At 45.9% G+C, this 72,089-nt stretch overlaps 1 protein-coding gene and 1 pseudogene across 1 annotated transcript; one reads left to right on the forward strand and one right to left on the reverse strand.

The window, feature by feature from the left end:
* Positions 1 to 2,085: 2,085 nt before the first annotated feature.
* Positions 2,086 to 7,452, forward strand: LOC124511686 (vomeronasal type-1 receptor 2-like; annotated as a pseudogene).
* An 11,931-nt stretch (positions 7,453 to 19,383) lies between these two features.
* PPP2R1A (protein phosphatase 2 scaffold subunit Aalpha) lies at positions 19,384 to 56,690 on the reverse strand. The gene is made up of 15 exons (XM_047077484.1): positions 56,518 to 56,690; positions 42,485 to 42,575; positions 39,544 to 39,644; positions 35,269 to 35,501; positions 34,222 to 34,369; positions 33,964 to 34,119; positions 31,886 to 32,000; positions 31,711 to 31,781; positions 31,139 to 31,273; positions 24,777 to 24,950; positions 24,437 to 24,497; positions 23,683 to 23,837; positions 22,559 to 22,701; positions 19,987 to 20,078; positions 19,384 to 19,833 (listed from the first exon to the last, which is right to left on the reverse strand). The coding sequence occupies exons 1-15, from the start codon at positions 56,593 to 56,595 to the stop codon at positions 19,817 to 19,819; spliced, it is 1,770 nt and encodes a 589-aa protein (XP_046933440.1). The 5' UTR covers positions 56,596 to 56,690; the 3' UTR covers positions 19,384 to 19,816.
* Positions 56,691 to 72,089: the final 15,399 nt, after the last annotated feature.

A 72,089-nucleotide genomic window follows, 5' to 3' on the forward strand; every position in this document is an offset into this window, starting at 1 on the left:
GACTTCCTTTCCTTGCAGACCCTGCTTCTCAGACTGGAATTAAAAATACTCACTGGAATCCTTCCCACTGTCAGGATGGTTGGCTCAGTGTGCGGATCAGGCAGGACAGCCAGTACAGGTGGGAGGGAGGCAGCTAGACTCAGAGGTTTGTCAATATGTGATCTCACCTCCTCTCAGAACTGCAATTATTATTTCTCCCGTAGTGGGAATGACAGTGCAGGCTTGGGGACCTGGGAACATTTCTGAAAACCTTTTTCCCAGTTGCTAATTACTAAAAACAATTACAAGTTTCTTGTGAGTATCTCCAAAGAGACCACTGTAGTGTTTGGGAGAGGCTCTTATTTTTTCATGATCCCTAAAGGCAGAAAGGGTCACATACAGGAAAAAAAAAAGGAAGGAAGGACCAAGTCCAAGTCCACAGACAAAAGAGTGAAGTTGAACCCTTACCTAACACCATAAACAAAAATTAACTCAAAATGGATCAAAGGCCTAAATGTAAGACCTAAAACAATAAAACTCCTTATAGAAAACACAGGTCAAAATCTTCATGACAGTATATTTGACAATGATTTCTTGAGTATGATACCAAAGGCACAGGTGACGAGAGAAAATATAGAAAAACTGGAGTATATGAAAATTTAAAACTTTTGTGCATCAAAAGTCACTATAAACAGGGTGAAAAGGCCACCAACAAAGTGGGAGACAATATTTGCAATTCATGTATCTGTTAAGGGATTATATACAGAATACATAGGGAACTCTTAAGCTCTTAAGACTCAACAGTAAAAAAAAAAAACAAAAAAAAAACAACAACAACAACACAAAAACACACAAAAACAAAAACCAATTCAGTACCTGGCAAAGGACCCGAACAGACATTTTTCCAAAGAAGATACACAGATGGCAAAAAAGCAAATGGAACATCATAATTGGTTAGGGAAATGTAAGTCAAAATGACTATGTGGTAGCACTTCACATCCACTAGGAAGGCTACTATAAAACAAACAAACAATGGGAAATAGCAAGTAAGGACAAGGATGTGGAGAAATTGGGACCCCTGTGCTCTGAGAGTGGGGAATAAAAATAGCAGGCACTGTAGAGAACAGTTTGGCAATTCCTTAAAAAATTAAAAGCAGAGGGGCGCCTTGGTGGCGCAGTCGGTTGAGCGTCCGACTTCAGCCAGGTCACGATCTCGCGGTCCGTGAGTTCGAGCCCCGCGTCGGGCTCTGGGCTGATGGCTCGGAACCTGGAGCCTGTTTCCGATTCTGTGTCTCCCTCTCTCTCTGCCCCTCCCCCGTTCATGCTCTGTCTCTCTCTGTCCCAAAACTAAATAAACGTTGAAAAAAAAATTAAAAAAAAAAAATTAAAAGCAGAATTACCACAGGATCCAGCACCCCCACTTCCAGGTATATGTTGAAAAGCAGCATCGGAAGCAGGGTCTTGAAGAAATAGTCGTGAGCTCGTGTTCACAGCAGCATTATTCACCATAGCTAAAACGTGCAAGCAATCCGGTGTCTAACAACCGATGAATGGATAAGCAAACCGTGATATTTACCTACAGTGGAATGTTATTCAGCTTTAAAAAGGAAGGAGAAGTTGACACCTGCTACAACGTGGATGAACCTTGAGGACATTGTGCTAAGTGAAACGAGCCAGTCACAGAAAGACAAATTCTGTATGATCCCACTTATATGAGGGGCTTATAACGGTCAAGATCATAGAGACAGAGAGTAGGATGGTGGGGGCCGGGGTGTTGGGGGAAGAGAGATGAGGAGTTGGGTGTTAATGGGTACGGTGTTCCAGAATTGAAAGATGAAGGGTTCTGGGGAAGGACAAGTGGTGATAAGGTTGCATAAAAATATGAAAACACTGGACCACTGAAGTGTACAGTTAAGAACAGTTAAGACGGTAAAATGTATGTTACATTTAAGATTTATCACAATCTTCAAAATTAGGAAAAAAAAAAGTCCCATGAGCTCTGCCACATGAGGTGAAGGTGGGGAGTGTGGGTGTGACTGAGAACAGGGCTGACAGAGAAGCCACAGGAAAGGGGGCATAAGGGTAAGAGGGAGGTGGTTCACGAGCATGGGGTTTGGGGGACACAGAGCGCAGAGGAAGAGGGTGCAGAAGGTAAGTGCACACAGAAGTTCAAAGGTGTTGTGTGTGTAAAGGGCACTCAGGCACCCGAGGGCACACAGAGGGTAAGTGTGCAAAGCAGTGGAGGGTGCAACACATACTGGGCGCTGTGTGATAAGGGCTACAGCAGTCCTGGGAACCAAGGGGATATTTGGCAGGGGACAGTGGGCAGAAGTGACGAAGGGCAGGGCTGGGTAAAAGGAACAGGTGAGTTGGTTCATGTCCACAAGGAATAAAGAACACAGGGGAGGAGGAGTCTATGTTTTGGAAGATTCAAGGACTCTCTCGATGGTGGGATGTAACAGAATGACACTACAATAGATGGAAGGCAGACCTGGTCTCCTGTGAATTCCAACCACAGGCCACTAGTATCTTCCCTACTTGGTGCTCATCCTCCTTAACCACTTGCTTCCCATGAAATTCTGCACCTCTTTCCCCAGAACCTAATATGCCTCATACCCTTCACTCCCCTGCACACTTTGTCTCCCTGTACCCGCAAACATGGCAATGCCCCTGTGATATTCAGCACACAGTCTTTATCCCTCTGCCTTCTTTCTTCTCCTGCCCTCTCTTCTCCCCTCACTCGCAAGACCTCTGCACCACCATCCAGTCCCTAAGTCCTTCTTTCCCTGTGTCCTCTCTCTCACCTGCTCTGTCACTCACCCATGCACTGCCACTCTCCTACACACCCCAATGTTCCTACCACATGTCCTGACCTAAGCTGGTATTGTTTATAGCATTTTTAAAAGGCTGCATATTATAAATACTGCCTTTGTAGGCTATTGCAGGATTAGGACTATAAAGGGTGGAAAGAGAACGCCCCATTTTTAGGCATCCAGAGGTATGGAGGTGTAACTATTCTTCTGGGGGGCGCCTAGGTGGCTAAGTCGGCTAGATGTCTGGCTGGATTTCAGCTCACGTCATGATCTCACGGTTTGGGAGATCAAGCCTCATGTCTGACTCCGTGATGAGTGTGGAGCCTGCTTGGCATTCTCTCTCTCTGTCCCTCCCCCACTCACGCATGTGCACTTATGCGCTCTCTCTCTCAAAATGAATAAGCATTTACAAAAATTGAAAAAAAATAAATCTTCTGTATGAGAACATGCTATTGAGATGTACACATGCTGGGTGACTCTGTGTGGTTTTATGAAAAGGAGTAACTGTCAAGGCTGTGTTTGCAAGTTTGTGTGTGGTGTGTTCCAGAATGTTTGAACGTATAGCTAAGGTGATGCCACAGTAAGTGTTCGTGTGTGTGTGTGAATGCATATGAGTGTGTATTTCACTGCGTGAGTGTGCATGCAATTGTGTCTTTGTGGAAGTGTATGAATGAATGTGTGTGTGTGTGTGTGTGTGTGTGTGTGTGTGTGTGTGTGTGTGAGATCTGGACTGCCCACCATTGTAGCTCCAAACCCTGACTTGAAAACTGGGGGTGATTGGATGGTGAATCCGGATCAAATTGTGGGTTTGTGTGTAAGAAAAATCAAAGAGCCAACCTGAACTCCAAATTTATGTTTCTTAATTATCAAAGCATCAAGTGCTCATGCTGCAAATTTAGCCAAAGTGTGGAGAACTGGTAACTTTTTGCTGCTCTGGAATTAGGTAAGTAACACTGGCTAATATGATAGTTTTAGGAATGGTAGAATCTCCCTGTTAAGCCATCTGATCCCACTGCTTTTACTTGTGAGGGGTCCTTTTAGAATCTTCTCTCTTCCTTCTGTGGGTATTGTTCTGTGACCACTTCCTATCATTACAGGGAGGTCGACAATGGTAAAGGTTATTTTCCTTCAAAATTTCCATTAATAATTGGCAATTAATTGTGCAAATGAGTCCAAATTTGGACTCTGATGTTTGAGTTCAATGGTTTCAGTTTGTAAATTGCTGGCATCATGTTCTTTGTCTATTTGCATCTCTTTGAAAGCCCTTCCTAAGTATTTGGTCTCATTCCATTTCTCTGCGAATGACTTAAACGCTCAGTGGAATGAAGCCTGGGAAAGAACTAGACATTGGGGAAAGTGCTTGGGGAAGCAAAGATCCCAGTGAGACACATGTAATGGCTGCCAGTTCCTCACACAGCAGACCCTGGCATTTCCTGCTGTCCCTCCTATGAGACCCCGTCTGCCTCCAGGGATAATGGAAAAGAAAGAGCCTCTCAAAATTACTCCAATACTCTTAGGAGACGCTAACTAGAAACTTGTAATTGTTTTTGGTAATTAGCAAGAGGAAAAAAAGGTTTCAGAAAAGTCTTCTCAACTCCCAAGCCTATGCTCCCATTGCGGCCACAGATGAAATGGTAATTGCAGTTCTGATGGAGATGATCTGACAAAATTGCAAACTCATGTCAGGGTCTGGCTGCCTGTAGTGACCATCACACTGAGCCCACTCTCCTGGCAGCAGGAAAGAGTCGGGTATTTTCTATTTCAGTTTGAGAGGCAGAATCTGTACGGGAAGGAGGCATATCAGGATTCTGCATAGGTGACTATGTCAGAAAAAGGCATTCTCTGGTTTTAAACCTGGGCCAGTGCCAAAGCACACAGGAGGGAGAATTCCTGAGGTATTGGATGAGCTAGTAAAGAGAGTTGGGAGTTCTACATCCTACCTGATGGCTCCAAATGCAATGTAGTAAAATCCTCTCTGGCAGAGTTTGGTGGTATTTAATGTAATAATAAAAACTGAGTTTTAAGGTGCTTAAGGATGTAGTTGTGAAACCAATCTGCCATTCCGGCCTACTTTACAGGAATCACAGACCAAAATTTCAGGATTACCAGAGGTGCATCTATAATACCTCCATGCTTGGAATAAAGAGTACGATGAATTTGTAGGAATTATCTGATCCCACACAGAATGTGTATCCAAATGGTAATGGCTTGAATGGAAAGATTACCTCTAACTCTGGAGACAATTAATGGAGACCATAATGGGTCTCTTGAAAACTCTGCAGTCTATTGATTATGGTGAAGCTATTTTCCCTCTTAAATGTAGGGGAGGAACATTAAAGGAAAGGTTGACATAATAATTATGTGTTTCACATAGCAACTGCCTGGTTCCTACCATCTTGTTACAAAGGTACCATGCTAATGTGGGATTCTGATAGGGAGTATATGGGAAGTCTCTGTACCTTCCGCTCAATTTTGCTGTAAGCCTAAACTGATGTAAAAAATGAAGTCTGTTAAAGTATTTATATTCTCATTATAATCCAAAAATCTACTATATCAATTTATAAAATACACAAGATTTCATGCTTTACGCCTGCCATCTTGTACATGTATCATTTATGAATATGGCATCGGTGCAAATAATTTTAGTTAACTCTGATATTAATAGTAAATATGGGATCTAAAAATAATAATTCAGTTTCTGGCCTACAGTATTTTGTTATATATGGGTGTTTTATGTCCCCAAATGTAAGGAATGCTGTTGATTATTCCACAATTTCTGTGATAGGTGCCATTATACTTGTGTTCTTGATATAAAAGCAAATGAGCCTTTTCGTTGCCATTCTATTATCAGGCCGGTCTTGCATCCATCATACGTAACTTGTCACGGAGCAGGTTCCTGTAGTATTCTGTTGCCAGCAATGCATCTACATTTCCTAAGCTTTCTAAAGCTTTATTCATAATTGATACTGGCCTATAAAGCTTTACAAATAAATGGAAACTTGTTATATCTGACACTGCAATAACAAACATCTAAAGTCAGCTGACAAGGTATAAAATGAAAACTAACAGAAATTTGGATGATTTGATGAACTAGCTTTTAGTAGAGTAGTAGTTTAATGCACTGTATTTGTTACCAGCCATTAAATTACATACAAAATGGATACTGGACTTGAAAATTCCCTGAGCGGACAAAACCATTGAAGCCACATAAAATAAACTAAAATCTAGCTTATTTCATGAACATAAGCAAAATATAGGTTATTTCTTGTGAATGCCTCTGATAATCATAAAAATTTATCTTCCTAAAAATGGCATAAGACAATCACCTTTAACCAACCCCTTGTCATCTGGAAACCCCCATTGTAATAACCAACCACTGTAATCCCTTTACAAGCCATCCTGTAACATTAAGCCCCTGACCTTCTTATCAGTTTTAATTTTGAAAACTCCCTGTTCATGAACATTTCTCACATGCACAATAAACTCTTACTAAATACTATGTGTTGATTTGGGTGTTTTAATTCTATTTCTGGATTTTTGACACAGCCCACCCATTTCAAGTCCCCACTCTGCCCTAAGGAGCAAATTTTGACAAATGCTTAACCTTTCTGTGTGTATGTTCTCTTCATCTGCTAATTACAGCCACGGCAGTGCCAGCCCCACAGATTTGTGAAGCATGAAGGCTTCACTCACATGAGTGCCTTCACAGGACTGGTTTTACATTATGAGGGCTCTTTAAAAGTTATATGTTCAACCTCTGGAAAACTCTTAGTAAAAGAAAAACATTAAGCCAACATTTCTTAGAACTAATGGTAAGTGGAGAATATTGGATTGCTATTGATGTGATACATCTAACCTGTTCTCATTCAGGGTCCTTTAGCTTAGAAGACAAATTCAGTCACTGGGAACTGACAAGATAGCTGCCAGGGATTCGGCAGTGGGAATGATATCATCATAGACCACAGCTGGAATCCTGGGCAATTTCTCTCTTCTTCACCATCATATCATCCTTTACTTTGCAAGTCAAGGTCCATAGATTTGATACTTAAGCACCTCATTATAGCCAACTCATTGGGCATTCTGCCTAAAGGAGTCCCCACACAATGACACCTTTTGGATTGAGACATTTCCTCAATGATTTTGGATGCAAACATTTTTTGTATGTCCAGGAAGTGGGCACGGCATGTCAACGGGTAACACCTGCCTCTTGAGTGTCTTCCAGGCCGTTATGATCAGTCTCAGGAACTCCAGGTGGACAATAAAGTGAAAGCTCCCAAGTACATAAGCACCTCCATATTCCTGTGCTGAATCCTACACATGCTGGTAAACACAATTTTTCTTATGTATATCACCAGTAAACAGAGCAACAAAAACAAAAAACAAATGATTTTGGATACTGTTCTTGGACAGTACCAGAGACTTACTGTATGCAGCGTCATCATTCCGTGATGTGTTATGTTTGGAGCCCATGATCTGGGCCATGATGGTTTTCATTCTGCACAGACACAAGCAGTGGTTCATCACATTAACAGGACCAATGTTTCCTCCAGATCATCCCAAGTCCAGAGCTACCAAAACCATCCTTCTCCTGGTGTGCACCTGTGTCTACTGTAACATCCTTTCCTCCACCTTTCAAGTCATTTTGTCTCTTTTTGATTAACACCAACTGGATGCTCTTGAGTACCACTTCAGTCATTACTGTTTCCCAACCATCAGCCCTTCTGCTCATGAGTCAAGACCCCAGTTTGTCCATGCTCTGCTTTGCCTAAATAATATGAAGTCCCTCATCTAGGAGGAACATGTAAACTAGGTGTTTTCGCACAATGTTCAGTCATTTACTCACTCCTCCCCCTTGGGATTGTACAAAACAGTGACATTACAAGAGTGTTGGTAAACACACACACACGTACACATATTTGTATATTATAAATGTATGCTGTGTGTTTGCACATGCGTATGTGCATACCAATCTGATTATGATTACCCATCAGGCAACAGTATTGGAAAATTGCATGTAACAATGTAAAACTGAGAATTTAAAATACTGATCTTCATCTTGCCCTTCTAGTTGATTATCCTGTCAAAATACATGGAATGTATTTTTCACTTATCTACTTTAGTTCTTATGTCCTAGCTATGTCTCTTGATAAACATATCCAAATTAAGTCAAATAATATTTGACTTTAACAAGATTAATTAGTCTCTTTCTTGAGAAGCGAGTGTGTGCATGTTCACATGTGCATGCAAGCAGAGGAGGAGCAGAGGGAGGGGGGAGAGTGAATCCCAAGAGGTTCCAGGCCCAGCAGAGCCCAACATGGGGTTCGATCTCACAAATATGAGATCATGACCTGAGCTGAAATCAGGAGTCAGACGCTTAAGTGACTGAGCCACCCAGGCACCCCAATTGTCTTTCAAGTTTAATAATGGGCAAATCTGGAAAGCATTTGCCAAGTTATTATGTATGCTTCATGATACCTGTTCTATTTTCTTATTCTTCCAATGTTGACTTCTTCTGTGTTTATTTTAATAATTCTACATTTTACCCCTTTTTATCGGTGCTATAAACTTAACATCTCATAGATTCCAACCCAGAATTGACTTGTAAAAACTATTCTGCAAAGTACTTGTAAAAACTAATCATTATGTAAAGTTATTTAATATAGTTAATACAGATGACAATATAGGGCCATTGCATATTAACCTAATTTACCTTCTTACAACTAATTTGTTTAGTTGCCGATATGTATTATAAAAATATTTATGCACAGCTCATAAGTGCACTAAAATACCAAACTGAACACACCTGTGTATAGATCCTAGATTAAAACAATTTCACCTCTTTGCAATTCGTATGAATGGAATCCTACAGCAGGAACTCTTTTGTATTTGGCTTTTAAAATTCCACATGTTTGTCAGGACGCCTGGGTGGCTTAGTCAGTTGAGTGTCTGACTTCGGCTCAGGTCATGATCTCGTGGTTTGTGAGTTCGAGTCCCGCATTGGGCTCTGTGCTGACAGTTCAGAGCCTGGAGCCTGCTTCGGATTCTGTGTCTCCTCTCTTTGCCCATGCCCCCCTTGTGCTCTGTCTCCCAAATATAAATAAATGTAAAAAAAATTTTTTTTTAAATACAATTCCACGTTTGTTAATTTATCTGTATTTTCTCATGCTGTTGGTGTTAGAATTCCCTTGTCTGAATATCAATCAGTCAAGTTAACCCTTCTGTCCATGCACACAAAAGTGGGTTTCAGTTTGAGGCTATCATGAATTGCACTGGCATGTAAATGCTACAATGTGGTTTGGTGATACATGTATGCATTTCTGTTGGGTACATATGTGATAGAAGAACTTTTGGGCCACAGGTCTGTATCTACTCAGCTTTTGGAGATAACTGCCAATTTTCCCAAAACGTTTGTGTGAATTTCATACCCACCAACAGTGTACAACATGCCTAGTTTATACACGTCTTTATTCATGCTTAGTATTTTCTGTCATTTTCACTTTAGTCTTGTGGTTGGTGTGTGATATTAAACCAGGTAGTGACTTTATATGCAGTTCCTTTATTACTTAGGAAGTTGATCGTGTTTTTCATTGCTGTTGTTATTAGATATTGGGTACTTTTTTCTTGAAGTGTCTGCTTTTATTTTGTTCATTTTTTCCTGTTTTATTTTCTATCATTTTCTTACTGAATTTTATAAAGTTCTTTAGTATACTGGATGGAAATCCTTTCTTGGCTCTATCTCTAATCTTACTGTCTTTTGATGAGTAGCAGCTCTCAATTTGTCCTCCTTTATAGTTAATGTCGTTAAGAAGTCCTTTTATAAAATCTCATAGGTGTTGTTTCCTTTTCAAAACACCATTTATGCCTTTAAAATTTCCATCAGCATCCATTTGGAAACGATTTGTTTTATGTATAGGTAGTGACTTAAGTCTTTTTTTTTTCCCCCTTCAAGATAAAATGTGATATTTGGTTTTCCTTTTTGGTTACTGATCATTGCCTCACCTGGTTTAACATCACCTTGCCTTGGCAGCTTTCTGTCCAGCCTCCTGGTAATTCTCTCTCTGGATCTCTTTCAATACTTACGACCCCAGTGTACCACACTATCAAGGTTAGTCTTGGTGTCAGAAATCTTCAGTGGAACTTTCTGTTCAGAGGATTATTTCCCCTGCTTTACAGGGAAAGCTGCACCAAGATGAGAGATAGTTCTCCATTGGTTTAAGTGTTTTCACTGCTGGTATCAGCTTCTGAATTATCATTTCAAGGATTTTTGTTGGCCTCAGGCAATGCCTACAATATCCCTCTTCAGGGAAAAGGGCAAATTACTTGACCACCATAAAAATAATGCTTCCCCCTGAGGCAAAAATTTGGGCAGTTTTGCTTGTAACAACTTTAAAAGGTTGAGATTCTTAAGTCCTAAGCACTGACATTACTCAGTGGTAATGCAAACCTACTAAGTGCACAGCGTCCACCTGGGTCTCTTTGCATCACCACCATAGGACTTGAGGAGTACCAGGGGAACAAATGCAAACATGAAGCTCTTGCTGTTTACTGTGTCATTATAAATAAATAATAAACAAAATAAATGATAAAATCTTATCTTAGACCCAGGAGTCTCATGCCTTCCATCAGCATTCATGAAATAGACAGGATTTATCTTGCACATGGGGTAAAATCTAAGACAATTCTTCACATTTCTTGACAGTCTTAGTGAGGATGAGATACTGAGAGAGATGAACCTTTGTTCTCAAAGAGGCAATTACAAAGACCTTTCAGAATCCTCAGAATCCTCTTCAACTTCCTAAGTAATAAAGGAACTGCAAATAAAGTCACTCCCTGGTTTAACATCACACACCAACCACAAGACTAAAGTGAAAATGACAGAAAATACTAAATGACAGGGGATATGAAAAGGCTTCCTGGGACAAATTTACCCAAGAGCTGGGCCAGGTGGCATTAGGGGCCTGTACTGTCCTACCTGTTAAAGAGGCTGATGGGTAAGAGGCAGGCCCAAAACAAAACGCTTGACTGTAGTTTATTATTTATGTTTGAGGAGTTAATCAAGACTGACACAGAAATGCATGAATAAAAAGCATTATACTTTCATATCACTGACCTGTAAACAGCCAAAGGCTACTGAAAACAAAAAGGAAATGTGCCTATGAGGGTCATGTCAGCAGAATGGCAGAACAGGATGCCCAGAAAGCTCCTTTCCCCAATAGACTCAGTGACTCAACAACCATAAACAGATGAATTCCTTTTGTAAGAAATCCATAAGCTAGTTAAGAGGTTCCTGCATCCTGGGTGAATGTCAAACCAGTCAGACTGAGACCAGTAGGAAAATTTGAGTCTCCTTGCCATAATACCTACCCCTGGCATAGCTCTTAGCTTTCCCCTTAGGGAAGAAAGAGCTGGATCAAACGTCAAAAGTTCCAGCTTTTCCAAAGGCTGCCCAAGGGACTGGCTTGTTTTGTGTCTCAGACAGCTGATGGGACCTGGCATATTCTAGATGCCTGGAGACCAGTGAGAATAAACACAGGTTTAAACCAACATACAAGCAGGCGCCATAACCCCTCTTTCAGCTCAACACAGTACAGGCAGAAGAAAAATTTCAGATACCATATTCTCCCTGGGCAGAGAAAGAATGGACCACATATCCAAAGTCCCAACTTCTCTGTGGGATGCCTGAAGGACTGGCTTCTGTCTCATCTGTCTCAGACTGACAGGACCCAGCATATTTTAGATGCCTGGGGCTACTACAACAAAGATGGTATTTCGGACTAGTGTGAAGATTTGAGAGACTCCCAGAATCTACAAGACCAGTCCATGGAGACTGGTAGAGGTGGCTGGGTTTTTCTTAATGCACAGATACCAACACAGAGTCAAGGAAAATGATGAAACAGGGAAATATATCTCAAACAAAGGAATGAGATAAATCTCAAGAAACCAACTCTAATGAAATGGAAATAATATGATTTACCTGACAAAGAATTCAAAATAACCATCATAAGGTTACTGAATGAGGTCAGGAGAACAATGCATGAACAAAGTGAGAATTTCAACAAAGACAGAAGAAATATTAAAAAAGAGAAAAAGGTATCTGGGGCACCTGGTAGCTCAGTCAGTTAAGTGTCCGACTTCGGCTCAGGTCATGATCTCACGGTTCATGGGTTCGAGCCCAGCTTCGGGCTCTGTGCTGACAGCTCAGAGTCTGGAATCTGCTTCAGATTCTGTGTCTCCCTCTCTCTCTACCCCTCCCCCTCCCCTGCTCATGCTCTGTCTCTATGTCTCACTCAAAAATAAACATTTAAAAATTAAAAAAAAAAAAAAAAGAAAGAAAAAAGTATCAAACAGAAATCCTGGAGCCAAAGGATAAAACAACTGAACTGAAAGATTTACTTCAGGGTTGAACAACAGTCTAGAGCAGAAGAAAGGATAAACATAGGCTGAAAGTGAAGGGTTGGAAAAAGATATTCCATGCAAATAGAAACCAAAGAGAGCAAGAGTGGCTACACTTCTATCGGATAAGATAGACTTTCAGGCAGTATCAGTCACAAGAGACAAACAAGGTCACTATATAGTGATAAAGGGGTCAATCCATCAGGAGGATGCAACAAATGTAAATATATATAAGCCAGTCCTCGAGTACCTAAATACTTAAAGCAAATGTTGACAGAGATGAAGGGGAAAATACAATAATACGATAATGTAAAAGGACTTCAATACCCCACTTTCGACATTGATGGATCATCCAGACAGAAAATCAGCAAGGAAATAGCAGACTTAAAGAACACTATAGCCCAATGGACCTAACAGACATACATGGAACATTCTATCCAACAGCACCAGAAAACAATCTTTTCGAGTGTACCTGGAGCGTTTTATAAGGCAGATCATACGTTGGGCTACAAAGCAAGTCTTAACAAATTTAAGAAGACTAAAATCCTATCAAATATTTTTTCCAACACATAATGGCATGAAACTAGAGATCAATAAAAAGAAGAAAACTGGAAAATTCACAAAAATGTGAAAACTAACACTCCTGAACCAACAAATAAAAAAAATCAAAAGGGAAATCAGAAAGTATACTGAGACAAATGAAAATGGAAACACAACATACCGAAAGTTATAAGATGCAGCAAAACACTTTTAAGGCGGAAGTTTATGTAATGCACAGACACCAACATTAAGAAAATGCCTACATTAAGAAAAAAAAGATCTCATATAAGCAATGTAACATCATATCTCAGGAAACTAAAAGAAACCTAGCAGAAGGGAGAAAATAATAAAGACCAGAGCAGAAAAAAGTGTAATAGAGACAAGATGGACAAAAGAAAATCAGTGAAACTAAGGATTGGTTCCTTTAAAAAAGAAAACTGACAAATTGTTAACTAGACAAATCAAGAAAGAGACTCAGAAAAATTGTAAATGAAAGAGGAAACATTATAACTGATTCCACATAAATACAAAGGATCATAAGAAACTACTATGCAAAATAATATGCTAATAAACTGGATAATCTAGAAGACAGATAAATTCCTAGATACATACAACCTACCATTCCTGGATACTGAAGAAACAGAAATCTGAACAGACCAATAATAAGGAGACTGAATAAGGAATCAAAAACCCAACAAAGAAAAACTCAGGTCCAGTTCATTTCACAGGTCAATTCTACCAAACATTTAAAGAAGAATTAACAACAGTCCTTCTAAAACTCTTCCAAAAAGTTGAAGAGGAGGGAATACTCCTAAACTCATTTTACAAGGTCCGCAAGACCCTGATACCAAAGTCAGAGAAGGACACTACAAGGAAACAAAACTACAGGTCAATATACCTGATGAATATTGATGCAAAAATCCTCAACAACCAACTAGCAAACCAAATTTAATAGCATATTAAAAGTTCCATACATCACAATCAAATAAGATTTATCCTTGGGATATAAGGATGGTCCAACATATGCAAATCAATAAATGTGACAGACCACATTAATAGAAGAATAAAAATTACAGAATCATCTCAATAGTTGCAGAAAGCACCTAAAACTCAGTATCTTTCCATAATGAAAACTCTCAACAAATTGAGTACAGAAGGAATGTACCTCAACAAAATAAAGGTCATATATAATATGCCCACAACCATATATACTTCTTCATATATAATATGCCCACAACTGTAAAACTCATACTCAAGAGTTACAGCCGAAGCTTTTCCTGAGATTAACAATGGTGCCCACTCTCACCACTTCTATTCAATATATAATGATAAATATAGTAACCAGAATAAATCTGCAAGAAAAAAAAGGCATCTAAATTGGAAAGGACAAAGTGAAATTATCTGTTTGCAGATGATATGATCTTCTATGTAGAAAAGCCTAAAAATTCCAGAATAAAACTGTTAGAATGAATGAATTCAGCAAAGTAGCAAAATAAGAAGTCAACAGCAAAATCAGGTGCATTTCTATATACTAGCAATGAACAATCTGAAAAGATTACAAAAACAATTTCATTTATAAGAGCATAAAAAAAATAAAATAAGGAATTAACCTTATTTAATTAAGGTGAAAGATTTCTACAATGAAAACTACTAAACATTTCTGAAAGAAATTAAAGACCTAAATAAATGGGAATGTATTCCCTGTTCATGGAATGGAAGGCTTACTATTGCTAAAATGTCACTATGACCCAAAGCCATCTACAGATTCAATGCAATCCCTATCAAAACCTCAATGATGTTTTTTGCAGAAAAAGAAAAACCCATCCCAAACTTCATATGGAATCTCAAGGGCCCCTAAAAACCAAAACAAAGAACAAAGCTAGGACTCACTTTCCTGATTTGAAAACAAGGCTACTGTAATCAAAATATCATGGTACTGGCATTTATGGTCAAATGATTTTTGAGTGCCAAGACCATTCAACAAATGGTACCAGGAAAACTGAATACCCACAGGCAAAAAAAAAAAAAAAAAAAAAAAAGTTGGATCCCTACTTAACGCCATATACAAAAATTAACTCAACATGAAACAAAGACCTAAATGTAAGAGCTAAAACTGTAAAACTCTTAGGAGAGAACATAGGTCAAAACCTTCATGACATTAGATTTGGCAATGATTTCTTAGAAATGACACCAAAGGTACAAGTAAAACAATCCTACAATATTCAGCCTCTTACGTCTGGCTGCTTTCACCTGACATGTTTCCAAAATTCACCCATGTTGTAGCATGTATCAATACTTCATTCATTCTATGGCTGAGTCATATCCATTATATGGACACACTACATTTCATTTGTCCATTCATCAGTTGATGGACATTTGGGTGGTTTCCACATTCGGGCTATTGTCCAGAATGTTGTTACCAATAATTGCGTATAAGTTCTTGTAAGGACGTACGTTTTCAATTCTCTTGGGTATATACCTAGGAGTGGAATGAGTGGGCAAAATGGTAACTCTGTGGGACCAACACATTGTTTTCCAAAGTGACTATACCATTTACATTCCCATCAGCAGTATATGAAGAGTCCGGTATCTCATCCTTACCAACATTTATCTGCCAATGTACAGATATACAAATTATTCTTGTGTATCTATCTTGCATACTGCAATCTTACTGAACTTGTTTATTAGACTTTTTTTTTTTAGTGGATTTCTTAGGATTTCCTATAGAAGGTCATATCATCTGCAAATACAGTTCTACTTCTTCTTTTCCAATCTGCATGCCTTTTCATTTTTCTTGCCTAATTACTCTGAGCTGTTATCACAAGGTTGAAAAGAAGTGGCAAGAGTGGATATTTTTGTCTTGTTCATGATCTTATGTGATAAGCAACCAGTCTTTCACCATTACATTAGTTTCAGTTTTTGTAGATACCTTTTATCAGGTTAAGGAAGTTCCCTTCTATTTCATTTGTTGAGTGTTTTTATTATGACAGCATGTTGGATTTTGCCAAATGTTTTTTCAGCATCGATGATCACATGGTTTTTATCTTTCATTGATTTTTCTGATGTTAAATTAACATTGCATGACTGGGATAAATTTCATTTGATCATGGTGCCTAATTCTGTGTACTGATGGATTTGGGTTGCTAGTATTTAGTAGAGGTTTTTCGTATCTATGTTTATGAAGGATATTGGCCTATAGTTTTCTTCTGGTGTTGTTGTCTGGTTTTAGTATCAAGGTAACGTTGGCTTCAAAATGAGTTGGGAAGTACTACTACTTTTGCGAAGAGTTTGTGAAAAATTGGTATTAATGCTTTAAATGTTTTGGTAGAATTTACTCAAGCCATCTGGGCCTGGACTTTTGTGGATACTCTTGATTACCCATCAAATGCATTCCATATATTCCTGATATAGAGATTTCTGCTGTGATGTATATTCTACGTAAGAGGAATAAAAGCTCTAAAGTTAGGCTTTGTTTAGACTATAGTAGATCTCAGGAGAGATCAGGTTTTGCCCCCAATAACTCATTAAAAAGCTGACCATAGATTTCTAGATTTTGCATTATGGTTAAGAGACCAGGACCCTATTTCCTATAGGGCCAGCCATGCTCTGCTTCTTCTCGCCTAGCTTATAGGGCCAGCTTTCCTCCTTGGTTAGGACCTAAAAGGATCTTGGGCTACTAGAAGAAATTAAGGCACTTTTTCTTCTGGGAGAGATTTGTGGAGTTCTGATCTGGTATGTCCGTAAGAGCCCACATCAGAAACCCAAAACACTCTGGGTCTGTTTCGTCATCTGAAAAACACAGCTGCACAGAGAAGGACTAAAGGGAGTGGTTGGAGCAGGGATTTCCTTAGACAGGAGCGCCGGTGGCAAGGCACATGCTGAGGCTTTAAATTTTGATTAGATCTGAGAACAGGATGCGGACAGGGCCTTCCTTCCAGCTTCATCTTGTGTAACTTCCCTGTGCGTTTGAAAAGCAGAAGTGGCCTCAAGTCTACCTCCCCAATCTGCTCTCCTCAGCCACAGCCCCCGCTGAGGCCCTGCCCTTGCCCCCTAGGACCATCATCCCAGCCTCCTCTCTGGCCCCCTGGCCTCATTTGACCCCAGAAGGATCTCCCCTAAATCTTGCTGGATCTTCCCTCAGGGTCACAATCAATCCCTTCACTGTATTTGAGGGCTCTTCAAAATCTGCCCCCACATACTTCTCCTCAGTGCCACTCCCCACTTGTTTTCCCACTCTCCACACTGAATTACTTCTGTTTCCTGAGGAGTGAGGAGGGAAAGCTTTCCAGGTAGAGGTTCGTGTTACGCGCAAAGGGTTGGCGATGTTGAAGCGCGTGTAGCTTTGCAGGAACCGAGACGGTTTCTCAGAGAAGAGCAGGTGGTCTCAGAAGGCTTGAACCCTGGTTGCCAAGATGACTGCATCCTTCCCTTTACTCCCAGATCCAAGTGTTACCCAGTCTCAATCTGTCCCCTTGAGAAGCTTCGCTTCCCTTTTTACCCACAACCTCCCCAACTGCACAGTACCTGCTCCAGCTCAAAACTCCTCTCTTGCTTAGACCATATCCTCCAGGTCCTCCCACCCCCTCTAATTCTGATGCTGTCACTCCTTTACCAAAATCCCTGTGGCTGCTTTCAGCTTCCAGGATAAAGTATACATCTTCGGCTTTCTCCAAATGCTCTATACTCTCTGCCATCAGCCTCACCTTATGCTGTTGATGCCTCCACCCGCCTCTAACAGAGCTAAGATGGAACTCGAAGTTTCTCTCTGGACCATGTGTTGGAGATTATTACTGGCAGCCCCCCAGTGAACCATACCCTCCAGGTTTTCACATCTTGCGAGGTCCCTCCCCACACAGACTCTGAGCTTCACCATGTGACTTGTTTTGGTTTGTGATGCGAGCAGAGGTTTGAAAGTGAGTAAACTGGGACTCGTTCTCTTGGAAGCTGCTTTGGAACCATAAGCCATCAGATAAAGAGGTCCAGCCACCCTGGAGAGGTCACGGTGCTGTAACAGGTCTCGGATGAGGTGGTACTCCCAGACACAGGAGTGACAAACTCATCCTGAACATTCCAACTCCAGCAGATACCATATGGAGGAAGCTTCCAACTGACCTGAGCCCAGACTGCAGAATGATGAGGAATACATTTTCATTGTTTTCAATCACCAAGTTTTGCAGGTGTGTTGTTACACAGTAAAATACAGATGAAACACCACGCAGCATCCATCTGAATGTTCTTTCAACAATTAGTGGTAGACTGCCTACTGAACTTGAACGTTCATCATGCTGAAAGTGACCACACTGCCCCACCCCCAACTTCATCAATTCTTCACTCAGTCAGTCCTTCAAATATTTATACCCCAGGAAAGGTACATTTGTGTTGGGTGGAGGGTGGGGCCTCAATGTAAGCCACAGACCCTTCCCTTATGAAACCAACGTAAGTCAAAAACGGGAGGAACGGTTTCCTTCACCCTCATCCCCCAGGGCGCAGTCGGGCCTAACAGTAGGGACTCAGTAACACGAGGGCTGAGCTGGTGAAATCGCTTTGCCACCCAGTGCCAAGTTCCCGTCCACCCGGCTGAGCAAAATTTCACTCAGTATCGTGTCCTCTGTGAAACCTTACACGTACCACCATCCACTAAGTCTCCTGTTCCTCTCTCCGGGGCTCTTTGGCCCCTGCATCAGTTAGAATTTGGTGACCTGCAAGTGATGAAACCCCAAATGAACAGTGAGTCAAACAGTTTAACTCCCCCAAGTAACCCACACTGGTGTGGGCTGTCACAGCATCAGGGACCCAGGCTCCTCTTATCTTGTTCTGCTACCTTGCTGGGCTTACTGGCCCAAGATGGCTGCTCCCACTCCAGTCATCTGATCTATAGTCTAAAATGCAGGAAGGAGGAAAAGCAGTGGGTGCATAGCTCCTCCTGGGGAACACTTCCTAGAAGCTGCACACACCGCTTCTGTTCACATGTTATTGGGCAGAATTTAGTCACAATGCCACTTCGAATGTCAAGAGACCTGGAAAATGCCTTGAATCCAGGCAGACGTGCCCAGCTACAAAGCAGAGTGTCTCTATTAGTGAAGAAATGGGAAGAACTGGTATTGAGGGACAACGGGCTCCATCCTGCCGGAACCCTTCCCATTCATTCCCTGTGACGGCCCTGGGGCTTCCTCAGCAGCAGGGCCTGACCCACAGGGGGCTCTCCAGCAAGGCATAGCTTCTCACGTGCTACGCGCGGTTACCCACTTGACATATATGAACTTATTTAGTCTTCACACTGCAATCTCGACTCTACCGTTTTCCCCATTTTACAAAGTACAAAACTGAGCTTGGGGAAACTGGGTAACCAACTCAATCGAGGTCACACAGCCATTTCTAAAAGAACTGGGATCTGGACCCAGGCAGTCTGGCTCCAAAGCACCTGCTATGAACCACCACATACTTGGCTGATGTCTATGAGTCTAAGCTGCAGCCAGGCCTCTGCTGGCCACAGACACCTCATGGACCCTCTCTACCCTGCAGGCCAGCTACACTCCTGGTGGTTCCCCAGAGAAATCCCAAGCCCAATAATTAGGTCTTCCCCAAAGAGAGTGGGAGAAAGCATGGCCTTGGAGTGGCACCCCTCCTCCATGCTAGTGACTAAAACCAGAGGACCAGCTATTTCTAGACCTTTATTTCTCTGTGAAAAGGGAAAAAACAAAATAAAAACGGCACAGTCGACACACAAAAAAACCACTGAGGGGGGTGGGGAGAGGAAGGGAGAAAGGAGGTGGAGAAGATGGGGTAGGGGGTCCCCATTACAGCAGCCGGAGCCAGTGACCCTGGACACTCACATCTCTGCGGATGGAAGTGGCCCCTTCCTCCCAGGGTCACTGCCCTGTCCCACCTTGTGCTCCCCAAGGCCCTCGGGAGGTGGACAGCAAGAAGTCGGATTCCCAGGCTGGGGAGAGGAAGAACCGTGCTGAGGGAAGGGGCCTGGGGTCAGACCATGCACAGGGAGTGACAGCCAAAGGCCCCCCACCGTCTCCCTGAGGGACGGACTTGGGGGGGAGGGTGAACACCAGAGGCCAGCGTCGGCTCCTCTTCCAGCATCAGGCGAGAGACAGAACTGGGGGAACAGGAACAGGAGGGAGTCAGAACCACAGCTAGCCCTCTGCCCCCAACTGCTCTGCATCTCTCCCTCCCAGGAGCTGCTGTTCTCAGGCCTAGGCTCATCCTTGTACACCACCCTCCCGCCGGGGTGTCTGAGTTCACGCCTTACCAGTTAGAGCCTCCTGGGCGAAGTACTTGACATCCACATCCTGGTCCTGGGTCAGCTTCTCTAGGATGGGCTTGACTTCACTCTGCAGTGTGCTGGAAGGAGAAAGGAAAGGTGAGGGAAAGGGTGAGGCAATCTAGGCTGGGGGCGTGAGGGAGGCAGAGGGTTTCTGGGCCAGGAGGGGTTCAGGTACAGACACGCACATGTGCCCAGAGATGAAATGCTTTGCGGGCTGGAAGTCTAACAAACTAGGACAGAGGTCTTGGGGGTCCAGAACAGACAAAGGAGGTCAGTCAGTCTGGGAAAGTGGGGCAGAGAATCACAAGACCCACAAGTCTCAGAGGCTCAGCAAATGGATGTCTTTATTTAACATATTTACTGAGGCCTACTATGCATTAGGTGTGAGCAGAGTGGTAAATCCAACACCTGAGCCTTGCCCGTGGCAAGGGCTTGGGCGAGGAGGAAGACACAGACCAAACTGACGATAATTAACAGAGACGTATCAAGTGCTGAAGGAGAAATACCTGGCCCAATAGGAGCCAAGGGGGAGGTATCTACTCTCCAGTAAGGGCCCCTGGGAAATGCACCCACACGGCAAGTCAAGTGTTTGGGGAAATGAAGGCATGTCCCCTTCCAGTTAACAGAACCGTTCCTTTGCCCCACACAGCTACCATTCTCTCTTCTATCATCTAGATCTGTTTTGCCTATTTTGGAACTTGACAGAAGTGGAATCACACAGGCTGTTTCCCTGGGTCCGTCCGGCTTCTCACTCAACATGACGCTGGTGAGAATCACCTGTGTTAAGTAGAGCAGGCGTCTTCATTGCTCAATACAGTCTCGCACGGTATGAACAAACCAGGATTTTATCCTCTGCACTGCTGGTGGGCACTTGGGAGTGTTTCCATTCTGTGGCTAATATGAATAAAGCTACCACGAACGTCCTTTTGCTACAAATAAGCACTCGTTTCTCCAGGAATGGACGTGCTGTGCTGGCTCACAGTGTACTTACACTTAGCTCCACTAGATTCTACCAGTTTTCAGAGTGACTGCACCTATATGCCACTCACGGCCTCACCTGCTGTGTATGAGAGTTCCAGCCATTCTACAAACGCCGAATGACCCCGAATTTTTTTCAGGTTAAGCCATTCTGGGGTGTATTTTCATTTGCGATTTCCTGATGGCTGATGATGTTGAGCACCCTGTCACATATTAATGGCTACAAGGAGATCTTCTTTCAGAAGTGCGTCTTCAAGTCGGTTTTGCCCGTATCTTTCTTGGGGGTTTGTCTTATTGATTAGTAGGAAAGTAGTCTGGATGAGTCCCTCCTTAGTCAGAAATAGGTATTACCCCCAATCCTCCCAATCAGTGGCTTGCCATTTTACTCTCATAATGTGTTTCTTTTTTTGAGAGAGAGGGGGCATGGGCAGTGGGGGAGGGGGAGAGGGAGAGGGAGAGACTCTTAGGCAGGTTCCACACCCAGCGCGGAGCCCGACCTGGGACTGGATCTCACGACCCTGAGATCATGACCTGAGCCAAAGTCAACAGTTGGACGCTTAACCAACTGAGCCACCCAGGGGCCCCTCATAATGTTCTCTTTCAATGAAGTTCTTTTCAATCAAGGAGAACTCACCAACCTTTTCCCCTGGTGAGCTATTTAACAAATCTGAGCAATTTAATAAATCTTTGTTAAGTCTTAAAGATCTTGTCCCAAATTTTCTTCTAAAATCTTTTTTATTTTTCTGATTATGGTCGATTATCTCTAATTCGCTCACACACTGAAGTGGGAACCCGCTCCCCGCCCCCCCATGCATATCCAACTGACTGGGCTGTCTATGAAAATACCTACATTTCACTCCTCAACTGCAGTAGCACCTACTGTTACATACACACAGGTCTGTTTCTGTGCCCTTGATTCTGGGTCATTGGGCTACATTATTGTGCCAACACCTCACTTTTTAATTACCATGGTATCATAAGTCTTGGTATCTGGTATTAAAAGTCTTCCAACTTTTTTCTTTTTTGGGACCACTTTTGCTACTCCAGATCTTTTCGTTTCTGTTAATTCCAGAATCAACTTGTCAATTTTTCAATAAAGAACCTGCTAAGATTGACTGAGATTATACTGAATCTATACATAAATTTGGGGAACAATTCCATCTGAGAATATTAAGTGAATCTTTAATTTCTCAAAGCAATGTTCTATAGTTTTCACTAAAAATGTTCTACATCTTTTATTAAATTTATTCCTTGATATCTGACGGGTTTGATGCAATAAGAATACACATACACACACATTCAAAAATAATTAAAACTTGCTAATTTCATTTTCTTCCCTGTTGCTACCAGTATATACACAACTGCCATCCTACTGCCTCCCTCCCACTATGAGGTGGGCCATGGGAATTCTCATTCCACATCTGAGGAAACTAAGACCTTGGGAAGATGAAGAGACCGGCCAGGCTTACACAGCAAGAGCCACGCTGGGTCTCCAACCCTAGGCTCCAACTTCAAAGGTCAAAGATTAAGATGCCTAGAATCAGCCCCGCCGGTGTGTGAAGGAGGGTCCAGACCTCACCTGTTGTCCAGGATAGGCCCTATCTTCTGTAGGGACTTGGCCACATTGAAGCGGACATTGGCGACAGGATCCCCAGCCATACGCAGAACTGTAGGCAGCATGTGCTTGGTGGTAATGTCCTGCCCACAGACCTCAGACAGCACCTGGGGGCGGTGAGTGACAGAGAGGTGATTATACAAAGCTCATGGCTAACTCCCATTTCCTCCTTCCTCTGACCAGGCCACCTCAGTGATCATCACGCCTGAGGGTGTCGCTGAGCAACATGGGGGCCTCTGAGCCCAGGTTCACTCACTCTGGAACAGTTTATTCTCCCGAGGCTGCCATCTCTACTAACGCCCTCCTAGCACCTTAATACCACTGTCTCCCTATCCTGGAAGCCCTCAGCTCAGACTGTCCTGGTCCCATCTCCCCATCCTCAGACTTCCCTTTATCTTCTGGGGATGGGCTGGATTCCTAACCCCAGGATGCTTTCCTTAGTGTGATGGTTTCCAAAGTGAGATGTGGGAAGAAATCATTAGAACACTCAGTTATATTTGTATGTTGTTAAATTCTATCTTTTAATTTCTAGCTATGTGGATGGTTTATTTAAGTGACTAGAAAGGAGCCCTCGCTCCACATAACACAACTGTTCTAAGCCCTGTGCGTGTATGGCCAGATTAATCTTTACAACCTCCTGAGTAAGGTATTGTGATTAACAGGATGAGTACTTTATTGGTAAGAAAACTGAAACACTGAGCAGTTGGGAAATGTCCCAAGGTCTATGACGAATCTATGGCAGAACTAGAATTAATGAGTAGGTCTGACTCTAGAGCTTGCACACATAAACAATGTATCATATGTAAATATACACATATACTTTATAGACAACAAGAGGGATGCTCCGAAAGGTTTGGCAGTCACTGCTCAGCAGGCCAAACCTCCCCAGTCCTGGGTTCTCCCCATGCAGGTCCCTACCCTGGCCTGTAGTTCCCCAGGGACCCATCCCTGCCCTCCTCCCCGCCCCCAACTCTACCACGTCCCCACTCCCGAACCAGATGTCTTCCTAAGGACCCCGGCCATCCCTCCTCTCCCAGGTACTCTCAGTTCGCTGGGGGACAGGCCAGCGGGCAGGTGGGGGCACTCACATTGATGCAGAAGAGTGTAGTCATGCGGTGCAGGTAGTTGGGGTCCCCAGACATGGCTAAGACCTTGGGGATGATAGTGGCATGGGCCCACTCCTTCCCAAACTTCTCCACCAGCTTCTTCAGGTTGCTGGTGGCCGCCTCACGGATGGCATAGACTGCAGAAGGGTGGGGATTCAGAAGGTGAAGGGCTGAGCGGGCAGGGAGCAGTCCCTCGCTACTGCTGACCGGGCAGCCCTGGGTGCCGGGCTGCAGGTGAAGCAAAGCCGGTGCTACTTGCTCAAGTGCGGTTTCTTTTCGTGCAGTATCTTCCCAACAGCTCCAAGACACAGCTTCCACTACTGACCTTTTTACAGATGGGTAAACTGATATGCCTAAGCAAATTATTTAGTAACTAATACTTGGAATGGCAGTGAAACAAACAAACACTTTTACCTCAGTGAAAACAATGAGCAGTTCTCACCCGTTTCACAGAGGAGTGTGCTCGAGTTTCCACAGCCAGGGGCAGGATTCCAGCCCGAGTCGCCTGCCCAGCCGCCCTGGCACTCTCTACACTGTACCGGGCCAGGCCGCCCCTGGGTGATCTGCTGTTTCCCTTCCCACCCTGCCCTTATCCAGGATTCTAAAAAGGGAGCTGGTCCACATAAGCGGCAGATGGCCTGGGGCAGTGACTCCACACCCCTGCAAGCCCCAGTCAATGCTGAGTCCATCCTTCCTGGAGCACCAACATCCTCCCCCACCTGCCGGAGGGACTCACCATGATCCACAAGCCATGCCATGCACAAGGAGTTGAGCTTCTCATCAAAAAACTCTACCCCCTGCAGGAGAAAAAAAGAGAAGGAATCAAAGGAGACTGGGGAGTTTCCAGCGATACACAGGGAAACACACCCACCCAAACACATCAGATACTCCTCAGCTTCCCCTGGGGGACTCCCTTCCCTTCTCTGTTCTAACGGAAGTCTCTTCACCTTTACAGCCCCATTTCCCATGCCCCTTCCTCCTACTCCCCAGACAGCCCTCGGGGGGCCTTGGTGACACTGTGAGAGCCCTGGACACGCTGAACACAACAAGGCCTGACTCCAGGCCGCCTCACTCACCAGCTGTCCGGCTAGCAGGGGCATATACTCGATGATGGCCAGCCGCACCCGCCACTTGGCGTCTTCGGCCAGCTCCACGATGGCGGGCAGCAGGGACTGGGACAGCTGTCGGATGCCAATGACCTCGTTCACGCAGTCCAGGTTGGAGATAATGTTCAGCCTCACCTCCGGGCACTGAGAGGAGGATGGGGGTCTAAGAGGACGCACCTGGCCCAGAAGACAGCTCACAGAGCCGCACAGCATCAACTCCCTAGAAGCCACACCACCTCCCGAGGGCCTGCTACTGCCCTGTCCAGCTCCTCTTCAGCAAGCACATTACGTGAGCAGCTTTTTGAATCTCACCACAGAGCATAAGAGATGCTTAGCTGTTCTGAAGAACTGGCAGCAATTGCTGCAAAAATATGGTGCTCTGGAAAGAACAGACATGATAACATTCCCATTCTGCTGTGTGGCAGCTGTGAGCCCGGCAGCAAAGGACAGGGCCTCCCTGGATACTAATCTGTGACAGGGAAACATACATCTTGCCTCGAGGGTGGTTGAGACCATTAAAGTGCCTGCTGATGTCTGATCCACAAGAGGCGTGATGTGCGGGAGCTCATTAGTATCACTTCTATGACTTCTATTCTTCCCGCTAGTCTTTGAGCTCTGTAAGGAGTAAGTCTCATTCATCCTTATGTCTCCAGGACCCGGCAGAGTCTCTGGCCCTTAGCAGGCACTCAATACACTTCTGCTGAAGGAATGCACTTTCAGCTGCCTGTTGACTACCGGTATTATGAGCGCTGACTTACTATATAAGTACATGCACATATATATTATAAGATACACAGACACAAACACATGTACCCCACCTACTTCCCTAAAGGAGGAGAACAACTTAAAAGAAAAGGCACATAAACACAGTTACTGTTAATCAAAACAGAAGCAAAAATGAACTACTTAGACTTCATCGAGACAAAAGTCTGCACAGCAAAGTTAACAGTCAACAAAACTAAAAGGCAGCCTGTAGAATGAGAGAAGATATTTGCAAATGATATATCAGATAAAGGGTTAGGATCCAAAATCTATTAAGAAACTTATCAAGCCCAAAACCCAAAGAACAAATAATCCAGTGAAGAAATGGGCAGAAGATATGAAGAGACACTTTTCTAAAGAAGATATCCAGGTGGCCAATAGACACACAAAAAGATGCTCAACACCACTCTTCATCAGGGAAATACAAATCAAAACCACGATGAGATACCACCTCACACCTGTCAGAATGGCTCACATTAACAAAATAAGAAACAGATGTCGGCGAGGATGGGGGGGGGAGGGAACCTTCTCACACTGTTGGTGGAAATGCAAGCTGGTGCAGCCACTGTGGAGAACAGTATGGAGGTTCCTCAAAAAGTTACAAATAGAACTACCCCATGACCCAGCAATTGCACTACTAGGTATTTATCCAAAGTGTACAAAAATACAGATTCGAAGGGGTGTATGCACCCCGATGTTCACAGCAACATTGTCAACAATAGCCAAAGTATGGAAAGAGCTCAAATGTCCATTAACTGATGGAAGGATAAAGAAGATGTGGCATATAAATATAGATGGAATATTACTTGGCCATGAAAAAGAATGAAATCTGGCCATTTGCAACAATGTGGATGGAGCTAGAGTGTATTATGCTAAGTGAAAGAAGTTAGTCAAGAGAAAGACAAATACCGTACCATTTCACTTATATGTGGAATTTAAGAAACAAAACAGATGGGGGTGCCGGGATGACCCAGTTGGTTAAATGTCCAACTTTGGCTCAGGTCATTATCTCATGGTTTGTGAGTTCGAGCTCCATGTCAGGCTCTGGGCTGACAGCTCAGAGCCTGGAGCCGGCTACAGATTGTGTCTCCTTCTCTCTCTGTCCCTCCCCAACTCATGCTGTCTCTCTCTCTCTCTCAAAAATAAACAAACGTTACAAAAAATTAAAAAAACAAAAACAAAGATGAACATATGGGAGGGGAGAAAGAGAGAGGGAAACAAACCATGAGAGACTCAAACTGAGGGTTGATGGAAAGAGGTCGGTGGGGGGATGGGCACCTGTGATGAGCACCAGGTGCCGTATGCAAGTGACGAATCACTGCATTCTATTCCTGAAACTAATATTGCATTATATGTTAACTAACTAAAATTTATATAGAAATTTGAAAAGAAAAAAAATTTGCAAATTTAAAAAACAAAAACAAAAAACAGAAGCCCTACTAGAACCTTGTTCCAAATCGTATGTTCCCAGATGGCAAACGTCACTAGTTCTTTGTAACCTGAACCAAGTAAGAAACGAATCAATGAACCAAGTAAACAAGTACACAGTGCCATAATGGGTTTAACTCCGCAGATCCAGGTCGATCCGGATCCAATTAGGCATGTTCCAAACAAGGGCTGGGCCCCTGACCAGCTCCTGGGAGAATATCCTGTCTGATGAGAGCGTCTCTGTGGTCACCTGGGAAGCTTGGGCCATGCCGGACAGACAACTCTAACAACATGACTTACAGGGAGGGCTGTGGGCCATGAGGTACCACTTGACCTCTGGAGGGGCTGGATACAGAGTAACTGAGGTCAGCCATGCAGGCAGCTCCATTCCTTGGCTATCTGACCAACCCCTCTCTAAAATCCCTGGAAACCAAGGCTCAGTGAGCTTCCTTGGTTGGCAACACGCGGTCACACATCACTTGTGGGAGATTTAAGCGCCGTCCATAGGACTGCAAGGAGAGGACATCTGGGGGCTCGTGCAGGGTCTCCTGTGCACCTGCTCCCTCACTGACTTTATCCATTCACTTTGATCAACAGCAACCACAAGTGTGACAGCTCTTCTGGGCAGAGGGCTGTTCTAGCCTATCGCTGACCCTGAGCATGGAGGTGGGGACGTAGATGCAGCAGCCGTGACAGGTACGGCCACTACTGTGAGGACAACATGGCTTGGCTGGTACCTCCAGAGTAGAATCCCCGGAGGCCCTGCCTACGAGCACATCTTTTCTTTATCAAACACTGTAAGGTCTCATTTAGGAACAGAAGACAGCCAGTTTCCGGCTGGCCAGTCCAACGGCTAAAGAACTGTCAGAACCAACACCATTTCCCTCCCTACAAGGTATTAATTCAGTTCTTTCTAGAGCCAAGGATGCTGAGGAAGGGAGGAACTATTCCAGTGCTGTCCACCCTGCTGGTGTCCTTTTCCTGTGACAGTTGTTTAAAAGCCTGAACTTACATGAGAGACTATACCTGTTCTTCTTTCTTTTCCTAAGAAAGATTCCTGGAGCGGGAGCTGCCCTGTCTGCCATCCTAACCCCAGGTTAGAAAAAGCGCGTTAGTATAGACGTACATGAGTCACAATCTACTCCAGGGGAAAGTAATGAGGATGATTCAAGTCAACTGAGCGGACCAAGATGCGGTCAGAGTCAGGGCTGGGAAGGGAGAGGAGAGAGCCTTGTGCATTTCCCCACTTGGAATGAAGGCATCTGTAATACCCAAAAGAGAGGGAAATTTCTTCTTTGAATAAGTTGAAAACTAACTGGATTGATGGCTCATTTGAATAAAAGACATTTGAAATGCATATAAAACCACTGTGATGGCCTTCCTGCACTGAGCGGAGACCCATGTGAGGAGTCCGGCCTCAGTTTTCAAACACGATGAAAAATTAGGGGAGTTAGCACTTATCCAGGGATGTGAACGGAAATGTCCCGACAGTGAGTGGGCCGATTTCCTGTCTCGGAAGGTTAGTCATACACAATTCTAAGGATGGAAAAATATGGTGTGTGCCTACTTGGGAGTCTCACCTCTGGAGACAAGGAAGAAATGGGCCCCCAACAAAGCACACCGTCTAACTGGATTTGGGCTCTGCAGCAGCACAGGAGCCGAGCTAAGCCTCCTCTGTCAACAGGCTTCCTCCCCCCGGCTGCCACGTCATTCCCTGATGTGGAGCACCTGCCGTCTCAGAAAGCCCAGAAGAAGAACTCGGGGCCACAGCTCAAGAGCAACCCTCGCTGGGGCATCTGAAAAGGTCAAGTACAATTCTGAGACTCCGTGTCAGCCAGAGACCAGAGACAAGAGAGGCCTTTCTCAGATGAAGGCTTTCCCACAGACACCACTTGCCCTCGGGGATGGCAAAAAACTATTTCCTTGTTAAAACACAAGCAAAAAAAGAACAAGGCGTAGAAATGAACCAATAAACCAAGTGAGTGTGTGCAGTGAAGGGTTAACTCAGCAGGCCTGGACTGTACAGGGCTAGCGCCTGCCCAGCTCCTGGGAGGTCATCTCTGAGCCCCTGCTGCACAAGCCAGTGTCCTGAACACAAGAGAAGATACAAATACGATGGCTTAAACCATTTAAAAACCTCTGTTTAGGCATACCCAGAAAAAGGCTCTTTTTATTTGGGTAAGTTTATAAATCTTATCAAGTATGAAATGTAAAGTTTACAGGTCTAGAATTGAAATTCCAGATACAAGCCAGATGAGTATCGCACACCAAGAAAGCCACGATGGGTCAGGGCACTTGGGTGGTTCAGTTGGTTTTAAGAGTCTGACTCAGTCTCAGCTCAGGCCATGATCTCACAGTTCGTGGGTTTGAGCCCCATGTCGGTCTGTTAGTGCAGAGTCTGCTTGGGATTCTCACTCATGCTCGCTCTCTCCCTCTCAAAATTAAATAAATATTTTAAAAAAATACAAAGGAAAAAGACAAAGAAAACCATGATGGGTCTTGTCTTCTTTGCAAGAGAAGCTGCCCTGGGGCGCACTACGGCTGCGGGAACAGGACCATCACGTAGCACTTGCTGAAGGCGAAGCCGGTGCAGAAACCGGCCCTAGCTGTGGCACTGCTGTAGCACATGTGGGCTCACCTTCACACGCAAGCTGAATGTGGAGCTCCCTTTGATGCCAGGAAGCAAAATGCTCCTTGAGACCCTGGTGAGGTGTTAAAAGGACACAGAAGCCAACGCTCACCAGCCAAGCTGTCTCCACTTAAGCATCAGAAGCAAATACAAACTATATTTGTAACAAGCTATAGCTACAAAAAGCATGCTTATAAAAGAAAACGTGTGTGTGAAGCACTTCACTTAGGTCATAAAATTTGAGTCATTATAAAAATGAATTCTGGTTTGAACTGTAACAAGTGACACAAATAAATGATCAACAGTAAGATTATTAAGCTTTTCTTTAGCAGGTGCACAGTCTTCAACACAAGATTTGTTGAATTTGTAATTTGTACAAATTTGATTTGTAATTCTGGGGCTGAGAGATTATCCCATCATAGCGGAATTTAATAATGTGATATTTTGGGGGAGTGGCAGGGGACTGAAATCTGATGCGATTTCCTAGCACTGTGTGTGCTGGGGGAAGGGCGGGGAGGGCAGGGAGAGAGGGAGACGGAGGCCTTTGGCAACGAGGAAGTCACAAAGCACTGAAGAGTCTCACCGTCTGCCTGGTCACCACCATGACAGGAACCAGGGAGCCTGCAAACCACCCCCCCCCACATAGACCTTCCCCATCTCTGTAGCCACACCTCCTCTCCCACCAGTCTGGTCTCCCTGCACCTCTTCTGGCCTCCATGCTGCAATCTTTCTTTGACAGTAGCCTCAGGGTTCCTTTCTGGCACCCACATCTGTGACGCCCATAGTTCAAGTCCAAACTCCTTCCCTGGCTGTCACCCCACAACCTGTCTAGCCCCCGCCTGGCACTCTCATCTTCTGTACTCCAGCCCAAATGAATGGCAAGGTGTGGTCAAATGACTGGCTCTGGCCAGTGGGGCGTGTGGGGCGTGGAACAGACTGGTGGGTGCCCTCTTACAAGGACCACACATTTCCTGTTGTCTAATACCTTCTGCCTTCATCCTGGCTGGGGATGGTGAAGATTGGAGCAGCTGCCTCAGACCCAGAGAGTGTGGAGGTCAGCAGAGGTAACCCCTCATATAGGACCCACCTAGCTCTGAACTGTTGTAAGAAAATTATCTTACATAAGCCACTGTATTTGGGGGTCTTTATTACGGCATCTTAGCCTAAATCCTAGCAGACATGAACTTATCACAGCACCTATGCGATCATGGGATTGCCCATCTCTCTCTCTCCACTGTCAGTCTCTGAAGGTCTCTGAGGAGTGAAACTGTCTTAGTCTCTTTTGGTGTCCCTGATCCCCAGAGAAAGAATCAGCACAGAGCAAGGGAGTGCAAAACATTGCCTAATAAGTGAACGAGTGAACACACACTCCGTTGTGCCCACCAATATCCAACTCATTCGGGACCTGGGTGTCTGTTGAGATTCTAGGAGATTCCAGACCAATCTAGGAAAGCAGCTGACCCACCTGTCACCTCTGCCAATACAGAGCTCAGAGCCTTCCCGGCACCATTACCTCATCCTTCAGCTGAGCCAGGAAGAGGGGCAAGAGGTGCTCAATGGTATTGTCTTTGCCCAGGATGGGGGAGAGGCCCATGATGACGGAGGCCAAGGCTGACTTCACGTGTTGGTTGGCGTCTGACACCAGCTCCTGGGGGGGACAGGGAAAGGGGAGCCACAGGATCAGGACAACCCCCGCAGCAGCAAATGGCCAAGCAGACTCCCACTTCCTAAGAGGCCTGAGCCATGGCCTGCTTTTGCCCATCTCCCGCATGGAGCAGGGACGGTTTAGGGCACACAGGTACACGGCAGTTTCTTACCTGTCCCACCTGCTTAGAGTTCCATGTTCCCAGTAGCCTCCACCCAATCCCAAGGCTCTTGGGACTTTTGAGAGGAAGCACTCCCACCTCCAAGCTCGGCCCCAAGCTTCAGATTCTGCCTGCACTCAGGAAACCCAACTGCTTCCAACCCAAGTCTGCCTGGCCCCAGAAGGCTGGGGACTATCTGCGTCTGGATGTCCATAAAGCCCCATCTCCATCCCTTTAGCAGACTCAGATCTCCCCTAATCCTCCCACCAAACTCCATTACCTTGATGCAGGGTAGTATCTGTGTCATGATCACATTCTCCCGACAGTCGGCTGAGAGATTTTCACAGAATTCTGTGGAAGAAGGGAGGCAGAAGAAGGTGAAACCTGACATCTGGTTCTACCTCAAACCCCTCAGACACCGATCCATTTGCTGTGTTCTGGTTGCCAGCACCAACCTTTGACCTTGTGGGAGGCTGCGGCCCTCACCTCGGCCTCACAGTCTTTCATCAGGTTCTGGAAGGCGGGGACCAGGTCTGTCTTGGTGATCTCAGGCCCCACTGCTTTCTGGAGCTGCAGACAGAAAGCAGGGGCTGTGAGACAGCTGGGCAGGTACTCTGGGCAATTGAGACCAGAATCAAAGTTCAAGGCACCAGAAGTGAGGGTAAGAGTGCGCCCTTAGAATCACTGCTGAGATCTAATCCCAGCACCACAGGGTGAGCCGGGCCAAGTCTTCAAGCCTCTCTGAGCCCGTTTCCTTAAAAGCAAAATGAGGGCCATGAGACTACCTATCGCATAGCGCTGTTGTCTGCATTAAGAATGGTAACACATCTCTACCACTCAAGCTATTTGGGGTGGGGTTTTCTCCCCCCACCAAAAAACATTCCAGTCATGTGATGGCTCTTGCTTTTTAATTTATATTCATCTGTATTTTTCAAATTACAAGATGAATTATTTTTCTAATGAAAATAAATGTATACACATTAAGGGGGAAGAAGGCCTCCTAGGCCCTGCCTATCCCCTGACTCTTGAAGCCCTAGGAGGAAGCAGGACAGTTCATGACCGAGAGGGACAGACAAAAACTCTGAAGGGCCTAATGCTACCTGGAACAAATGTTGCCTCTTCTCCACGTAACAGGTATTTACTGAGGATCTCTTGCAGGCCAAGTGCGGCTCAAACAGTGTGAAGATCCCTGCCTTTGCTGAGCTTTTATCTAAAACCCAGTGTGATCCAGTTCATGCTGTCCAGAAGCCAAGGACAGAATTGTCTTTAACCATGGTGCTGAGCCTCCAGGGTGCGGCCACGTGCTAACATTTTCACAGGGAACATGGGTGGTCCCAGGAAATATTATCCGGAGGCTCCCAGTCCTTCCACAAACACACTTACAGGAACGGGGAGCCATGGGGTGGAGTGCACCCAAGGTCAGACCCTGAGCCTCTCTCTGGCTTTCCCTCACATGGGGCCCCCAAGAGTGAGCCCCAAATGCTGCCCCTCGCACCGGCTCTGGCCTCCCAGGGCCCTGTGCGCATGCTGTCCTTTCGCTGGGACACAGTCCCTATCCCAGCTCCCACCCACCCATCTTCTAGAACCAGCTGCAGCACCACCTCCTATTCTCAGTGCCTCATGCGTGTCTGTCGGCCTGGGCACCGTTTCCCTCTACCTCAGTAGACCTTCCCCTTCAGACTGCCTGCCCCATGGAGGCCAGGAATGCGAATTCACTGGATCCCCAGCACCCAGAAAAGAGCTGGTGGTCAACAAACATGATGGTGGGAAAAGCAAACTTGGGTCTCCATGGAAAGAGCACTGTCCTCAGAGTCAGAGACACTGGATCTTGTCCCTGTTCTATCTGCCCAGTGGAGTCATTCTGACCCAAGTTTTGAGCTGTGCTATGGGCTGAACTGTCCTAACCCCTCACTATCTCACAAAGTTGACTGCATTTGAACACAGGATTTTTAAAGAGGTTATTAAGGTGGCCCTAATCCAAAATTACCAGAATCCTTGTAAGAGGAGGTTAGGACACAGGCATGCACAACGGGGAGACCATGCAAAGACACAGGAAAAGACCATCTACAAGCCGAGGAAAGAAGCCTCAGATTAACCACCCCAGAGGACACCTTGATTTCAAACCTCCGGCACCCAGGAACAGTGAGGGAATAAAGTACCGCCCTGTCTGTGGTACTTTGTTATGGCAGCCCCCAAAACTAATACAGGCTATGCCTTCCCTTTTTAAAAGGACAAAGTTCAAATAGGTCAAGAGTACACAGGTACTACCGTTTCTCTGCTCTTATGGCTCTCTGCAGAACCTGAACTCGGCTTCAGAATCCTTCCCAACACAGCACTTCAAGTTGCCAGTATTACTCAACCGGGTTGGCCATGTGAAAGGAGACCCAGCCAGATGATCAGAGATCTTCATGCTCAAATACCTGATGACTCCATTGGATTTAACTAAAACCCCAGCTCCTGTATGTGGCCCCGCTCCTTCCCCTCTGAGGGCCTCAGTTTCCCCATCTGTGAGACGTCAACAGTCCCCACTCACCTCTGTGAACTTGTCGGCCACCATGTACCGGACACGCCAGGACTTGTCCTCGGCAGCCTGGCGCAGGGTGGGCATCACCAGGGCCTCCAGATCCTCCTGGGGCAGGAGCTGGGCGATGTTCACACACGCCTCTACCGCCAGCAGCCGCACCGAGTCCTGGGGAGAGGATTGGAGCAGGGAGAGGGAGGCAGAGGCCCGTTAGCTCTGGGATTCCTTGTAGACACGGTTTGGAGGGGGAGGAGGCTGGGGAGCACCCACCTGCTCGTCAGAGGCCAGGTTGGAAAACATGGGGATGATCTCACTCTTGACGTTGTCCAGCTCCAGCACCTTGGCAAACTCCCCCAGCTTGGAGGCTGCGGCCCGCCGCACCATGGGGGTGTCATCTGAGCACAGGTTCCGGAAGTACCTGGGGGTTGGAAATGGGGCTCAGGAGGAGGAATCCCTAGATCTCACAGCAGTATACAGTGAAAACAGCAGCTGGCTTTGCCTGCATGACCCCGGGCAAGTCAGGACCCCTCTCCCGAGTGTTCCCAGGCCTACAAAATGGAGCTGACGGCGATACTTCCTACCACACAGGGTGATAAGAAGTTTAAATGATAATGTGGGTGAAAGCAGAGCAGTCAGTCTGCACATGGTTAAGTTCCAGTGCATGGAAGGTGATTATATCATTATGACCATATAAAGCTGTTGAGCTAAGAGGCTGGTCAGGGGCTCCTCAAAGGTTTTACTTTTCAGGAGCGACTGCTCCAATTAGAGATGCATGGGGGAAGCGTACACACGTGTACACACACACACACACACACACACACGAAGCACATGTGGCTAGCTGTAAATCAGTATGCTGTCATGTAAGAGCTCAGGGCCTGAGCTTGCTCAAGGACAGGAACACATAGTAATGGGAGATTTTAATCCAATTAGAAGCATTTTTGTGAACTGTTCCAGGAGAGTCTTACATACAAGAAATTCTCTGGGGTATCAAGATTAAGGGAAGAGGGTAGAGGAGGCAGCCAAACTGAGCCAGTGTATGTGTGAGGGCTCTGGACCTAGGGCAGGCGAAGACAGCATCACACAGCACGGGTGGAGTGCTTTTATGAGTCAGATTCCATTGTAAGTACTTCGTATGTGGTAATTCTTGTAAATCCTTACACACCCAACGGGAGGAAGGAGCTTTCATTTCTTCATTTCCTAAGTGAGCATGAGGCTGTGTCTGGACCAGGCCTGGGGACACCAGCTCTCAGGGGCGGGTGGGGGAGGGGGGCTGAGCTGACAGAAGGGGTCCACGCTAAGGGCGAGGCTGGGACTCACTGTCGAAGTTCTGCCTTGACGGCGCTGGACACACGGGGGTAGCAGACAGAGAAGAGGCCACACGCTGAGGTGCGGGAGGTGAACCAGTCACCACCCGCCAGCCGCTTCACCAGCGGCACGAAGTGGGCCTCGAGGTCAGAGGGCGAGTGTTCATGTGAGATGGCCCGCAAAGACTCCACCGCTTTGTCCCGCACCACTGTCTCCTCCACCGTGGCCAGCGACTCCAGGGGCGGCTGTGGCAGAGAGTACAAGGTCACTGCAGGGTCCCTCCCCACCGCCCCAGCCTCAAGCCCCGCCTCATGCCGCTCACGCATCTCCTCCAAGGCCCTTGAAGGTGCTTCGGTGAAAGCCACGGACCTCACATTTATACCCATCACTTTCTGAGCAGGTGGCCATAGTTGTCATTAGCTCTCAAAGTGCAGGGATAGTCACAGATGTTGACTGAACGTCTATTTGCTGGGTGTCCTAAACAGGGCCATTGCTTCGCACAACTCAGGATGGGGGGAGGGGACAATGCTGGCTCTAACTCACTGAAGCCTATGAAGTAGGTCCCGTGACTGTCTTCATTTTACAGAAGAGGAAACTGAGGCACTGACAAGCTAAATCACTTACCCATGCTAGTGCTAGCTACAAGCCAGGACCCAAACCGGGCCACCAGGCTCCTGAGCTTACACAGACAGAAAGTAGAAAGCACGGCTGTGGTTTCTGTTAGAAGACTGCCCCCAGCAGCTCACATCACTGGGAACCTGGGCCCGGGGACCGTAAAGCCTGGAGGGGGCAAGCTCCTTTAGGGATGTCTGACTGGCTCATCCCTATGTCCCCAGAGCCCAGCAGAGCTCCTCGGATAGGGTGGGAACTTGGCAATTACTGACCAGATGAAGGGAGACTTAAGTGACTCTAGTCTGTGCAAATAAAGGTGTGGAGGCCTGCAGTTTAAAGTCCAGTGTACTTGGACACATGTCAAATTCAGGAAGACATCATAAATGGAAATGCCTCCAGGGCCCAGGAAGGCAACAGAATGAAATAAGGAGCAAAGATGATGGGCGGGAGGAGGGAAAGCGGCAGAGCTGGGGAGGGCGGCTTCATCAACTAGCTTGGCAGGAAAACACAGCTGGTAAAAGCATATCTATTGTTCTCCAAAAGCAGCCGAAAGGGCCAGGTGTTTATACGTCAAACATCTCATTCAACACATGGCACCCCACGGATGAATCTTGAAGACCTTCTGCCTAGCAAAACAGGACAGTCAGAAAAGGCCATGTGTTGTAGGATTCCTTTATATGCAGACCCTAGAGTCACCAGAATCATAGAGACAGAAAGTACAAAGGAGGGTCCCAGGGGCAGGGGAAGAGGGGACATGGGGAGATGCTGGTTAATGGGGACAGTTTCGGTTCTGGAAGAGGACAGATGGTGGTGATGGCTGCACCACAATGTGAATATATTCCATGCCACAAAACTGTACAGTTAAAAACGGCTAAATTTGTAAATTTCATATATATTCTACCACAATAAAAACAAAAATTTAAAAATCTCATTTACGAAGACTGGCAATGATTCAAAAGGAAAATGTAATGCTGTTCCAGCCTGGGGGGCACCAGTCTGTGGCCTCTGTCATAAAGCCAGGCTATCGCAGGGTTTCTGGTTCTGGACCAGCTCAGAGCGTGGCTGAAGGTGGTATCACTGGGCTGCTGCAGGGGCTGGGTTCCTCTTATCCTGGTTTTCTTGCTCCCCCCCGGCTGGCACATGGGAGGTCCTCAATCAGTATTTGCCAGGTTCAGTATTTACCTCAATCAGTATTTACCTGTTCCACTCAGAGAAAAACCTATCACTAGAACAGAGGCCTGGGGACCAAGGCCAGGCGGCTCGTAGGTCATGCAAGGGTCTCTGCCCAGTGGGTTGCGGAAGGCAGTGGTTGTCATAGCGAGGTCTGGACCACCCACAACAGGATCACTCAGGAGGCCTAGCCCAGCACAGGCCTTAAGAATATCAGACCATAAGAATATCCTGGGGCCCAGGAAGGTGTGTGGTTAGGAAACTCAGACAATGTTTTCCCATGATGAGCTGTACCGCGGGGCCTCTCTACAAAGTAGAGAGGGTGGAGCTCTCAAATCCAGAGAACATGCAGGGGAGGGGAGAGGTGTGAATCTCCTAAAATCACTGTACTTTTATGAGAGGGTCTAGAGTTTTCATCGGATTTTCAAAGGGACCCATAAATCCAAAAGGGTTAAGAGTTGATGATACAGAATCAATCCTCGTGCTGTAACTACACGGGTCCCTGTGAAATTAATTCCATTTCACCTCTGCAGAGAACAAGGGCTCGGACACACCTCTGGGTTCCCAGGACCCATAGCTGGTACTCATGTTTGTGGAATGAACAAACTGCACAACAGCCATTTTCCATCGCTCTTTAATTGTCAAAATCCAGACTCACTGCCACCTCCTCCAGGAGGACTTCCTGGACAGCTCCCCCGCCCCATCTGAAACAGGTTAGGTGCCTCCTCTGGGCTCTAAGCTCCCCCAGCTTCCCTCTTGTGCAGCTCCAATCAGCCTGTGGAGCAACCGAGAGCCCTTGGAGGGTAGCAGAGAGGAGTGGCAATGGTTAAGAGACAGGGGCCTAGGTTCAAATCCTGACTCTGTCTCTTCTCAGCTCAGGCAATCCACCTAACCAGACCTGGAGCCTCAGTTTCCTCATCTGTGAACTGGGGCTAGCACCAGCGTGCATCTCCTAGGGTCGCTAGGGGAGGTGACAGGTGACTGTGCAGAAGGCACCTGCAGGCACCAAGGAGCACCAGCATTTGGACCTGACTGGCCTTTGCTGGTGCTTGGGGGTTCTGAGTGCTCCGCGGCCCAGGGCCCTGAGGACGTGCCGGCCAGCTCATGTGAACACCAGAACAGCAGCCCCAGAGGACATGTGACTCTCCCCCAGAAGAAGTATGGGATGACCCTGACATGGCAGGGAAAGAACCTCAGGGTTCCAGCCCTGCTCCCCAGTGGGGAGGCCCACGCCAGATGAGGGCCCTGGGCCCCTTGTTGAAGCTATGGGGTGCGTGTTTTCTGCTCCTAAGTCCTCAGAGACGCTGCTGAAAGCTATACATTCTCTCCTCAGAAAAACTGCCAGGGGTTGCAGAAAGTTCCGTGGAATTCAAGGGACTCCTTTTAGGCTGGTCCCCAGACCCCCTCATGTTCCTGTTAAACGACCCTAATCTATGCAAAATGTATGAAATGACCTCATTTGCATACAATTTTCTGTGTGTACATACACGTAAATTATACACGTACACACAGACGAAAGCTGACAGACCAAAATTTAATGACAATTATCAAATTTCTTCAGACGTACCTCTCCTTGGAAGAAAAATTACTGCATCTGCTCAAATCCCAAACTCCCCAGTTTTAAGAAGTGTCATTATTGCATACACTACTAAAAGGAAGAAAGGCTAATAAAAAATTTAAGACATCATTAAGGGCAGATGCCCAAGTATACAACTGTGTCTTTACGAACCATGACAGACAGAATTCCTGGGGGTGGGGTGGAGGTGGGGGCAGCAGTGGCCCAGGGCTCTGAGGGGTGGTGGGAACCAAAGGACTGGGAACCCCCCAAGGCTCCTCCCTCCCGGGTCGCAGGACCAGAGTCCTCCCTTCTCTTCTCACAAACAGCAGTTACTATTAGTATCTAAACCCCTTCCGTGTCCCCAGATGCCACCAAGCACGGGGGTGTTCACGCAGGTTCCTGGAATCCCAGCTCAGCCACTTAACACCCGTGAGGCCTTGGCCAAGATGCTCAACCTCTTGGCGTGTCCAGTGGCTCATCTACAAAAAGGGAACTGTCCCTACCCCAAAGAGTGGACATCACCTCAGGACACCATAATGACACCGACAGTGAACACCTGATAGTACTTACCACATGCCAAGGGCTTAAATCAATTATAAAGACAGGTTTTAAGGACTCCCATTTGATAAAGTATAACGCAGGGAGGTTAAGTAACTCTTACAAGTCACACAGCAAATAAGCGGCAGAACTCAGAGGGTCTCCAAGGGTGGGGCCTGCCACTGCTCAGGCAAGTGTCCAGCTAACAGTAAGGCAAACAAGTGCGTTTTGGGTACTGCTGACTTAAATGCCATTACTGACTTACTGCATTAAAGAGAATGTCCAAAGCCTGCCTGTTCCTAGAAGGTGGCCCCCGGCCTCTGCTGTATTCTTCCCACCCTGCTCCTGCCAGGGCCACGGGTCTGATCCCAAGGGGAGGGCAAGGGGACCACCCTGCCTCCCAGACTCACCAGCAGGCAGTGCACGTACTCGGGGCCTCCCACCAGAGTGGTGAAGGTGCCCAGCTGTTCCGCCAGGGCCAAGAGGACCTCATCCTCATCGTAGATGGTGTCTGTGGAACCAAGACAGACTCCGTTACAGTCCCGCCCCAAGTCTGACCCCAGCGCCTCAGTGACCCAAGCTGGGAACAAACAGGCTCCGTTCTGCATCCTCAAACCGTCAGCACTCAGTTTCCCCACTTTCCACCTGGGCTGGTGCGGACACTGGGGCACAGGCTTGGGTCAGAGGACAGAGCACCAAAGTCCCGCTTCTGTCATTTACGAGGTGAGGGACCCTGGGGAAGTGAGACCACTCTGCGAGCCCATTACTACCCCTGTAAGATGGTGCTAGCCCACATCTCACCACGAGTCAATGAGGAACAAACAAGACCACGCAACCAGAGCGCAGAACCCGAGACATGGGGGCTTCTCGCTTCGGTCCAGATTCTACCCTCAGCACTGCCCTCTCTGCCAAGAGCTCATCTTTCTCTTGAGCCTGAGACATTCTTCTCTGTCCTTCAAGACTCAGTTCAGCTACTACTTCTTGGAAGCTTTCTTGACCAGACCAGGGCACGTCCCTTCTCCACACTCCCCCCAACTTCAAGCCACCTTGATCAGAGTCCTTATGTTAAGGGTCTAGGACTGGCTCCTCTCCGTACCCCAGTTTCTGCCAGAGACGAGCACCGCAGGAGCTCAGCCCAGGTTTGCTGAGGACAGATGACCGTGTGAAGACAGAGCTGCTGTGTCCTCACGTTCAACCCAAAGACCTTTGTCCTCAACTGCTGACCTCTGTGGCAGAAGACGTTTTCGGCAGGAACTGCTCACCTCTGTGACAGAAGAAGCTAATACCCCTGGCACCTATGCTAGCATTTCGACTTCCTGAGGTTCAGCCAAGCATACAGCAACCCAGCCAGACATCTTGAGGTTCCCGCGCGGCTGGCACGCCAAGTGACCATGCTCGGGCCAACGGGGTGTGAGACGAGTGGTCAGTTCTACTCCGGGTCGCTTCCTCATCTCCTCCCTCTCTGCTCACGGCGCTCTGCCATCACATGCTCATCTTGTGCTGGGTTCTCTGCTCTACTGCTGGCTGGGGGGCGAGGGGGTGGTGGTGGTTAAGTCACCTCACCTCTGAGCCTGTCTTCTCACCCCCAGACCCCAGCAGAGCTGTTGTGAGACCCAAGTGAAGAGGCGCTTTCTTCGAGGAGCTCAGCACAGGGCCTGGCCCGAGTCAGGACTTCCGTAAATGCAGGCCAGCGTGGCTCCGGGCCCACCAGGCGCTCGGGTCCTTCCCAACCTCAGTTTCCCAAGCCCTACCTGTACACAGTTAACCTCACCCTCCCCATTTCCTCTATCTCCTTGTGCATTTCCACGGCCTTAACTCACGTTCAACTCAGTCTGCAGTCCAGACTCCTCGCCTTCCTGAAAGTCAAATCTGCAGAACTGCCAGCACCTCACATTTTCACCGTCCCCAGCTCCACAGAACTGCTTTCCCAGCCTCCCTGCTCTCCTGGCCTCAAAGGCAAAGGGCCGCCTCCTCCCGCCTGACACAGACCTGCCCACCCTCCACCTCAGGGTCACTCTGACCTCACCCTCCTTGCTGGGTGACTGCAACTGCTTCCTAACTGGTTTTTCTGCTCCTGCCCTGGCCCCCAAACTGCTCAGGCTCCTCCCAGAATCCTGAGTGATCCTTCAAATCACCACACTCTCCTGCCTCAATCTTCCAATGGTTTCTGAGACGTGAATTAAAATCTAGACTCCATATATCATATATCCGGCACAGCTGGATTCAAACCCAGGTCCCGCCAACTCCTTTACCCACTTTATTACAGTGCCGTGCCACACGCCATACTCCCCATGCCCCAACCTGGCCCTGTCTCAGCGTCCAAGAGCTTTCAAGTCTCGCCCACCGTTCACCCATGGAAGCCACCTGGGTCGGGTCATCTGCTCAGCGTCACGTGTTAAATCCTCATGTGGCGTTCCCAGGCAGACGGATCAGTAGGAAGCATGAAGCGGTAATAAGAACAATGGAAACAGAGGACTTACTATTAACTGGGGGCTCAGCCTGCGTCCGCCACTGTGCTCAGTGCTGTGCACACATTTTCAGAGAGGAGTGTGTGGGGCGGTCTGAGCACTGACACTTAGCAGCTCTTACCCTGCGCTGAGCACTGTATGAGCACTTTACACGCGCTCTTATTTCATCTTTGTGTCAGGCCACACTATCAGGCCCGTTTCACACATGAAGAATCAGAGGCAGGCAGACGTGAAGTACCTTGCCCAAGGTCACTTAGTCAGAAAGCGGCAGAGCTTGGGTCTGAATCCAGGTGGTCAGGACTCTCAGGCACTGCATCCAGATTTGCATCCAGCACGATCAGATAAATAACCTCCTAACTGTAGGATCTCCGGCCAATATATTACTTCACCTCTTCCTGCCTCAGTTTCCTCACCTACACAGCTGCTGTGAGATGAACCCGGAGAACGATGGGGACGTGCACTTACTGAGCACGGGCCCCCAGTCTGAGGACGTGAACTAACCCAATCTTCCCGAGAGGGGGTCGCGAGCACTGCCGGGCACGTGGTAGGCAGGGAAGCGGCAGCATTTATTATTACTGTTACTTAACGTTCACGTCAACGCTACGGCACGCACACGTTCATCCCTGCTCTGCACAGAAAAACTATAAGGAACAGTTAGGTTAAGTGACTCACCTAACGTCACCAGCTGCTGACTGTTAGCAGTGCCAACCTGGCTCCATCCGCCTCCAGACCCCTTTTCCCAATCCAGCCCCCACCCCACGAGTGCCCGGCACAGGGCAGACGCTCACAAAACAATGTGTTAAATCCCCAATGAGGCCTCTCTAGCAGGAACCCCCCCTGGCAGCCCCCACTCCGCCCGGGCCCCGGGGCCCCACCTCCTTACCTGTCAGGAAGGGCAAAAGCTCACTGCGGGTCCTTTCCACCCCAAGGGCCAGGGCGATGGTGGACAGTTTCTTGATGCTGTTGAGGCGAAGCTAATGAGAGAAAAGAACAGCAGGGTCAGAGAATCTTCGCAAGCCCCAACTTAGGGGTGTGGGACAGCTCTGGATCCAGACAGCCTCTGGAAGCCTCACTAATGTGTGGAAGGAGGTGGAACGGGGACTTGGCACACACCGACCAGGTGCATGAGTCAGTAACTACGATGGTAGCCGCGGCCTCAGAAAAAGCATGTAATGAGTCTTACGGAGCCAACACTCATTCTGTGGTGCTTCCCACACTCTAAACCACGCTTAGACCGCGCTCTAAAACCGTTCACTGCTTCCCCACACTCCCGATCCTCCTCCTCTGCTTTCGCCCCTCCTGCACCCAGCACCTGACAGGCTCCAAAAGGGGCGGCCACGTTCCAGCACGTTTACTCTGTGGTCCTAGGCCAGGCACTCACACGACAACCCTGAGGGCAGAGTTGTGGTAAGCCCCGTTCTATATAGGGGGAAACAGGCTCAGGGAGCAAAAGTCCCTTCTACAAGTCACACAGCTCACATGGCGTGGGGCAGGGACCGAAACCCAGGACCACCAGCTAGCAGTGATGACGACAGGACAAACAATATTACAACAACACTGCTACATAAACAGTAAACTGTAAACTACAGTAAACTGTAACAATACCACTAGTGTAACAGGTTGAATAGCGGCCCCCAAAAGCTATGCTCCCGTCCTAACCCCAGTAATCATGAACGTGAAAACAGGGACTCTGCAGATGTAATGAAGTCAGCATCTCAAGATGAGATCATCTAATTCAAGGGGGAGCCCTGTGAAACAGAAAATACGTTTACTGGTCCCTGCCCCTGTTCCTGCACAGAGCTCCTAAAACCCTTGCAACTTCCTAAGTGGTAAAAGCACTAAGAGCATCTTCCATTTTAATATTTGGTTTATGACCCTGATTCCTGACACAGAGCTCCTAAATCCCTTGGAATTTCCTAAGTGACAGGAATGTCTTTTGTTCTAATGAAGCAAATCTGGGTGGGCTCCTGGATGCGTGCTGGTCACCAGGAAGACCAAGCCACGGTCACAGCCGGGAACCCCCCATTACTGGGAAAGGGGCTGGAAATGGGAGCCGATGATCAATCATGCCTGCATGATGAAGCTTCCATAAAAACCCACAAAGTATAGGGTTTGGGGAGCTTCCAGGTTAGTGAACACATCCACGTACCAGGAGGGTGGTGCATCCCAAATGCAGGGGAACAGAAGCTCCTGTACTCAGGACCCTTCCAGACCTTACCCTGTAGGTAGCTCTTCACGTGGCTGTTCATCTGAATCCTTTAAACCTTTTATTAAATAAGCTGACAAATCTAAGTGTTTCCCTGAGTTCTGTGAGCTGTCCTGGCAAATAATCAAATGCAAGGACAGGGTCGTGGGAACCTCCAACTTGTAGCCAAGTCTGACAGAAGCTGTGGGTGACGTGGGGACCTATTACTCGCAACAGGCATCTGAGGTCGGGGGTCTCGGGGTACCGCGCCCTTAACCTGCGGGATCTGTGCTGACTCCAGTTAGTGTCAGAACTGAAAGGCACTGTGGGACACCCAGCTGGAGTCACAGAGAACTGCCTGGCGTGAGGAAAACCTCACACGTGGTGTCAGAAGCGCTGAGTGTGGTAGTGCTTTGCTCTGCACGGCCAATGACCGTGTCCCAGTGAGACAGAGAAGGAGACATGGAGACACCATGGGGGAAGACCACGTGAAGATGGAGGGTGAGACCGAGGCGATGGGTCCACAAGCTAAGGAGCGTCAAGAACTGCCAGCTGCTGCCCAAAGCCAGGAGGGAGGCATGAACTGAATCTTCAGCCTCCGGGAGGAGCCAACGCCGCTGAGGCCTTGCTTCAACCTCTGGCCTCCAGAACGGTGAGAATCATTTCTGTTGCATTAAGCCACCAAGCGAGCGGTCACTTGTGGCACCAGGACTCTAACGCATCTGGCTAACACAGGAGCCGTCTCACACGGAGTACCTCCCAGGGAGGTCAGCATCCGACACCCCCTTCCCTCCCGCGGACACCGGCTCAGAGAGGCGGACACCGGCTCAGAGAGGCGGACACATGCAGACGCGAGCGCTGGCAGAGCAGGGACCTGGCACGCAGGCCCGGAACGGAAAGCCCTCTCGGTCCTCCAGTTCCACAGGGGCTGTGGCAGAATGAAGGGAGGTCACGCGCGTGGGAGTAGAAGGAAACACCCTTGTGAATGAGTAAGCCACTGCCGGGCACCCAGAGGGCATCCTCTTCCTGGAAGGAGAGGCCGAACAAGAAGGCACGGGGCTCCCTGGGCGGGTTCTTTTCCCAAAGAGGTCTGCCTGCCAGTGACTGCGATCCCACGTGGGTCCCCCGGTCCAGGGGTTCAAAAGTCTCTCTGAGATTACAGACACTGGTGGGACTCTGAGCAAATGCTTTGGCAGCCTCAGCTCTCAGAAAAATGCACTCACAACTTCTCATACAATGTCACTGGGTTTTGGGGTTTAATCTGGTCCAAACGCTCACCTCTCTGGCAGCAATGAACCTCAAGATTAAGCGTCACGAGGCCTCCGTGTTATTTTTAGCCAAAAATTAAAACACATATACAGGCCAATAAAAACATAAAAGCAAAATATGGTAAACACTAACAGTTAATGAATATGGGTGGTAAATATAAACCTCTTCTGTAAATTGCCGGCAAGTGAATATTTTGAGCATTTTGGGCCACACAGTGTCCGTCCCAACTACTCACCTGTGCACTGGCACAAAAGCAGTCACGGAACCAGACGATATGCCAACAAATGGGCCAGGCTGTGTTCCCATAAAACTGCACTTGCAAAGCAGGCCGTGGGCTTAATGTCTGCTGGCCCTGGTACTAGCCTTTAAATGTTCTGTATGTTTGAAGTCTTCCATAATAAAATATCAGGGGGAGCACTGACTCAGTTGCCAGTTTCTTTCCACCTTGTTGCCTCCAAGTTGGATCTCTGGGTTTTTCTCTTGGCTGGGCTATGGGGAAATGTACAGGGGGGCCAGGGCCACACCACGTGAACGGCAGTCCTGAGCACAAGGAGATGGTGGCAAGGAATGATCATATGCATAATGCCAGCAACAACAGCTGCTAATGTTTACTGATCACTTACTATGGGCTTGGTAGCCTTCAAGTGCTTGATGTGGAGAATTACCATATTTGATCCCTAGAAATGGGTTCTGAGGCAGGTATTGTTATTGGAATCCTCCTTTTAAGGGTAAGGATGCTGATGCACAGAGAAGCTGTCATTTGCCAGAAAGTAGCAGAGCCCAGGCTGGAAGCCAGGAACCCTGACTCTTAATCTCAACATCACTATAGTTAAGGAAAGACGCCCAAGGGGTGGACGCATGAGAACCGGGGCATCTCTGCCATGGGAGAGAGCTCCCTTCCCTCCTGCTGTCCCTGGAGATTCTGGTTTTGGTGTCGTTGAGAACGTCAGATTACTTTCTTCAGCACAGACAGCACCGTGAACACTCAAGAAAGGCAGCACGGGGTGGTGCTCTGGAGCCACACGGCCTGGGTTCAAGGCTAAGCAGCTTTGCGTTATTAGCTATGGGATGTTGAGCCACTCTTTGCACCTTTCTGAGCCTCAATTTCCTCACCTGTGAACTGGGGATTACAACATCACCTATCCTCAGGTTACTGTGAGTGCCGAGTGACATATCCTGGGAACACCCTAGGACCAGCTAAGACAATAATGGCAGCTGTGTCCACTTCACCTGCTGTAGCACCTGATTTTGTTCAGGTATCAAGAAGGGCTATGTGGCAGCTGGGTAGGTATCCACTGACGTCTCTCTTCCCTTCTCTTCGAGGGAGATATTTCCGTGGTACATACTGTGTGCCAGGCACCGTTCTAGGTGCTTTCGTGTCTTAACTCACTGGATCCTCACAACCACCCCAGGAGGTAAACACAGGATCACCCACCACGTGACAGAGAAAACAAAGGCACAGGGAGGTTCAGTAACCTCACGCAGCTCAAAGGTGGCAGAGCCAGGATGGGAACCCAGCTACCTGGCTCTTCACCAGAACCATCAATTTGTATTTCTGTGTGTTTCCTTTGGGGGTGGGGGTACCCTGAGCAGGTCTAATAACAACCACAATTCCAAAAGAGAGGAAAGCATAGACGACCCTAGAAATATCTGCAACAGCTGAAATGAGATACGAACAGTCATGACTTCCACAGGCTTTGCTGACGCTATTTGCGCTCTGCTATCATAACACTACAGTTTGTAATAGAAGGAAAGGTAAACCGGAGTTCTAGGGTAGTGACAAAAAAGGCATTACTTTTCCCACCTGAATTCAGATGGGAATTCTCTGCTGGAATTCTAGACAGGCCCTGGGTTAAGAGCTCCTGCAATGGGCTACATTGCCTCTCGTAACCCCTGGGTTGCAGCTGTGCACACGATCCCCTCAAGACATTTCTGAACCGTGCCTGCATCCAACATGACTAGGAAATTAACGCCCAGCCAGTGAAATCCAAGCGGGAATGGTGTGTGTAACTTCTAGAAGTGTCCTTGAGAGGATCTGGGGTCACACTCTTCTTCCGAACAATGTGTAAGAGCCTGAGACCCTGACACCACGGAGTGCCACACCAGCTTGAACTGCCATCAGACAGGAGTCAGAAATAAACTTCAAGCTCATTTAAACTTCCTTTTGAATTTTCCTATGATTTACAGCCAAACTGAATCCCAATGAACTCAGCACATGACCTAGTTCTGGACAAGGAGCAAGTTGGCCAAGGAGCTTCCAAAAAAGATTTTCTTCCTTGGGAAATAAGGGAGAAGGACAGAACAAAACAAAACAAAACAAAACAAAACAAAACAAAAACAAACACAAACAACCCTCTCTGTCCTGGGTCGGCCCCTGCTTTCAGTGTGGTCCTGGGAGGACTTAATGACAGCAGACACTGCAGCAATCTTGTGACCACACTAGGCAGGTCAAAAAACCAGCATACTCTGACCCAATTCTGTGATATCCTTGAGCTGCTGAACTCATTACAGAAGGGAAAAACGAACCCTTACTTGTAGGGACAACTGTTGGGCTCTCTGTGACATTCCTGATGGAGTAGCTACCGACATCAATGAGAAATAAGAAAAGAAGAAGAAGAAGAAGAAAAAAAAAAAGAAATCCTTCCTGTTCCTTGATCATGTCACAGTGCTGGAAGAGTACCCTGTGCACTGTCCCCCAAACTGGCCCCTGGGCTGGGTCTGCCTGTATCCCCAGCAGTCTTCAGCACACAGCCCAGTACCCAACGACATGATGGATAAAATCTCCCGTCCTGCCACCACATCCACCTATAAAAAGCACTACTTGGCTTTTTAAGGCCCATGTTCCCATTCGATCCACAAAGCCTCCCTGACGTGAACATGCACAGTGTGACCCCAGGGAGCTTTCCTGACCCAAGTGTGTATGGGGTGAGCCACACGCAGTCCATCTTCCCTTCACAATCAAGAGCGGAACCCAAAGGCCTTACTGTGGCCTCCGAGGCCCAAACACAATCTCGCCCCCGTCTCCCCACCCACTCTCACCGCCCACCACCCCCTTGCCCCCAGAAATCCTGTCACAACGGTTTCCTTGACAATAACCAACAAACCAATGCCACCCCAACTCTCCCCCAGCTCTTTGCACTTGCTGATGTGCTGTTTCCTCGGCCAGAGACACTGTCCCTCCAGACACCCCCGGTCTCTGCTGGATCCTCACACACGACCCTCCCAGGGAAAACAGCAGGCCATCGCTCTCCACATGCATGAACTCTCATCGCTCTTGACACAGACTTCTCTGTTCAGTTTGTCCTTCTCCACCCTGTGCGCCAAGCACCTAGGACAACACTTGGCATGGAGCTAGAACAAGAAATATTTGCCGGATTAATGTTTTCTCTCTCTTTTTTTTCAATAAAGGAAACACAGATGTTAGTACAAGCAGCAATAACAAGTTTCTTAGAGGAACGCGCTCCAAACTGGAACTGTTTGCAGCAGCTGGTGGCTGGCAATGGGGCAGTGGGGTCTGTGACGTAATGTGTGTGCTTTACCAAGGAGCTGCGGCCTGGGGAAGTGCCCAGTGAGTGACAGAAGTCTCTCCACCTCCTCTAACGCCCTATATATCTTGCCTCCTTATTCCACAAAGGATCACGTTTCTAAATGAACACAATGTGTGTGGGTGTGAAAAATGAAGCATCCACCTGGCAATCGTTCAGCACTGCTGAAGAGTGGAAATGGGCATCACAACCTCTATTTCTAGATCACGTGAATTTTTTAGTAACAAAGGAGCGTGTACTCTGGCTTTCCCCATTAGCTAAGGGCTCCCAGGCCAGTCTGGCCACTCGGAGCTTTGGTTTCCTCACGAGAAGAGTGGGAATCACAACAGTGCCTATGGACTCACAGGATTGCTGGGATGATCTAACGAGGGAAACCTAGAGACAGAGCCTGGCAGGTACCAAGCACGTAAGTATTACTGTTATTCTTATCATGTCTCTTGTGTATTTCGCTTTTCGTGGGGGAGGTGGCGGAGGTGGGGGAGGAACAACAGTAATCTCTCCCCCCCTCAGAAACTGCAGCACTAGAGTGAGTACCTCCCACCGCAGCCGGCCTGGCATGATGATTATTTATGGACGCGCCTGTCTCCCTGGTTTGGAAAGTGACTGGTCTCTGGGACGAGGGTCAGGACTGTTACCAGTGGTGATTCCTGAACCTTTGACAGGGCTGAGCACACTAAAAGGCATAAATAGAAACGATTTAATTTACAGAGTACTTACTACATGCCAGGCACACAGCCAGGTACTCTACACATGTTCTCTCTTGCTATTCTGGTAACCCCACAAGAGGTAGACGCCAGCCCTGTGTTCATTCCACAGACGGGCAAGTGGGGTACAGAGAGGGGAACACAGGCCGCCCCGCGAACCGTGGCAGAACCTGGAACTCGCACCCAGTTCTGCACTACCATCCTACACAACTTCTCTTTCTCTAGTTTAAACTCTCAGACAGCAACCTCATTTCTAAGGTCTGCTTCACCAATCCCCCATGCATTCCACAAAAAGAAGTCAAGGCTTGTAACGCCACGTTCCTAAGACATGGCCATGGGGCGTGCTGCTGCAAGGTCTCAGACGGTGGCTAGTGACTGCCCTGTCTACGAGGTACAGCTTGCTAACCCAGCCTGTTTGTCTTCCATCCTCTTTTCTTTTAAACAATCAAGGCCAGAAGCGCTGAGTAGTAACTCACAAATTTCGAATCCAGGATTTCGAATCCTGGTCTGCTTCCACCCATGACATGGTCTCCCTGTGTCACTTCCAGGCTTTGTGTCCTCAGGGGGCTCAGCTGAGTGGTGAGGAGTGCTGCCCTGAAACCCAGTGTCCCTGGCTAACTGCTAGTGTCACTACTTACCAGGTTGCGGGACACCAACTGAGTATCCTCATGTATTAAATGTGAAGATTCACAGCCAAATTTGCAAACTGATTTAAACAAGGCGATTGTAAAAGACACTTCTGAAGCAATTGAGGAGATCTGATTATGCACTGAGGTTTAGGGGATACTGAACAATCACTGATGCAGATGATGGCACTGTGATTAGAGGTGCTATGTGGGAGAAAGCATGTGGGAGAAAATGTCTGAAGCCTGGGACTGGTTTTAAAATACTTATAAACGGGGGTTCCTGGGTGGCTCAGTCAGTTAAGCGTCCGATTTTGGCTCAGGTCATGATCTCAAAGTTCATGGGTCCGAGACCCGCATCGGGGTCTGTGCTGACAGCTCAGAGCCTGGAGCCTGCTTCAGATTTTGTGTCTCCCTCTCTCTCTGCCCCTCCCCCACCTGCACTCTGTCTCTCAAAAATAAACATTAATAAAAAATGTTTAAAATACTTAAAACAAACAAACGACCCCCCACCCCTGCCAAAACCTGAGGGAGGGAAAGGAACACAGGAAAAAAAGTTGATATTTGATATTTAACCATTGAAAAAACTTTTTTTTTTTTTAAATTTTTTTTTTCAATGTTTATTTATTTTTGGGACAGAGAGAGACAGAGCATGAACGGGGGAGGGGCAGAGAGAGAGGGAGACACAGAATCGGAAACAGGCTCCAGGCTCTGAGCCATCAGCCCAGAGCCCGACGCGGGGCTCGAACTCACGGACCGCGAGATCGTGACCTGAGCTGAAGTCGGACGCTTAACCGACTGTGCCACCCAGGCGCCCCTAAAAAAACTTTTAATTTTTTTTAATGTTTATTTTTGAGAGAAAGGGTAGACAGAGCGGGAGTGAGAGAGAGGCAGAGAGAGAGAGGGAAACACAGAAATCCAAGCAGGCTCCAGGCTCCGAGCCGCCAGCACAGAGCCCGATGCAGGGCTCGAACCCACGAATTGGGGAGATCATGACCTGAGCCGAAGTCGGACACTCAACCGACTGGGTCACCCGGGCACCCCTTCTGAAAAAAACTTTTAAAGGAAAGTAGGAAAGATGTTTTTGTGAAGATTCAAGTAACACACACTGAGTACTCAGCAGCATGCCGCCGGGCACATGGCAGGAGTTCTAGACCTCAGCACTACGGGACCGTCTCCGCGGTGGGGGTCGTCCTGTGCTGCATAGGACGCTGAGCAGCATCCCCGCACCGGATGCCAGACGCACTCTCCCACCAGTCGCGACAGCCCAAAATATCTCCACATTTGTCTCCTGGGGAAACGAAGTCACCCCAAGTCAAGAACCACGGCTCTAGAGTGATCACGAATAGTTTTTAAAAATGCCCGAAGCCCCTCACCTTGACAGACAAAGCCCCCATTATCTCAGCACCACTAAGACTACTCCCGGCCAACACTTACCGAACACTTAGAATTCGTCAAGCACTGTTCTAAGCATTTTCCACAGGCTATACTACTGAATCCTCACAACACCCTTAGGAACTCCCAAATGACAAAACCACTCCATTTTATAGACGAGAAGACTGAGAGAGAGACAGCCTAACAGAGACCCACCCTCTCAGCCAGGGGACCATGCTGTCAGTATCACCGTGTCCCAAGCACCCGTGGATACTGCAACCTGGCCTCTGCCACTCACGGACTGGGCAGGCCTTACTTAAGGGACACCATCTTTCTGCACATCACCTTCCCGAGTATAAACAATGAGCTACCACGACCACTGACCAAGGTCGTCACTACCGCATGCCTACTTCTAAGCAGCCACTTAACGTGTCGGGTCTACCGCATCTTCACAACCTCCATGGCAGATGCTGCTTCTTCATCATTATCCCCACTCTCAGGACGAGGAATCCGGGCCCAGTGAGGACAAGGAACTGGTCCAAGGATACACAGGGAGCAAAGTGGCGGAGCTGGGATTCAAAGCTCAGTCATCCTTGACTCCCCCTTCACCACCCACCACATTATATCCTATCCACCGGCAAACCCCAACAGCCCTTCTCTCAACAGACCTGGAATCTAACCTCTTCTCCCTACATACGTGCCGACACCAGTCCTGGGTGCTCTGCGACGGCACCCCAGCAGGTCTATCTGCTCCTGCCCAGCCCCCACTAAACAGCCACAAGGATCCTTTAGAATTAAGTCAGAACACGTCATTCCTCCAGCCAAAGCCTTGCAGCATCACCAGAGCCTTTGCTCTGGTCCACAGGCCTTCACTCCATCTCGTTTCAGACTGGTCCTCACCTCTCACCACTTTGCCATTCATTCTGCTTTAGCCACGCCTCCGGCCTGCTGGCCGTTCTCTAAACACAAGGGGCACGCTCCCACCTCAGGGCCTTTGTACCAACGTACCAACAGCTGGGAGAGTCCTCCCTGCCCCCAATTCATTCAAGTCCTTACTCCCGATCCCTTCCTCACAGAACCTTCCCTACACACCCTGTCTAAAAAGCAGCCCGGGGCTTGCTGTATTCCCGGGTCACTGCCTTATTTTTCTAATAAACAATTACTGCCACTGACATCACATTCTTGATCCGTCTGCCTCCTCTACTAGAACGCAAGTCCCACAAAGGCAGCAGCTTTGCTCTTTTACTCCCCAGTGTATCCTACCCTTTAAAGTTTATTTATTTATTATTTAGAGAGACAGGATGGGCATGCATGCACATGCGCACACAAGTGGGGGAGGGGCAGAGAGGAGAGAGAAAGAATCTCAAGCAGGCTCCACACCGTCAGTGCAGAGCCAGATGTGGGACTCCAACTCACGAACTATGAGATCATGACCTGAGCCAAAACCAAGAGCCAGATGCTTAACTGAATGAACCACTCAGGCACCCCTCTCCTAGCATTTAAAACAGTTTGGTGCGTAGGAGGTGCTGAACAAGTATCAGCTGAGAAATGAATCAAGACTAGAGGATTGCAAATCCCATGTTTTTTCTAGTATCTTAGGCTGTCTCATTAAAGGCCAGTTAAAGTATCTGGCATGTGGAAATAGCAAGTTTCTGTCCCTCCCCAAATACTGTCCTCTCCTCAGGTCTTACCCTTCCTTTGGGAACCTTTCCCGGGTCCTTCACTTTTCAGCTGCATAAATCTGGCCAAGTTACTTACTGTGCTGTGCTTGTTTCCCCATCCGGAAAATATAGGTACACACAGGACCCACTTCAGAGAATGGCTATGAGAATTCAGTAAGCCCACAAATGTACTGCCTTTTGTAGCCATTAGCTTAGAGCGATCACCCAACAGACATCAGCTATCATTACTATTTATCCAACCCTTTGTGAGCTCCTGTATCACTGGATATCATAGGCACCACCACAGGCCTTCCTGGTGATGACTGTGACTTTGGGTTCTGTTCTGAGGCCTGTACTGAGCCTCTGAATCCTGAGAGATGAATCAGAGCCAAGCCCTGTCCTCAGAAAGACCATACACATGGACACAGATGCAATCTCTGAGATTCTGCCTCTGATTCTTAGGAAAATGTTCAAATTCCTTTCACACCCAGATCTGTATATATCTGTGTGAAAAGATTTGGAAAAAACACAAGGGAAAAGTGCAAGTTGCAGAAAAAAATATTTAATGTTTAAAAAAATAAAAAGCCACTTGCTTTCTTTTTCTATGTTTGACTGGAGCACACTCAAATACAGTGCAGACTCCAAAAGAAATCTAATGCAGATAATAAATGCAAGCCATAGATCTAAGTTTATATCTTCTGGTAACATTAAAAAAATAAGAAGCATGCAAAATTAATCTTAATAGATTTTATTCAGCCTGCTATAACAAAATTTTTATCATTTCAACAGGTAATCAAGATAAAAAGCTTCACTCCATTCTCCATTGTGTGTCTTTGAAATCTGGTATGCATTTAACTTCCAAGTACATCTCAACTCAAACTAGCCATATTTCACGTGTTCAATAGCCATATATGGAGAGTGGCTACCACACTGAACTGCACACGCCTATGAAGATTTGTAAGGACCTGACAACATGGGTTACTCTGGGGGCGGGGAGGAGAGGATGGGATTTGCTACAGGGATGGTTTAAGTCAAAGGTTGGCACTCTCTTTTCTGTAAAGAACCAGGCAGTACATACATTAGGCGTAAAGGGGCCAGACTGTCTCTGTTCTCAATTCTACCCCACTGTTGTGTCACAAAAGCAGCCATGGACAGTACGTAAACGAATGGGTCTGTGTTTTCAATAAAACTTTATTAAAAATAAATAGACAAAGGGCCACCCGTGGCCATTTGCCAACCCCTGTGATGATGAAAGATAGAAGCAGAAAACGTCCACCTTTAGCCCAGAAGGCTGACCTATAGCTTGCCTACTTTCAATAAGGACCAAATATGTACTAGTTACTACATTCTTAAAGAGGCTCATGACTGCCTGTACATCTCACCCATAGTTAATATCAAGCTAAATGATAATCACTAGAAAAACCTTCTGAAAGTAGTTTTAGGAGTAGAAATTCTAAGAAAACATTTATGATCTAATACTCCCTGCAAAATCCCTCACCCTTGAGCACTAAGCATATAATAACCACTGGCTACATACAGCCAAAGTGCAGCTCTTTCTGCCCACAGGTCCTGTCCCTGTGCTACTTAAATAAATTTACTAAGCTGCACCATAAAATATCTCAAGAATTCTTTTCTGACCGTCGATCCAGGAACACCTGGTTTAAGTGATTGCTCAGGACAGCCTTGTGAGTCATGACCCCTTTCACCTTCATCTCCCAACACCAACAGCTCATTCTCTTGGCTCCAGCTACATTGGGCTTCCTGCAGTTCCCAGAACACGTGCTGCACCATTCCTGCCTCAGGACCTTTGCACTTGATTCTTTTAGCTGAATGCTATTCCCCAGACATCCATGGGGCCTGCTTTTCACTTCACATCTCTGTTCAAATGTCCCCTTCTCAATAAGGCCTTCCCTAGCCATTCTATCTGAACCTGTAACACTCTCCTGTCCTCCCCATCCCTGCTTCATTTTTGTCCAAAGCACTTTTACCATCCTGACAGCATACGTTTTACTTAACTGTCTTATTATCTGCTTCCCCACATGGCAACATAAAGCTCCAGGAGGCGGGTAGTTTTTGTTCATCTTGTTCCCTGCCGTGTACCTGTGCCTAGAACAATGCCCTACCCAGAGGAGAGGCCCAATAAATACTTACCGATTCACTATCACAATACGCTGTTGTTTCCTCCCATGACACACGTGTTAATAATGTATTCAGCTGTTTCACATCTGCCTCTTGTATAACAAATGGTGTCACCATTATATCCTCAGCACCATAAGTGATACGTGGCAGGTGTTTACTGAACAAATGAATTTACACAACAGCCCCATGAACCAGATAATGACCTCCATTTGAGAGAAGAGGAAATCAAGGCTTAAGGAGATTAACCAACTTGCCCATGTCTATTAGCAAGAAGTGGAAGAGCCAGGAGTACAACAGCAACCGGTCTGACTCCAGAGCCAGAAAGCTCTACCTCGAGATCACTCAGAGGCTGGGCCCAGCGCAATCCGCTCAATTTTATAAACAGACAAATTCTGGCCCCTATAAAGGGAGGACGGGACCTCTTCAATTACTTCTCACTCCAATAATTGTAGCCAACGTTTATTAGGCCCTCATAACAACTAAGCACCGTTCTATTTTACTTGCGGTATTAACTCCTTCAGTCCATCACAAGCACTCAGTGAGGCCTGAACTATCATTAGCCCACGTTTCGGGGAAAGCGGGCCCAGAGCCGTGAAGTAATGTGCACAAGGTCACACGACGGGTGGGAGGTGGAGCTGGGATGGGCAAACCGTGGAGTCCTTAGTCTTCTCAACCCTTGGCCAGCCCGGCTCAGCCGGGCTGCCATCCCACTCACCAGAAAAGTGTTAGCCTGTTTAGTAAACTGCCCACCCGCAGTTCGCAGGATCCCAAAAGCGGGGGGAAAGAATTTCTACCTCGAAATCCGCTCTTAAATTTAGCTAGTTGCCCCCTTGGGAGTGGGGTTTTCGCCGCCCCTCCCCTCCGGGAATCTACACCAAAACTGAAGAGGGAGGGAGAGCAGGAACTGGAGAGACAGCCGTCATCTCTCAGTCCCCATTTAGAGACTTTACCCCCATAGCGCTAAGGCCTAGCCGCCGGATCTCCCAGGAAGGGGAAAACCTACCCGGGTCCCGACCCACCAGGCGCCCCTCCCCCACTCGGAGCAAGTCGCACACCCTCCCCATCCCAAAGGGCCACTCAGGGGCTGCGGCCAATCACCGAGGCTTTCCCTCCGCCCACCCAGTGGCCCGACCCCCTCCCCGGCCAAAGCTTCCCAGGACCCCGGCAGCCGCATGCACTCGACAGGGCAGGCCTGGGACCCTCCAGGGTGGCCTGCCTCCCGCCCTCCGGTGGGCCGAGACCCAATCCCCGGCGCCGTCTCATCCAGTCCTGGCACCCGAAGACGTGAGAGCTGGACGCTGATTGGCCGCGGCCCCCTTCCGCCGCTCCCAGCGAACACTGAGCTTTCTCCGCGAGGGCCGTCCGTGCCCCCATTACCCCTTCCCGGCTTCCCCAAGTTCCCCGTGGCCTCCGGACCTGGACATCCTCGTTGCGGAGTTCGTCTATCAGCACCGCGATGGGGTAAAGCGAGTCGTCGCCGTCCGCCGCCGCCATCTTGGCTCCGTCCCGTTCCTGTCAGACCGCGGCCAGCGCCGTGCTGAACCCGGTGCAGGGAGGGGCAGGGATGGAAAGAGGACGAAAGACGAGCGTGGGGGCGCCCGAGCCACTTTACAGGGGCTGCCCCACGGTCATTGGCCGCGCTACGCCAGGCCAAGCCTGCATTTCGTTGGTCCGGACAAGTGAAGCCCCGCCCACTGCCCATTTGCCATTGGTCGAGGGGACGAGCTGAAGCTGCCTAAGTATAGCAGAGAGGGGAAGGAAACGGAAGTGCGTGGTATCTTAGCGACCAAGATTATGCCCGCCTACGTTGCCGCTAACAACGGCCCAGAGGAGCGGCTGTTTTAGCCAATGAAGGGCGGAATCGAAGGAGGCAAAACCTGCCTTCTGGCGAGCCTGCACAAAGCTTCTGCGCCGGCGTCGCTAGGGTTGCATGACGTCATGTGGGGAGCGAGACAGTCTGCAGGTTTTGGCTTGTGAGCTGGTGGCTCTAGTGGCTGATGGATCTGTCCCCAGCAACTTTGTGAAGGAGGAGTAGGGGTTGAGGCTTTGGTTTTACGCTTTATTTTGCGGAGGCCCACACAAGGGCGGAGACTTGCCTTACTTTCTGCCTGAAGCTCAAGCCCCGTGTGGTTCTGGTTCCAAAGCAGTGTTTAGGCACATCCATTCCCCGTTTTGCACTTCAGCAGTCCTGGAAAATTAGAGCCCTCTCCGTACATCGTGCTTTTTCACGTGAAACAGCATTTGTCCAAACCATCTCTTCTACTTGGAGAGCAGTTCCTATTTAATGCTCAGATCTCTGCATAAATGTCTCCCCTTCCCTGCCTCTCTTCAGGCTTGGTCCTCCAGTCCCCGGAACCACACACCACCACCACCACCCCACCCTGAACCCACGTATCTCTCAGTCTCTCATCTGTCTGTCCCAGAATTTCTATCCCTGGGCTGGCACTGTGACTATGCGCTGGAGTCTTACCTCTCACAGAGTGGGAGCAGTGTTGGGTCTTACTAATTAATCTCTATTCCAAGCTTTACTCAACACAGCCCCCCACCACATTTTAAGAGCACCTTAACACAGGGAGTTGGGGAATGGGGAAGAGAAGACCTGGGATGCTTTTCCCCCCTTCACTGCCCCCTTGAAAGCCAGAGCTGAGCTAGGACTCCTGGACACGTCTGAATAGCCCAAGCTTCTTTTCCAAACATGCCTACCCACTCCAGTTAGACAACTGTTCCTCATACACGGAGATGGTGGTAGCATTACATATTTCAATCCTTGCCCTGCATGTGCCCAGGATCTCCCCACCACTACAACAGCTCACTGAGACTATGGGTCTTCATAGGTAAGAGTGCACTTTAAATACCATAAAATTTTCTTTCTCAAATATACCTCACTAAGGCTGGGGTGGGGAGGTCACAGGCGTGCCATGTACAGACAACTCTCTGAGTCAGAAACAGTCTCAAACAGCAACTTGATTCTGGGCAGACTCTGTAAAGAACAGGCCTCACCATGGGCATCTGAATGAGTGACCCAGACAAGTATTTGCGCGATGCAATTGGTTTCCACAGTTCACAGCCCAAGAAAGGCAGGGTGGTCCTTAATCTGGCATCCATAGTTTTCCAAGTCGCACACTCGACAGCTAGACCCTTGGCAGCAGCCCAGGAATCTGACATGTGACCAATGAAGGAAACCACTGCCTCTGATTTCAGATTTGCAGAGCCGGCACTGAGACTAACCCATTCCAGTGGCCCAGGGGACACCATTAGGGTTCAGACTACCTAAACCATCAGCGAACAAGGACATGCTTTTAGGGGACCCTCAGAGGATTGAGGGTTCCTAGTGCCAGTGGCTTTCACCAAAGCATGGAGCTAAAAATGTCTTCTCAAGGGGCAGGTACCACTTTTTCTGGTCAAGCTGACATGTTGCTAGAAAGAGTTTGCCTTCATTCTTGAATATGCACTTTCCATGGGACATGGGAATTTTGGGGCCCTTTCTATCCTGTTACAAGTGAGTCCATGTTGACTCAGTCCAAAATTGGAATATCAAGGCACACAGTCGAAATGCATCTAAGGATCAGTTTTGAGGAGAGCTCACTAATAAGCTAATCAGTCTTTTAAAAACTCTTTATTTAATTTAGTTTTTAAGCACTGCTATTTTTTTTAATTTTTTAAAAAAATTTTTTTCAACGTTTATTTATTTTTGGGACAGAGAGAGACAGAGCATGAACGGGGGAGGGGCAGAGAGAGAGGGAGACACAGAATCGGAAACAGGCTCCAGGCTCTGAGCCATCAGCCCAGAGCATGACGCGGGGCTCAAACTCACGGACCGCGAGATCGTGACCTGGCTGAAGTCGGATGCTTAACCGACTGCACCACCCAGGCGCCCCTAAGCACTGCTATTTTAAAAGAGCACACCTGTGAGTTGTGTCACAGAAGCCTCAAATTCACACCCCCTAGGGAGCTTCTAGGTAGAGGCTGACTCCCTTTGCCAAAGGCTACAAATGACAGGCTCTCCCTCGCAGAGACGTGTGCCATCTCCCATACACCATTAAGGTCCAGTAAGGGCTGGACCTCCTTTTAGGTGATGGGAAGGCAAAGAAACAAGGGTTTTTCCCTCACTGCTGGAGGGATTGAGCACTGTAAACGTGCCCATAGAGTTCTAACGTATTTTCATTGGAATACAGGACTCTGAACTTGAGCAGGTGGTATCAGCCACCCCTACTGGCAGATAGGTGACAGCACGTGAGACAGGGTGATTGAGACTGAGGCCTCTAACTTGCAAACAGACAGTACATCATGTGTATCATGAAAACCTGGTACATCAGAGGTTGACCTAAATCCTTAGCCCTTATACACACACACTGGAAGCAAATGAAAGGCTGTGTGTCCCAGTAACACTTCTCTACCTGCACCTCACCCTGACTGGGATAATCCCCTCAGGAATTTCTGGGATGGGGAAGCACAAGCCTATAACACAATTCCTGTCACATTCTAACAGCAGAAGCAACAACTGGTTGTTGAACTTGTTCCAAAGGGTCCTGCTATGGTCTGTTTGCGTCTCCTCAAAATTCATATATTGAAACCTAACCCCAAAGGTGATGGCATTTGGAGGTGGAGCCTTTGAGACATGATTGGGAGTCTCTGCCCTCATGAATGGGATGGGTGCCCTTTACAAGGAGACCTGAGAGCTCCCTCATCCCTTCCACCCTGTGAATATAAGATACAAGAAGACTGCAACCCAGAGGAAGGCCCGTGCCAACCACACTGGCAGCCTGATTTCAGATTTTCAGCCTCCAAAACTGTGAGATATGAACTCATTTATAAGATTCCCAGCCTGTGGAATTTTCTTACGGCAGTCCACACAGATTGAGACAGGCCCAAACTACCTCATCAACATAGCTTTCCTCTGCTACTATGACAACACACTAAGGCTGGTGGTTGTATGGCTCAATAGCTACCCTATCCTCATTGCTAAGACTGGCCAGAAATGTAAAGGGTGTAAGATTTTACCCCATTTACAAACCAGTAAGTTAGCCTGCCAGCTGCATGGATGCTGGTAGAAGACACGAGATGCCAGGGACTGAGACAAAGGCAGTATTATGCATGCACAACAGGCAGCAAGAGCTTTGTGTTCACATCTCTTCCCTTTGCTTCCACAGGTCTCACGGGGGCCATGCAAAGATGCTGCACACACAGTAGATTCATGTCACAGCTGGAGAAAATTAAGTTCAGAAAACCCAATTTTTTCAGTTGAATTAGAAATGCATCTGCCCAACATTTGCCTCTGAGGAAGGCATTATCTCTAGTACATTGGCCAGGTAGTTAATCTGCCCTTTCCCCAAGAAAGACAGTATTGCCATCCTCAGAGGCTGTTACACAAAAATGTTTGCAAGCCATTCCAGGACAGAAGCTGAAACAAGATATGAAAAAAAAAAATGAGAGGATCATGCAGAATTGTTTCCCCGTAGGGTGCACCTTTCCCTTAAAAAATTGGTTATGATTGGCTCTGGGCTGATGGCTCAGAGCCTGGAGCCTGTTTCCGATTCTGTGTCTCCCTCTCTCTCTGCCCCTCCCCCGTTCATGCTCTGTCTCTCTCTGTCCCAAAAATAAATAAACGTTGAAAAAAAAGAAAAAAAAATTAAAAAAAAAAAAAAAAGGGGCGCCTGGGTGGCGCAGTCGGTTAAGCGTCCGACTTCAGCCAGGTCACGATCTCGCGGTCCGGGAGTTCGAGCCCCGCGTCGGGCTCTGGGCTGATGGCTCAGAGCCTGGAGCCTGTTTCCGATTCTGTGTCTCCCTCTCTCTCTGCCCCTCCCCCGTTCATGCTCTGTCTCTCTCTGTCCCAAAAATAAATAAACGTTGAAAAAAAAGAAAAAATTAAAAAAAAAATTGGTTATGATTGATTGAGTAAAAAGATCCATTGAAGATTTTTGATACCAAGACTGCCCTTGGTTGTGTGGTGCTGTGGCACTGTGAAAGACTGAAGGAGCAGGAAAAGACCCAGATTTACGAGGACATTGACAGGAAAGATGGATCCAAAGGAGCAGTGATGTCAACCTGCATGAGCAAGGAGAGATGAAAGCAAATGAAAAGAAGGAACAATATCACATATTCTCAGTGAGTTGAAACTTGTTATCTTCTCAGAAGAAAATAGAATACATTACCCAAACATACAGCAAAACAATTCTGGATGGATTGCCAATCTAAATTTTAAAGTGATATATGGGGTTTTTTTTTTTTAATTTTTTTTTTCAACGTTTATTTATTTTTGGGACAGAGAGAGACAGAGCATGAATGGGGGAGGGGCAGAGAGAGAGAGGGAGACACAGAATCGGAAACAGGCTCCAGGCTCCGAGCCATCAGCCCAGAGCCCGACGCGGGGCTCGAACTCACGGACCGCGAGATCGTGACCTGGCTGAAGTCGGACGCTTAACCGACTGCGCCACCCAGGCGCCCCAAAAGTGATATATGGGTTTTTAAAAAGGAGAATAACTGTAGTCTTAGAATAGGAAAGAATTTATTGAACAGAACAGTAAACATTATCTATAAAAGAGAAAATAGTTACATTAACATTAAGACTTTCTCCTCATCAAAACACAACACACACAGGAAAGACCAAGAGACACAGAGACAGTGTGAGAAAAGAGACCAGCAAAGGAAACTTATCCAGCAGATAAAAGGAATTACTACAAATCAATAAGAAAAAATAAACAAACCAAAAAAAACAAACAACCAAAAAAACCACAATAAAAATGGACAAAATAAACTAACACATACTTGAAAAAGAGGATGCCCAATGTCTAATAAATATGTGAAAGGATGCTCAACTTCCATAGTAATCAAGGACATTAAAAGAAAATAACTACTTGGTACCATCAGACACTAACCAGAAGTCAAAGAGAAATATGAAAAAATATTGAAACTGTTGACAAGGATGTGCACAAACCAAAAATCTCCTACACTGTTGGTGGGTGTGAAACTCTGTACATTTTCCAAACCCATTAGGCACTATCTCCTAAAGCTACAGAACTGTCAGCCTGTCACCCACCAATTCCACTGTTACTTATATAGCCAACAGAAATATGTATGTGTGCCAACAAAGGATGGTCTACATTTAGATACCAGTGGTATTCCTAATAGTCACAAACTGAAAACCACTCATATGCTAATTAATGGTGGAATGATTAGGTAAATTGTTTTATATGCACACAATGGAACCCTACACAGCAATGCCAATAAATGATTAATACAGCATGCAGCAATAAATTCATAAACAACAGAAGGAATGACAAAAGCAAATACAAAAGAGTTAATGCTCTATTACCTTCTTTATATAAGATGCAAGACAGGCTAAAGTAACCTATGTTGTGCCATGCATGTCAGAGTACTGATGGCCCAGAGGAATAGTGACTGGTAAGGAGCAAAAGTCTGACAATATTCTATTGATTGATCTAGGTACTGAGTACAGAATGTGTTCACTTTGTGAACTTTTCTTGAGCAATGCACTTATCACCAGTGCATGTGTCTTTAAATTTTTCAAATACATATCAGCCTCAAAAAGATGGGATATGGTAAATAGATTAGAGCTGTCCATATATTATAAAGGTGGGGTTTAAGAATATTAAATAAAATGACACTGTGATTAGCTTTTAAATGTGAGCTGAAATTTCTAGGTAAAACAGAAATGATGAGTATACAACTTCAAAGAAAGAAGTTCAATTATAATGTAGAATTATAAATGAAAATTATATTTTGCAATCCATAGAAGAGTAGTTAACATAGATTAAATAATAAACCCCATTGCATTCAAATGTATCAATTATTATATTACAGTTAAATGCATTAATTATACCTTTAAAAATCAAGCAATTTTTACTACATTCATTGGATGTTTTCATAAGAGGTATGGCAAAGAAACTGAATTAAAGTATAAAAATTAAAAATACATTTTATGGAATTTTACAATCAAACAACTAGCATGGAAATATACACATACTATCACATACATTTTGAGTTTTGTCATAATTGTAACTAGTACTATTTAAAATTCTTTAAAAAAAATTTTTTTTACATTTATTTATTTTCGAGAGACTGAGACAGAGCACAAGCAGGGTAGGGGCAGAGAGAGAAGGAGACACAGAATCTGAAGCAGGCTCCAGGCTCCGAGCAAGTGTGCAGCACAGAGCCTGACGTGGGGCTTGAACCCACGAAGTGTGAGATCATGACCTGAGTCAAAGTCGGTCACTTAACTGACTGAGCCACCCAGGCACCCCTAAAATTGTTCTTAATGTACAATTTTCCAATATGTTAATTGATAGATAACAAACATAATTAAGTCTACATTTATATGTATAAACACACACAGATCACACACAGATATAGATCCCTACACACAATAATTGAAGGTAGGCATGTATTTATCTATTTTTCTTCTTCGTGTTTTGTGATCTAAAAATGTAGTTAATATTTACGTGCCTCATGTGAGCTACAAATATGGATTCCATTTGTGGTACAAGGTTCTATCTTTAATCTGTAAAAATGGATATATCCATTGGGTCAAAAATTTTTTTCAAATTATTAAATTCTCGATAGTTTATATCAGGTTCAGAATGTGAATACAGAGATAGCTATATAAAAATCTCTCCTAAAATCAAAGAGAATTGAAAGTCAAGGAGTCACAAAATCCACATAAACAGAATGGATTCATGTCTCTGCCCTTCAGATGGCACTCCCTTCAGGGCTCCAAATTGAGTGGAAGTCTCCAACATTAACTAATATCTTCACTTCAAAGACTCAAGTGTGCACCTCCAAACCTCTTTCTTCCCAACATGCCCAAATCATATTCACAAAGGAGGGAAAAATCTTTCTTCTCCAGGTACCAATTCCATGGAATTCATGGCTTATAAAAATGTCACAATCACTTGATATTGTTTAAGAACCAGCTAAAATGTAATTCTATGCTGTCCACTACCCTCTCCAGTCCAACCTGTCCATTTCTCCCTGAAAATGTTCCCACAAGCTTATCTCCCATGCTCCCAAACATCATACATCACATGACTGACTCCCGCCTCTCTGGTATGACATTACACAATTATACCTGGCTCCCCAAAGCTTTCTTTGCTGACTTTATTTTCCCTCCAGCACTATTCTATTCAGTGTCACTGATGACCTGCCACATGCTGACCCATTGCCAGGCTCTTTTTCTTATAATACCATGCCTACTTCACTTTTGGAAAATTTACTGTGACAAATTTAAGTTACATGCTCAAAGTTTTCTCCATAATATCTGGATTTTTTCAAGACCTGGTGTTTATATACACATAAATTCTGAACTCCTCCAGAATGGCAGACATTAGTAAAACGTCAATCACACGAGTATTTACAAGATAATTATATAATATTACAGTTATTATAATTTTTTGTTAACACTGAAGAAAATGCTTAGTATGTTCTGTTTACCATTCTTGGGTTAGCCTCTCATAATTGTACTGGAGACTCTGAGGGGGATGAGTAAATTACCAAACAAACATTATGGAAATACATTCGATTTACAGATTTCTCATAAGACGAGGGGATTTTATATTTTTTTTTCTGTTTTTCCTTTTTATTTAGCAGCACATACTGAGAACAATAAATGCTTCCACTTATGTTTAGGTTTTGAGGAATCACAATGAAGAGAAGACAGGAAACACTAGTAAGAAGATCATTCTTATTGCCAGATCCCTGGTGGCCATGCTGTCAGTCCTAAGTGACTGATACTTGTCTTCTGGGCTAGAGAATCCTAGGTGGGAACAGGAGGCAGGGGCCACATGAATCATGTCAGCTGAAATCCGATATTCTCCACTTCCCAACACTTCCTACTTTCAAATAATTACTTAAAGTTCTTCAGTCATTTAGGGCCTTCCAAGAGGTGCATGAACAACCGTTATACAACATTTGCTACATGTGAATCAGTGTTATAACAACCACCCATGTACTAACTTAATATTTCTTATAAATACATGAGGCAGGCACTATTACATTCCTTATAAAGATGAGGACCACATAAGCACAGAGAGATTAACTGCTTTGTCTGAATTCATTCACAAATAAGGGATAGAGTGGGGACTGGAACATGGCTGGGTGGGGAACAAAATTAGTGCATTTAATCCATAATATAAGAAAATGCTAGTAAGCTGTGTTCTTTATTTTTTCTGTATTTTTAAAATATTTTATTTATTTATTTAGAGAGAGGGAGAGCAAGTGGAGGAGGGGCAGAAGTGAGAGGGACAGAGAAAATCCCAACTCAGAGCCCAACATGGGGCTCGATCTCAGGAACACTGAGCTCATGACCTGAGCTGAAATCAAGAGTCGGACACTTAACCAACTGAGCCACATAAGTGTTCCAGGTGTGTTCTTAAAATAAACCAAGATCTAAATTTAGATTTGTCTTTGTACCTTATCATTTCAATTTAAATTAGTGCTATTTAATTTGAATTTTTATTAATAACAAGTTTCTAGTTATTTATGAAGACTTTTTCTTACAGGCAAATATAAACTGTGAATAATACCCTAGAGACCTCAGTAAACTGTAGGTGCACTGAGGCAGGACTACAAAGCTGCAGGTTCCTGCCCCGTGACAACCTGGATTTAATGACCTGCCACAGGCTGACCCATGTTCCATTAAGATGACAACAGAAAGAATCATTTGCTTTCATTCCACGAGCAAAAGTGCAATACCACAAGACACAGGAACTCTGTAAGTATGGTGACACACACACACACACACACACACACACACACACACATATATATGTACATAATATCACTTTTAATACTTGAGTTAAATAAAATTAGTACCAATAAAGCAAGATTTGTGAAAGATATTGCAATATAAGAAATATGCAAAATGAAATGTTAATGCAAGAACTTTGTATATTGTATAAGTGATACAACTTTTTGGATTGCTATTATAATATTTAAAAGCATCAGAAATATCACAAGATACATTTGAGCCTAAAAATCTCGCCCTGAAACCAAAGTTACATTTTATTTAAAAGCTGTTTTCTTGACATTACTGGGAAAAGTCTCCCCATAATCGAGACACAATTATTTAATCTATTCAGTGCGTCATAGATGCGGAGTTACAGAAAACATTTCTAGTCCAGCAACAGCGATCAGACACATTTTTCTGCACACAATCAGATGATTACTATACATTCATCTGACTATTTAGTTGAATGCACCTTAGAAACCTGACCGTTATGTCTATGGTTCCTGCAAAGTAGGCTGAACAGGGAGTCCACAAATACAGCCCTCAAGCACATTAAAAATCAGATTACATGACCACTTGGGTGAAACCACATAATCACTGTCAGTGAGGATTACACTATGAGCCTTAGGAGTCATCAGGGATGGGTGTAGGTGTAGGACCCCATCTCTTTATACCAACTCAGCTCCTGGTTCAGGAGGTATTCCACCTTCCCGTGTAGCTTTAGCACTGAGCCAGATTCTGTGTTGACAGTCAGAGAAGTGAGTACGTGTGCAAGATGGGCAGCTGGGCCCTGAGATGTGTGTTTATGACTGTGTGACCCCCCCCTCCCCTCACAACGGCAATTAGCATTGCACCTGAAGCAGCACTAGCAGTGATAGGCTTGGGTCCTCAGAATATTTTTGCAAACATTCTTCCTACTTGCCAATTACCAAGAACAACTACAAGTTTCTAGCTAGCATCTCTAGAGACCACTAGTGTGTGGGAAAGGATGCAAAACCTGAGGGAAAGAAGCAGTCTGGGCAGGAGGGCACCATGGGCCCAGGACAGAGAGCGCTGGACAGGAGAGTGGGCGTGTGAGACACAGAGTCCAGGACAAGGGGCCAGGGTGACAGGGTTGAGAGAGAGAAGTAAAGGTTTTCAAGTTATAAACAAATGACCTCTCAGGGAGAAGAAAGGACACAGCATCTTACCTGGAAGCCAATATTTGCCTGAGAAAGACTTTTTCCCCCTTTGCTCTTCAGTTCTCCGGGCCTCTTTCTCATCATCTGGAAAAAACGTAGTTTGCAAATACGCCTTTTTTTTATGGCATCAAAATAAGCCTTTTTTTTTTATCTTGAATTTATTTATTTATTTATTGAATTTTCAAGTTAGTTAACATACAGTGTAGTCTTTTCTTCAGGAGTAGAATCCAGTGATTCATTACTTATATGTAACACCCAGTGCTCATCCCAACAAGTGCCCTCGTTAATGCTCATGATCCATTTTCCCCACCCATCAATCCTCACTTTATTCTCCGTATTTAAGAGTCTCTTATGGTTTGCCTCCCTGTTTTTATCTTATTTTATCCCTATGATCATCCTTATCCCTATCCCTCTGATCATCTGTTAACTTTCTCCAATTCCACATATGAGTGAAATCATGATATCAGTGTTTCTCTGACTTATTTTGCTTAGCATTAACACCTCTAGTTCCATCCACATGGTCACAAATGGCAAGATTTCATTCTTTTACATCGTCAAGTATTCCACGTATACATATACCACACATTCTTAATCCATTCATCAGTTGATGGACATTTTGGCTCTTTCCATACTTTGGTTATTGTTGATAGCACGGTTATACACATTGGGGGCATGTGCCCCTTCAAATCAGCACTCCTGTATCCTTTGGATAAATCCCTAGTAGTGCTATTGCTGGGTTGTAGGGTAATTCTATTTTTAATTTTTTGAGGAACCTCCACATTGTTTTCTAGACTGGCTGCACCAACATGCATTCCCACCAACAGTGCAAGAGGGTTCCCCTTTCTCCACATCCTCGCCAACATCTGTTCTTTCCCGAGTTGTTAATGTCAGCCACTTTGACTGGTGTGAGGTGGTATCTCAGTGTGGTTTTGATTTGTATTTCCCTGATGATGAGTGATGTTGAGCATCTTTTCATGTGTCTGTTTGCCATCTGGATGTCTTCTTTAGAAAAGGGTCTATTCATGTCTTCTGCCCATTTCTTCACTGGGTTATTTGTTTTTCAGGTGTTGAGTTTGGTAAATTCTTTATAGATTTTGATACTAACCCTTTATCCGATATGTCATTTGCAAATATCTTCTCCCATTCCATTGGTTGCCTTTTAGTTTTGTTGACTGTTTCCTTTGCTCTGCAGAAGCTTTTTATCTTGATGAGGTCCCAGTAGTTCATTTTGCCTTTTGTTTCCCTTGCCTTTGGAGACATGTCAAGTATGAAGTTGCTGCAGCTGAGGACAAAGAGGTTGCTGCCTGTTTTCTCCTGTAGGATTTTGATGGTTTCCTGAATCATATTTAGGTTATTCATCCATTTTGAATTTATTTTTGTGTATGGTGTTAGAAATTGGTCCAGTTTCATTCTTCTGCATGTTGCTGTCCAGTTCTCCCAGCACCATCCAGTACACTGGATACTCTTTCTTGTTTTGTCAATGATTAGTTGGCCATACATTAGTGGGTCCATTTCTGGGTTCTCTATTATATTCCATTGGTCTATGTGTCTGTTTTTGTGACAATATCATACTGTCTTGATGATTACAACTTTGAAATACAGGCTAAAGTCTGGAATTATGAAACTTCCTGCTTTGGTTTACTTTCTTTTTTCTTTACACGTTTTTTTAATGTTTATTTCTTTTTGAGAGAGGGAAAGACAGAGCATGGGCGGGGAAGGGTCAGAGAGAGAGGAAGACAGAATACAAAGCAGGATCCAGGCTCTGAGCTGTCAGCACAGAGCCCGATGCGGGGCTCGAACCCACGAACCACAAGATCATGAGACGAAGTCGGACGCCCAACCCACTGAGCCATCCAGGCGCCCATGGTTTTCTTTTTCAACATTACTTTGGCTATTTGAGGTCTTTTGTGGTTCCATAAAAACTTTAGGATTGCTCTAACTCTGTGAAGAAAGCTGGTGCATTTTGATTGAGATTGCATTGAATGTGGAGATTGCTTTGGAGAGTATTGACATTTTAATAACATTTGTTCTTTGAATCCATGAGCATGGAATATTTTTTCATTTCTTTGTGTCTTCTTCAATTTCTACATAAGCTTTCTATAGTTTTCAGCATACAGATTTTTTACCTCTTTGAGAAGTAAAGGCTAGTCAGCATGAAATAAAAAATGCTATAACTGAGCTGTGACCTCGAATGGATGCCACAGTGGCAAGGATGGATGAGGCAGAACAGGGAATCAGAGATATACAGGACAAATTTATAGAGAATAATGAAGGAGAAAAAAAGAGGCAGATTAAGGCAAAAGAGCATGATTTAAGAATTAGAGAAATCAGGGGCACTTGGGTGGCTCAGTAGGTTGAACGTCCAACTTCAGCTCAGGTCATGATCTCGCAGTCTGTGAGTTCGAGCCCCGCGTCGGGCTCTGTGCTGACACCTCAGAGCCTGGATTCTGTGTCTCCCTCTCTCTATGCCCCTCCCCCGCTCATGCTCTGTCTCTCTCTCACTCTGTCAAAAGTAAATAAACATTTTAAAAAATTTAAGAATTAGAGAAATCAGTGACTCATCAAAAAGGAACAACATCAGAATCATAGGGGTCCCAGAAGAGGAAGAGAGAGAAATATGGGTAGAAGGGTTATGTGAGCAAATCATAGCTGAAAACTTTCCTAAACTGGGAAAAGACACAGACATCAAAATCCAGGAAGCACAGAGGACTCCCATTAGATTCAACAAAAACCGACCATCAACAAGGCATAGCATAGTCAAATTCACAAAATACTCAGGCAAGGAAAGAATCATGAAAGCAGCAAGGGAAAAAAGTCCTTAACCTACAAGAGAAGACAGATCAGGTTTGCAGCAGACCTATCCACAGAAACGTGGCAGGCCAGAAAGGAATGGCAGGATATATTCAGTGTGCGGATTCAGAAAAATATGCAGCCAAGAATTCTTTATCCAAAAAGGCTGTCACTCAAAATAGAAGGAGAGATAAAAAGTTTCCGAGACAAACAAAAATGAAAGGAGTCTGTGACTACTAAAACAGCCCTGCAAGAAATTTTAAGGGGGACTCTGTGAGGGGAAAAAAGATGAAATTAATTAATTAATTAATTAATTAATTAAATACCAAAAGCAACAAAGACTAGAAAGGACCAGAGAACACCACCAGAAACTCCAACTCTACAAGCAACATAATGGCAATAAATTCATATCTTTCAGTACTCACTCTAATATCAATGGACTCAATGCTCCAATCAAAAGATACAGGGTAACAGAATGCATAAGAAAACAAGATCCATCTATATGCTGTTTACAAGGGACCCACTTTAGACCTAAAGACACCTTCAGATTGAAAGTAAGGAGATGGAGAACCATCTATCATGCTAATGGTCAACAAAAGAAAGCCGGAGTAGCCGTACTTATATCAGACAATCTAGACTTTAAAATAGAAACTGTATCAAGAGATGAAGAAGGGCATTATATCATAATTAAGGGGTCTATCCACCAAGAAAATTTAACAATTATAAACATTTATGCGGCAAATGTGAAAGCACCCAAATATATAAATCAATTAGTCACAAACATAAAGAAACTCATTGATAGTAATACCATAATAGTAGGAGACTTCAACACCCCATTCACAGCAATGGACAGATCGTCTAATCAAAAAAATCAACAAGGAAACAATGGCTTTGAATGACACACTAGACCAGATGGATTTAACACATATAATCAGAACATTTCATCCTAAAGCAGCAAAATATACATTCTTCTCCAGTGCACATGGAATGTTCTCCAGAATAGACTACATACTGGGACACAAATCAGCCCTCAGCAAGTACAAAAAGATCGAGATCATACCGTGCATATTTTCAGACCACAACACTATGAAACTTGAAATCAACCACAAGAAAAAATTTGCAAAGGTAACAAATACTTGGAGACTAAATAATGAATGGGCTAACCAAGAAGTTAAAGAGGACATTAGAAAGTATATGGAAGCCCATGAAAATGATAACACCACAACCCAAAACCTCTGGGATGCAGCAAAGGAGGTCATAAGTGGAAAGTATATAGCAACCCAGGCCTTCCTAAAGAAGGAAGAAAGATATCAGATATATAACCTAACCTTACACCTTAAAGAGCTGGAAAAAGAACAGCAAATAAAACCCAAAACCAGCAGAAGACAAGAAATAATAAAGATTAAAGCAGAAATTAATGCTATCGAAACAAACAAACAAAAAAGGCAAAAAAACAAAACAGTAGAACAGATCAATGAAACCAGAAGCTGGTTCTTTGAAAGAATTAACAAAATTGATAAACCACTAGCCAGTTTGATCAAAAAGAAAAAGGAAAGGACCCAAATAAATAAAATCAAGAATGAAGAGGAGAGATCACAACCAACACAGCAGAAATAAAAACAATAATAAGAGAATATTATGAGCAACTATATGACAATAAAATGAGCAATCTGGAAGAAATGGACAAATTCCTAGAAACATACACACTACCAAAACTGAAACAGGAAGAAATAGAAAATTTGAACAGACCCATAACCAGTAAGGAAATCAAATTAGTAATCTAAAAACCTTCCCCCAAACAAGAGTCCAGGACCAGATGGCTTTCCAGGGGAATTCTACCAAACATTTAAGGAAGAGTTAACACCTATTCTCTTGAAGCTGTTCCAAAAAATAGAAATGGAAGGAAAACTTCCAAACTTATTCTATGAAGCCAGCATTACCTTGATTCCAAAACCAGACAGCAACCCCACTAAAAAAGGGAACTATAGACCAATTTCCCTGATGAATATGGATGCAAAAATCCTCAACAAGATATTAGCCAACTGGATCCACCAATACATTAAAAAAAATTATTCACTATGACCAAGTGGGATTTATACCTGGGAGGCAGGGCTGGTTCAATATCTGCAAAACAATTAACGTGATTCATCACATCAATAGAAGAAAGGACAAGAACCATATGATCCTCTCAATAGATGCAGAGAAAGCATTTGACAAAATACAGCACCCTTTCTTGATAAAAACCCTCAAGAAAGTAGGGATAGAAGGATCGTACC

Source organism: Lynx rufus, unplaced genomic scaffold, assembly GCF_022079265.1.
Source record: "Lynx rufus isolate CCGP_SWC_20201006 ecotype Redwood Valley unplaced genomic scaffold, mLynRuf1.p SCAF_16, whole genome shotgun sequence".
NCBI lineage: Eukaryota > Metazoa > Chordata > Mammalia > Carnivora > Felidae > Lynx > Lynx rufus.

Coding starts and splice junctions, on each gene's coding strand:
- PPP2R1A (XM_047077484.1), bottom strand. CDS start 56,595: ATGGCGGCGGCGGACGGCGACGACTCGCTTTACCCCATCGCGGTGCTG. Junction 31,274..31,710: donor AGATACTACCCTGCATCAAG/GTAATGGAGTTT, acceptor TGTCCCCCCCAG/GAGCTGGTGTCAGACGCCAA. Junction 24,498..24,776: donor CCCTGCTAGCCGGACAGCTG/GTGAGTGAGGCG, acceptor TTTCTCCTGCAG/GGGGTAGAGTTTTTTGATGA.